Consider the following 72,089-nt stretch of genomic DNA (forward strand, 5'->3'; position numbering starts at 1 on the left):
TGACAGCATTCCCTCACACCCTGCTGTCAGTGGTACCTCGTGCACTAGAAGGCCGCGCATTTGCGCTCCGACTCCGTGAATCCGGAGCAGGTTGCTTCGATTCCCTTTACTAATCAGGATCTCCACCTCACCCCACCCGCAGTCCCCAAATCTCGCCGTTTCCGGCTCTTTGACCGACGTGAGATGAAGCTCGACGTGCCCACTGAGTCACTGCGGCCTTAAGCGATCTTGACCGCACCCCCCTTCCAAACTTGGTTAGACGGTTACTCAAATTATATGCCACTGGGTTGCAGCAGCCTTTAAGCCACATAATATGCTGGGGGTGTGTGTGTGTGTGTGCATGTGTGTATGTTGAGGTCTGGTTGATGCTGGTGCGTGCAGGTAAAGACACTAGCGTGCTGTTTTGCTAGAGCTCTTACTTCCCGCAAGGAAGATGAGATGAGAGGGGAAGCAGCGTTCACTGGGCAGCTGCCTGAAAAGCCATCCCGCCCCCGTCTAAGAGATTCCTTCCCATCCTTTGGTCAATTGCACTTCTTCACGTGGTTGCCTCCAGTTAGCTCAGTCAGTAGATCTCAGGGTCGTGGATTCGAGCTTCACGTGGGACAAAAGATTCCTGCATTGCAGGGGGTTGAACTAAATAACCTGCGTGGTCCCTTCCAACTCTAAATTCTATGAGTTACTCGAAGAACCTTCTTGACTCCGCAGTCTCCGACGCCTCCAGGCCACGTTGGCTGCTTCTTCACCGTAAGCGCATCTCTGCAGCAGGGACGGGGCGGGCGCGTGGAAACCACGGCTTGCCCGACGGGGCGGTCTGGTCTGGTCTGCTACGAAGCCGCCTCGGAAGCAGCTCGCCAGCCTCGGCGGCCCCCTCTCCACTTTCCTCTGCCGCGGGCTCTTTAACGGCTCATTAGCCAATTAGAATGGCTAATCGCCTCCCGCAGTTCCTCGCTCCCCGCCCACGGGGGCGGCGCGGTTAGCCATTGGCTGCCTTTGCTCCACCAAAGGGGGCTAATTACCATGCGGCGAGCGGCTCTTATAGGCTCCGAGGGGTGCCAGTCAGGCGCGCCTGCTCTCCGCCCTCCCGCGCTCCAGCCTGGCCGGCCAAGAAGCGCTGCTGCGCTCGCCACTCGCTGCAACCGCGAGCGGGACTAGACGGGAAGCGAGCGAGCGCTGCTGCCGCCGCCTCGCCTCCCCCCCGCCCCGCCGCCTCCTGCGCTCGCCTCGCCGTCCGGGCCCCGCGAGCCATGGTGCCGGGGTTGCCTCCCGCGGGCTGCAGCCTATGGGCCAGCTGCGCCTGAGCGGCGGCGCCCGCCTGCCCCCCGATGCCCCCGGCGCCCCTGCCTCGCCGCCGCTGCTTCCCCCGCCGGGGCGGAGGAGGCTGCTCGCGCTGCTGCTCTTCGCCATGCTCGCCTTGTGGCTCTGCGTGCTCTATTCGTGCGCCGCCGGGGCGTGCGCCTCCGCCGCGCCGGGTCTGCTGTTGCTGCGCGGCTCGGCGCCTCCTGCCCGGCGGGCGCACAACCCCGCGGCGCTCTCCAAGCTGCTGCTGCTGCGGGCGCCGGGCTCCAAGGGCCAGCTGAGCCCCGAGCAGGAGAACAACGACGAGGACGACGACGAGGACGACGACGGGGGGAATAACAACAGCAACGGCGGCGCTGCCGTGGATTCTCCTCTCAGCCCCATCTCCAGCTTCCTCAACGGCTCCGGCACCAAGCGGCTGCCCCAGGCGGTGATCATCGGCGTGAAGAAGGGTGGCACTAGGGCGCTGCTCGAGTTCCTGCGGGTGCACCCCGACGTGAGGGCCGTGGGCGCCGAGCCCCACTTCTTCGACCGCAACTACGAGCGGGGACTCACCTGGTACAGGTACGCCCAGCCTTGGGGAGAGCGTCCCGGACCTTTAGCGTAGCCTGGCGCCCCCTTCGTCGGGGGCGAGCCGTTAGAAGCCGGTCAGAAGGCGTAGCCCACCGGAGACCCCACCAGGGTGTGAATGGACGGCAACCCGTCCACGTGTCTCCATCGACCCAAAGTGGGAGATTTCCCTCTGCCCCACTCCTAGGGAGAATGCGACTCGCTTAACTCTCTAGCAGTTTACTGGTTACTTCACCCCCAAAACACACAGGGCTTTTACTGGGTGTTGAAGGGTAGGAGTTAAGCGGGTAAGGTAAGAGAGAGACCCGGGCCGAATCGTCCTGCTTTTCCATTGCACCAACAGTACGCGCGGTGAAAGCCACCTCTGAAGCTCTTAGTTTGAGTTTGAGTAGCCTTGACTCCCAAGTAACGGGTTTAGACGCGACTTGTTCGAGGGTTCCCTCTTCTCCCCGCTTTCCCTTCCCGGAAAGAGGGATGCGTTTAAAATGTGTCCGGGACTGTGGATGTGGATGGAAGCGAGAATTAACCGGCGTGGGTCAAGGTGGGAAGTAAGCAAGGGAGGCCACTGGCCCTCGCGGCCGAGCCGCCTTTGGAGCCTGTAAGTGGGCCTGCCCACACGCCGTGTCGAGGGTCCTCTCCAAGCCGTGTTGTTTCGAGGCTCCGGTGGCCTCTCGAAGGTCTCCCCGCGCGGCCTCCAGTGTATCAGGCATCAAGTGTCCGTGACCCTCATGATGGACGGGGTGAGACTCGGTTGCCCTGCAGTTATTGTTCCCAGGAGCCCCGGCGTGGATTAATTCCGCTAGGCGTTTGTATTGGGGGCTGTTTGTGTGCGCGCGTATTGGGAGGGTAGCGGGTGTGAGCCGAGGGCCAGGAAGGGAAACTCCCCCCCCCCCGCTTCCAAATCGGTTTCAAGCTCCGTAGCCGAACTCGCTCTAGATCTACCCCACTTCCTCTCTCTCTAAAAAGCCCGCAGCCCCATTCAGACGGCAGTGAGGTCCGTGTGTATCTGAGCAGCGCGCCGGCGAGCGAGTTTGAAGGCAGTGCAAGGAGGCGCCGGCCGTGCGCGGAGAGGTAGTGAGCTCTGTTGGGCGAAAGGGAGCACTGCAGCTCCTGCTCCGCCAGCCCGCTCGGGATTCTTATTATTTTGACACGGGAACCCGGCGATTTGCTGTGCCGACGGAATCTCGGCAAACGCTAATGAAAGTTAAGCTTCCATAACTTTCCTAGACCTGCTTTGTGGAGCAAACGCGTCTCCATGGGGTGCTTTTTAAGGATACTGGGATTTAAAACGACAAATAGATCTGGCATGGTTGTGGAGTCCTTTGGGCAGTTTCACGCGTCCTCTGGGGGGTGCGAGGATGGTTTTAAGGCCTCGTAGTAGCGGTCATACCCACCCGATCCCGCCGAGTTTAAGTTCTACAGGACTGGGAGAGTTGCCCTTCCCAATCTAGACAGCGGCGGCTCCACTCGGTCTCCTGCGCGCCCTCTTCCTTGTCATTTTCAACGGCAGCTCCTTGCGCGTTTCACATTTCTCGGTCCTTGGCCGATGGACTTCTCTCTTTGAAATGACGCTTTAGAGAGGGGAAAAAAGTTTTAAACAAAAATGTCCTATTGAGGGCATGCAAGAAAAATAATAATCCAGAGTTCAAAACGAGAGCAGAGAGTGGAACGAAAGATCTTAGGCAACGGATTTTCTTAAGCGGGTCTAAGATCAGCCTGTGCGGTTTGACTTGCGAGCTTGATCTCTCCGTCCTCCTGCTAAAGGAGAGAATTTTATTTGCGGGGGGGGGGGGCAGAAATCCTCCGCTACCTTATGGGGGAAAGTGCTGTAGACACCAGTTATCAAGCCAGCGGCAGGTGATTCTCTCCTCTCCTTCAGATGCATGGGAGAGGGGGAGATGGTGCGATTAAAAAAACAACACCCTGCAGCTTTTAAACGGATCTGTCCGTTGACCTTCTGCGCTTCATGGGGACTGACTGCAGACCTGCGAAGAGAAGCCTCTGAAGCATCTGTAATGGGATGCGGTCGTCGTCTGTGCAACATGTGTCAGGGCATGGAAATGAATCCTTGTACAGTCGAGGTGTCCATTGATTTATAGGGTGGTGATAACTTGGAGGGAGAGCCTTGTCTGTTATAAATAAAAATGGTTTTGATTTTACATTCCAAGCCCTGCACTCAAGTCAGGTGACTTCCACTTCCACCCCCCCTCAAAAAAAAACCAGCTTGCAGAACTTTGAGTGAATCTGTGCAGGGAGATGGAAAAATTACAAATCCAAAATCCAAACCTGTGCTATGCTAAGCACATGGCCGAGTTGCTGTTTGTGTGTGTGTGTGTTTAGAACATTCTGTTTTAAATAGGATAGGATACAATTTAAAACATCTCACAGGGAAAAAGGGTTTGATTAAGGAAGAGCCAGAACAGTGGCAACAATTTAACATATACCAATCAATAGATGTAGTTGTTGCTTTCAGTAAAGGAAATTTGAATTTGTTTTTAAAGTAAAACGGAAAGACACAATATAAACGTCTTTGGAGACGCCAAGCTCTTTTGCTCATTTAGGGTCACACAAATGCTTCTTGGAGGAATTGTGGGCCAAGTAAGCAAGAGTGCGAAAGCAAATCAAGGGCTTCCTGCCTTCTGCTCTGGCAGGAGGATCAAGTCCCTTGTTTGGTAGGCAGGCTGTGCTTGTCCCCGTCTTCCCGGCTCCTTCCTCCCCGGCTCTCCTTTGTCACTCCCACAGCCCAGCGCCACAGCCTTTGATTAGGGAGGCTAGTGCTAATTTTGTTAGCCGAGGCTGTGAAGAGCCGGATCTCTGTTATCCAGGGTGACGGCCTTCAAGGTTTTCTAAAAGATCCTCCCCAAACTACTGCTTGTAGCTAATGAGCAGAGCTGTCAGGAAGACGAAAACCATTAAGTGTTACTAAAGGCCAAACTAGGGGGGAATTTTCAACTTGCTTAGAAGTTGCGGGTTGGGTGGATGGAATGGGAGCCTGCATTTAAAACTCTTCCTCAACTTTGCCTAAGTGGTTTAACTATTTTTGGGGGGGAAACTTAATCACTGGAAAGCCACATGCTTAAAGGTGTGCATTTGATGTGCAGTTTTGTTAAACGATGAAACTCAAAAGCATTAACACGTAAGGTGGCTGGGAAGAAGGTCTGTGCTGTTTGTCATTCACAGCCATATTAAAGTAACTAATTTAAAGTAACAGTTACCTCGCATTGAACCCCAACTTCACAGGATTTTTATTTGGCATGATTTTGGCTAATGCAACCACTTTTTGATCAAATGTGCATGTCCGCACTTTTCCTGGTGCCAGTCTTATTTTCAGGATGGTTTTTAAAAAGCTGGGCCTTGCTAGATAAGTGCAGAGTCTGGAGTGCCAGTGACTTGATAGGAAACGTTTGCAGGTTATGCAAATATGAATTATGCAGATTAGCTGGATGTCCAATTGTTGCAGGCCTTGGAAAGATGCTAGTTGAAAGAATGGGAACCAAACATATGACCACCTTAATTGCCTAGAATAATATTCCAGCATCCTTGAGGAAACTGAAATGGGTTTAGCACTGGGTTTATGAGCTTTCCTCTCTTCCCCTCTCCAGCCACACAAGCCATGGAGCATGAGATTCTACCTGCTTGGCATATTCAGCACAATCCTGCAGTTTTACTCCTTTTATTTCCCCTCTCTCTCTCTTTGGTCAACTCTTTCTCTTTGAGACTGGCTCAGTGTATGCACAGTTACTTGGGAGTAAGTCACTTTGGATTTGTTGGGGATTCCTCCTGAGTAGACAGGCATAAAAATAGCAGCATCTCTTTTTAAGACTGGCAGCCTTGCATATAGTATCCAAGCTTAGTTGAAGCCATTTTTATGTCAGCTGGAGCAATGTTGCCTTAAAGGAGATGACATGTCGAAACGGCAATAGTTACAGGTGCTGATCTGGCTGGTGGCTTTTATTTAACAGGGATGTAACAGTTTTCCTAATTAAGGCCCAACTGAGCCCTTCTACTCCCCCCCCCCCCACTTTGCCAAATAGTCAATCTGCTGCTATTTAAAGGAAGGACTTCTGTGCAAGAGAAAAATCAATGTGTAGTTAGGCAAATGATAGTTTCTTAAGCTAAACCAATATACACAAACTTGTTCTTTTGAATTGAGGTGTACATTTTCCTACGAACATTTTTTTTTTGGGGGGGGAATAAAGAAAGACTCCAGCTTAGCACTGCTTTGAGTTGAAGCTGAATTATTAAGGGCAGCTTGATTTCAGCTGCAGCGCACAACATGCTGCTTTAATAGTGGGCTTTGTTTTGTTAAATCACTGTCTACGAAAACTCTGAGAAATAGCTTGGTTCTCTCACAAACAATTCAAGCTGCTGTGAAGTTGTCACGTGACACAAACTGCCCGTGCAGCATCGGCAAACCATTTTTCAGCTGAGTTACTTCAATTTGATTATTATTGAAACTAAACCATCTTAGTCTCCTATATGATTTTAATGAGCTCTTGGATTGGGGTGTTAGTCCTGTTTTAATAAGACTAAATTGTCTTATGGTAGTTCAGCTGGGGACTGTGACTTGTGAGTGGAAGCCATGATACGTAAACAAGAATAGTTTTGGGAGGGATCTATAACGGAGGCAAGAGCCTGAGTGGCAGATTAATGATTTCTGCTTTAAAATACTTTAACAGTTGCAATCAATTAAATGTAGGTTTTAATTTCACTCAGCAGCACCCCCCCTCCAAGAAAGGGTGTTTAGAGTATAACTTACTGTTGTAAACAATGCTTTCTTAAACAGAACCATGACCCTTCCCTTCAGCAACCAAATATTAACAGAAACTAAACTACTATGTGTGCCTTTTCAAAAGTAGGCACCTCCCTTTCAAAAAAGAAAGAAAAGTAAGCCCCATTTCAATTAACTGGAAATCTTTCCTAAAAGTAAAGTATCTAGGACTTCAACTTCGTAAAAACTCCACTGCCAAGTGCTTGAACTGACGTACGATTTTGAACGCTATCTTTCTCCACGTTGCCAAAGCAACTTCAGAGTTGGCGATATGTAATGTGACAGCATGTTAGTAGAACCATACTGACTTTTCCTAAAGATCTTTGTATACAACTGAATTTTATTTTGGCTTTGAATGGCTTCTATTTTTCCTCTTTACTGGATTGACACCAGACCATTGTAAGTCTATAGGCTACATTTTTATGGGACGCCTCCACCCTATCTCTGCTCTGATAGCTGAATTCGCTCAAGTTTTGGGTTATGGCACAATTACATTATTACTGAGACAATAGCCACAAATCATAATTCAACTTACTTGATTTTATGGGGAAGAGAAAACTGCAGTAATATAGCCATTGAAGTAAATGAGAAGTCTTTTTTCAAATTCTGCAAAGGCTATGAGTTTTTTGCAGCTAACTCATCACGAGGAAGCCATTTATGCACAAGTGTGACCAGGATTAGGGACTAGTTTAGGATATTATTTTTTATCAAAAGGCTCGCCTCTGAAGGGAGATGCAAGTGTTCATCGTCAGCAAATTCACCTCTTGTGTGATATGTTTCAGCAGGAGATCTGCCACTTGGACTATTTGAAATCTACAATTTTTGATGAGGATGGTTGGTTACTGCCATGACAGGCTTTCAAAATTTTTTAATTCATTTTATCACATTTTCTGTCATCATTCAAACTAATTTCCAAGTGAAAATTTTGTGATACTTTGGTTGGTCCTACTTAAAGGTATTGCTGTGGAATTTGGAGATTTTTTTTTTTTTTTAAAGAACTATTTTTAAAAATTCTTATGGAAGACCCTGCTTCTGGTGAAAATTAACAAGGCATTGTAGGGGTTGTGTGTATCTGATTAGTTAAGCACCCCCAAATTAGTCAACTATTTTTTTTTAGACCCTAGCCTAGTTGGCTCTTAAAGGGAAGTGGAGGAAATGACTCCTTGGGATTTTCTGTTCATATTGACCGCAAAGCTTTCAGTGTTATCTATGATTAACTTCAAGGTTAGCCACCTTGAACTATTGAGAAAAGGTTGTGTGTTTTAAAGCAAGCAAGCTTCCATATGTGCAGTATCAAAACTGACTTGGGGGGGACACTATAACACACCTAAAACATTTTTAGCCTCAGACAGTGCAGCCTCTGCTCAGAAGTAAGCCTTGTTGCATTCAGAGGTATTTATTCCTGGATAAGTGTGTACTGAATCACACCTTAATTTCTGAGTTAAAATGTAACAGTAATCTCAAATGGAAATGCTCCTGAGATCTAAACAGCAGCATTATCTCTAACTTTGCTTAGGCAAAGGCAGCAAGCAACTCTATATATGGCTCTTGAGTTAGCAACAGCTAAACAGGGTAAAACTGAGAAGAGAAAGTGTTCAATATCTGCAGCATCTCTTTAGCTATTTTTGGAAAAGTTTGATCCTCAATAGCATCCATAGCATTTTAAAAAGAACTATGTGTGGCTGGCTAAAGAACTGGCTGTCATGGTTTTATTAGCGAAATTATGTTAAAGCATCTTGAGTTCTGTATTAAATTAGCGACCTAAATTAGACTGTAAAATGGTTGATTAATCCTTCCCATGTAAAGAATGGGTACGCAGCTAATTGCAAATGAGATTCCCAGATCCAGTAAGTGGAATAAGTCAATATTTAAGAGAACACTTTGCTTTAGGGATGGGATTGCCTGCACTAGCAGAATCACACTATTTACGCTTAAATGATTCACCAGAATAAAATGCCTCTTGTTTTAATTAATGTATCTATTAGTCTAAGGCCAATTCAGCAGACATGCAAGCAGTTTTCCTCCTGGAAAAAACTACTTCTGTGAAGCTAGTAATTATGCAGTTACAGATATGGGGCTCCAAGCAAAGATCATGGTGATTATAATAATCTTAAGACTATGAGGTATCTATTTTGGATTTGGCTTATTTCAGAACATGGAGCATAGTGGGATCTCTGAAGAACATCCTGTGGTATTCTGACAAATGTTGTCATGAAGTTGTGCAAGCATAAGCACATTTACGGAGTTAATTAAACTGAAGTTGCAGTCCTAAATGTGCTTACCTGGGATTAAGCCCTACTGATCTTGACCTGTGTGGATTGTTGTGCTACTCTACTAATTGTGTTTAGGATTGCATGGATGCTCAAAGGTGAGCCCTGCTGTGCTCATTTGTACCTACCCCAGATAAGTGCACATGTGTTTCCAAGCAAGAAATTTCAGACCCGAATGCATTTTTGTATTCTGACTTGTGCACAACTTTAGTCTGAATCAGTTAAATGGTAAAACACACACCCCTACATTTATTTTGCATTTGTAATATGTACACAATTGCTAAACTAGAATAATTTTGTTTTCGATCTTAAAATCTTATGCCACCCTGATCTCTCTCTGCTCAGTTGTTTGTAATGGGAAGAGATTGCTAAACTTCACACTTCCGGCAATGATTCTAGTGCAGGTTTCTTTTTGAAAATATTTCTGCTTCTGTTGTACAACTCCAAAAAACAGCAGCCTGATAGCTGAAGGTCTTTGGAACGTACTATTTCTGTTTAGTGGCTTCAAACAGAAATGTTTCGGCAGGAAAGGAAAGGAAACTGGATCCAGCTATTAATGCTAAATAGTTACAAGCACTAGAGTTCCTGGGTTTTTTCTCTCTCTTCGGCACTGACTCTGGAATCCTTGTGGACAAAAGCAAAGTGGGAGAAAATGGCCCTTTTTGCAGCCAAGCTTGAAGGATGCAATCACTTTCTTTATACAATCGAAGGCTTCTTAAAACCTTCAGAATAACTTTACTGGTATTTGAACAATGCTTTCAACCTAACTTCCCCATTGCTATGTTACTATAATAATATAATATAATATAATATAATATAATATAATATAATATAATATAATATAATATAATATAATATAAATTATTTTTTGGGGGGGTGGCAGCAGTTGTGAAAATTGGAGATGTGGGTAACTTTCTGAAATATGCACACACACAGTCTACCAACCTCTTACCAAACTTGTGAGCGTAAGTTTTTGCACTGTGAAAATGGTTAATGTGCAATGCTGTTTGGCCTTTTAAGAGTATAGCAAACTACACAATCTGTACATCTTGAGAATTTTTGTACCAAATGGTGTAAATTTTGAGGGAATGTTGTCTGTGTGTGTCCTTATGTGCAACTGCATGATTTCTGGTTTTGGGGCCTCGGGCCTCTCCTAATCTGCCTAGAAATTGGAAATTCTTTCTACTTAGATAGAAATGTCTGGCTGTGGAAGCAGTGGCTAGAATGCTGATGCTTGATTCCTAATGAGTAAAAACAACAACACCTAGACATTGACTTCTGAGAACTGCCAAATTTTAGTCAAATGCTAAAACAAGAACATATGATACAGTAAAGTATCCCAGTAGTCTTTGGTCAAATGTTGGATGCCATTTTTTCAGTAACGGGAATTGATCCTGTCTGCCTTCCCATTGTGCTTGTTAGATTTTCCATATGGCTCCCAGGTTGATTAGCAAATATGTGGGAGAGAATGGAAAAGAGCTCATTGTTCTCTGTGTTGGATGCTTTGCTGAAGTTGTGACCCTTATGACTTATAAAACTCCTGGTGTCCTAAGCTAGTCCCACCCTCCAATACTGAGATTCTTTAGTAGGAGGCAAGCATTATTTTGGGGTGGGGAGAACTGCCCCTCCTCCCCTGCGTCCAAATGAAGGTTGCTTGTGCATCTTAGACAAATAGAAGAAGGGCCCAGAGACTTGGGTTTTATACACACTATACCTTTAAAGCACATTCTTTCCCTCAAAGAATTATGGGTGCTGTAGTTTATCTACCACAGAGTTACAATTCACAGCAACCCTTAACAAACTACAATTCCCAGCTATATTTTTTAAAAAGAGAAATGTGCTGCTAATGTGTTTTCAAGTTATAGTGTCTTCACAACATTAGTTGTAGACCTGTATTTTCTTCTCCACTGCAATTAATTCCATAGGGAACCTTCTGTTGTCACATTTCTGGTGGCAATGGCAACTTTCCACACACACCCCCTTGAGAATTCTGAACGTACTAGCCTTTCCTACTTTAAACCTTGGTCTAGTAAGCTAAGTCTGTGGACGGATACATGCTTGCAGAGTTGTATTTGTACACACTGTCTGTTCCTCGATTTGGGAAGGCTAGTAGTGGTAGCCATGAAGCATCCCTGTTCTCAGTGTATTGGGCTGGAGATTAATATGGTGTCAGACTGGTAGGATGCTGACATATCACATCGGGGGAAAAACCTATCCATTACCGGTACTCCCTTGAAATCTGGCAACATGAACTCTGGGGCTGCTTCTGGGATTGGTGCTTAGATAACATTGGGACCTATAAGCAATTGATGTACATGTTTGTTAAGCCCTTGGACTGGGAATAAAACCACAGAGGGAACTTGGTATAAGAATGCTTTGTAAAAGAATTGAGGGTTTGTTTGCCACCCTGGGCTCCTTTGGGAGGAAAGGCAGTATGATGATAATAATAATAATAATAATAATGATGATGATGATGATGTATTTCTTATAACAGCTCCCCCATCCCCAAAAAATAAAAATAAAATAATAATACTTAAACTGAAAAGCTGTCCTTCTTCATTTTTGAAAAATGATTGAGTGGAATTGTAGATACTGCTTTAACATTCCGAACTTTGTCCAACTCTGTTCCCTGAAACAAACCGTAGAGCAAAGTTTTGTATCTGATTTCATGCTGCATCAGCTTCAGGGGCTCTTCACTTCTACTTCAGAATATACTTACAGCCTCTTGAATGAATGAAGCTCTTTGGAGACAAGAGCCTAGCACAATTCAAGATGGGGGTCTCCCTACTCTTTTTCATCCACTCTCCAAGCCTTCCAGTTTGATTCCAGCAGGCCCCAAATCACAATGTCTTAGTCGCAGCATGAAGTTATGAGGAAAATGGCCCCCAAAGGAGGGACGGGCTCTTGTGATCCATCAGCAAGGCCCTTGTGTTTCTCTGGGAGCCTTCCTTCAGATTGCAACAGGAGCGTTGAGTTGTTCAGACAGATGGCAAAGATTATTTCGTGTTGCTGAGATTTCAGTGCACTACTGTTTCAAGCATGTCTCCCAGTGCGGCGCAAATGATGCGTTCTTCCCAGCACGGCGCTGACGGGAACTGCTTTGTCTTCCCTGATCATGTTTCACAGCCTCACCTGTTGAGGAATTGATTCTTCCCACCCCAACCCCCCAACCCCGAAGTTGAGCATGCGCCGGAGCGGACATATTTGGCTGGTGAGTCCACCCATGGCTCTGACTTGTGGTGAGACTCTGGGGCCGTCAGTGAAATGGAACATTGCTGAGTAGCATAAAAAAGTGATGATGAAAACTTTCTGCGTAGGCTTTTCTCTTGGTGGTTCAGGGATAGTAGCTCTTTATTAGAAACCCATGTTTCCCAACTCTTGCTCTTTAGCAGACCTGTTATTAAGAGCGGAAAATGGTCATTCTTATTTGGCCTATTCAGGCATGAGCAGAAGCTAAATAACTTTTTCTTTGGGTCCGTCTCAGCTGCTGCATTTGTCAAATCTGGATGTTTGTATTATGTGCCATTTCTGAATAACATGCTCAAATAATGAAGGTGTGTATTCATGTGTACAACTGCCATCCTAATTCCCTTCACCTTGCAGCTATAGTTCAGATTTTAGAACCAGTTGTGTGGCACTTTCAAGACCTTAACAGGCCAGTTCTGATGGCTTGTGAAGCAAGCCTATGTGTTTGTGTAGTCTATCGTACTCTGGGCCAGTCCACCCAGGTGGCAGGATCCACAGGGACAGCAGAACACAATGTAGAGCTTTATTCCCACCCCCTCTTGCATCTGATGTAGATCCTAACTCATCCCTTCTTCCTTGGTGGGGAGGGAGGCACCATTTTGTTGTTCTCTTCAGGTGCCAAAAGGTCTCAGGCTGTTCCTAGATGCTCCTTATTTTGAGAGATTGTACACTTACAAGAAGTGACTGGGTATGTATGCTGCTAACAAAGCCCTCTCCTCCGTCAAAATGGCTGCATTCATCTACATCTTGGGGATTACTGCGTTCATACACACGTACATTTCTGTGAGCCTGAGAGGTCACCTGTGCTGAAAATGCTGGCTGTATCCAAGAATGCCATCAAGGCCTTCACATCATTCAGTCCAGCAACTGTGTGAAATGTCCAGCTTGCCCTTTTAGATGGAAGGCTAAAATGAGAAACTTAAATCTCCTGTACTGGATTTAGCGCCTGGACATTCTGCTTTGCAGCTTCCGATAGTTAGCGCTGAAAGATAACCAACATCCTTGCTCTTTTGTTGTTGTCGTCGAGGACTGGTGATCATTGAGTCAAAGGGATAATAAATAGTCCAGAGCTCTGCTGGGTAGCAAACCATATGGCCTCAAAGCACAACAAATTCCAGGTTCCATATATTCCTGTAGCCTAATTACAGGGTTGGAAAGCAACCAAGGCTGCTACCTGTTGTCACTGTGTGGTGTCTGAAATGATTGAGGAGCTCTGTTGCTCTGTTGTGTGATGTTTGCACTCTCAGCACCGAGTTCTGCTGCCCTCGAAACAATTTAATGCTGGGCTCAGTTTCCCGGGTTTAATGTGTTGTATCTGGCCTTAAAAAATATTTTAAAATCCTTGTGCCAAGAAACATGAGCTTCTTTGACTAGCACTCGTTATATATAATGTGTGCTGCATGCTGCCTCATTAAGAAATGGGGAAATCATTTTGTCAACTGAAGTGATGACTGCAATGTATATGTACATGAAATTGCTTGCCAGTTCTCCGGATTGTCAAACAGATTTGAAAGCCAATAACAGGCCAGCAGCCCCATGACTGGAGAGATCAGGCTTGCTTTGGCTGCATCAGTCACTGACATCCACTTGGCCACCCTTGTGTGTAATGCTAAAAGAAAAAAGAAAAGAAAAAAGGTACTTCTGTTTTGGGGCAATGCGTAGGAGGGTGAAACCTCTCCCATTTGCTTGAGGACAAAAAGAGCAGCTGAGAGCAGCTCTTTCAAACAAGATCCAGTGGAATATATAAATTTGCATTAATATCAATCACCAGCAAAAAATTAGTTGCATAAGTGGCTGTCAGAGATGAATGAGATTACTTGCTGCTTTTTGTTTTAAGCAGCAAATCAAACTTAGCATCTTAACTGCTGCCTTGGAGGTGGGGAAGCTGTTCAAAAGGTTTGACTTGATTCCTGACAATTAATCACTGGCTTTACCCCCAAATACGGCTGGGTGATACATTGATATACCATCCAAAACTGGTTTGAAATCCATATCGTGAGATCTGTTTCATAGTTCTTGACCTGGCAATATATTGTGAATCATGGTGTATGTGTGTGCTATGCAAAAATCACAACATGGGAAAAACCCTTCTCCAAGGTCAGGAAGTCTGTGCCCTTCCAGATATTGCTGGACTACATCTCCCATCATCACTGACTGTTCGCCAGCATAGGATTTGAGTCAACAACATCTGGAGGACCTTGCAGTACCCAAATTTGAAATGCATATCTAGTGTGGTGTTTGGAGGTGAGAGAAAGCGGTGGGGAGGCATGGAGGATGGAAATGCAGTTGGGAGTGTAAGCAAAAAGACAATAAAAGCCTGGTTGGTAAAATATGGATTTGTTACTAATTTCTCATTCTTGGTGATGACATTCTGTCTTCTGCTGAAATGTGTTTTCTCAAGTCAGGCTTTTTGGCTCCAATTATCTCTTGAGAGAAGAGGAAATCTCTCATTGGATTATTTGTGAAGTGAACACACCAAATTAGAACAGTAGAAAAAGCAATCCCTGCAGCTGTGGTTCCTTGCAATGTATTGTTTATATTGATTTATGCATATGCAAGCAACATTGGGCAGCTGACCACAAGTGCTGGGACCAAAGAAGGTTTATTTCTTATTTAAACATCCATAACAAAGCATCGTGTTTGGAAACTGTCATAAGCCCAAACAAATTCTCTTCCCATCACTTCTCGTTTCCCAGAAAATTTCCCAGAAAACAGTGCTCCAACTTTGCTTTATAGGAACTTCCGCATCTTAGGATGTTGCACCCCTGATTCATGACTTGTGTTGTAATCCTTTTACCATTTTACCTGCAATCCTTCCATTTCCACCATCTAAACATTCTGTAGATCTGACTGGGAATGTCTCAGCACGGTCTGACGAACGAAAACAGGAAATGTGGGTTTGGGGTTTGGGGGGAAAGAAAGAACAGTTACCTGGAATATTGAAGTCCCCTCATTAGAAGTTGTAGTTTCTGGGTGGAACCCAGTATCATATGAATGGACTTCCACTTGCACAGTGAGATTCACCCTCTTGTTCTGCCCCCTGTGTAGAGGGGACTTTTGGGGCCATTTGGGGGACTCCAGGGGTAGAAGAGGACAGTAAAAGTTCTGTTCTGCATTCACATGGACAGCTTGGGATGCAACCCTATAGTGAAGATGTTAGGAGATGTGAGCTAATGGCTGAACTTGTTAGTGCATCCTTCAGGCAGGAAGACTGAATCTCTGGCATCTGCTTGAAGGAGGAAAGTTGGGTGCTGGTGCTGGGTGGAGCTGGCATGGGGAGAATAGCTGGCATATCACTTGTCTTTTCTCTTAATATACTAATTTGCTTAAGTGTTAGGCACAGATGTGGTGGAGGAAATTCTGATCTCTTTCCATTTATATGTCTTAACCATCATCTAGGTGGTGTTTGGCTGATCTTTGTTGGGGACGGTGGGGTGTGGAGCCAGAGGGTGATGACTAGTCAGAAAGAGGACCAGGCATTGATAAAGTGAGAAAGCAGGCTAGTATTTCACTCCATGCCTTGATGTGGCTAATCCAGAATGCGGCAGCTAGACTGGTGACTGTGAGTGACCTCCGAGACCACATAACACTGGTCCTGAAAAACCTGCATTGGCTCCCAGTACGTTTCCTTGCACAATTTAAAGTGTTGGTGCTGACCTTTAAAACCCTAAATGGCCTCGGCCCAGTATACCTGAAGGAGTGTCTCCACCCCCATTGTTCAACCCGGACACTGAGGTCCAGCTCAAAGGGCCTTCTGGCAGTTCCCTCACTGTGAGAAGTGAAGTTACAGAGAACTAGGCAGAGGGCCTTCTTGGTAGTGGCACCCACCCTGTGGAATGCCCTCCCATCAGATGTGAAAGAAATAAGCAACTATCGGACTTTTAGAAGACATCTGAAGACAGCCCTGTTTAGGGAAGTTTTTAATATTGGATGAATTATTGTATTTGTGTTGGAAGCCGCCCAGAGTGGCTGGGGAAACCCAGCCAGATGGGCAGGGTACAAATAAATTTTTATTTTATTTTATTTTATTTTATTTTATTTTATTTTATTTTATTTTATTTTATTTTATTTTATTATTTTATTTTATTTTATTTTATTTTATTTTATTTTTATTTTATTATTTTTATTTTTTATTTTTTTATTTTTTTTATTTTGTTTTGTCATGTCATGTCATGTCATGTCATGCCAACTGACGGGGCAGGGAACTCTTTGTGTTCTTCCCTGGTTGCTCAGGACTGTCTCCTGTATTCCCTGGGTTTGCAGCAGGGTGTAGCCAATGTGAAGCCCTCCAGCTGTTGTGGACTACAACTTCCACCCTTCCTCACTATTGGCTGTGGTGTGGTTGTGGATGATGGGAATTTTAGTCCAAACATATGGAGCACACTGTGTTGGCTACTCCTGGTTTGTAGGTGAGGTGCGGACCTTTCCATTGATGCTTTTTGTAGCTGCATGATTTTTGACTATTTGTATTGTGGCTGTTTGCTGGCTTTGTAAATTTCAAGGAATTTGGAAATGGCTTGTTCATATGGTTTATGCCAAGAGTTGGGAACCAGTAGCCATCCAGAGAATGAATGCTCTCTGCAGTGAACATGACAAGTGGCTGGGGATTATGAGGATTATTGTCCAACAACATCTGGCCACAGTTTCTCCATCCTTTCCTCAAGTGGTCTTGCATCTTCTCCAGCAGTTTTACCAAGGCTAGCATAGCAGGGTTGTATTTTTATTTTTTGGATGGGGGAGTATATGGAATATTCCCTTAGTGCTGTTCCTTCTTTCAGCAAATATTTCACTCCCCCCCCCCAGACCATGGAGCACACTGTATGATTGGGAAGGAGACACAAACATCTCTCATCCACCTGCCAGCTTATCTAATGCTAAGCTGTTAGCCACTGGATTCAGGATACAAAGAGTGGTTGTGTGTACTGGCACATCCCAAGTATTGAAGGCCATTCCTTGTTTAGAGTCTGTTGGCACACACTTAAGAGCGCCTCAGGATGCTTCCACATAGCATTCTCTCCCTCGCCCCTCTGCATATAGAGCCCATCCTGCACCTTCAACCTGTGAATCTAGCTATTGGCACCATTCACTTAACTGGTTTATTCCAGAGAATCCCAATGACGTTCCTGGCTCAAACTGTTGCACTCACACTTTCCCAACATGTCACTCCATTAAAAAAAATGAAAAGTGGCAGGTTCAGATTGCTTTTGGAGTTTCTTGCACGATTGTAAAGCTATTTCCTTACTTGGTTTGAAGGTGTGGCTTGCAATGTGCTTGGCGATGGGGCTGGTGCGTAGCCTTTCTTCCTCTCCCCATTACCTGCTTGCTGCTCCATCATGTGGCCTCTTCAGAACCATTGCCCTGCTGTAGCATCTGGACTGTATCTGAAAGTGAGTTTAAAGGGGGAAAGGATGTAAAATGACCACGGGTACTCTTATGGGAGGGACATGGGTGGCACTGTGGGTTAAACCACAGAGCCTAGGACTTGCCAATCAGAAGGTCAGGGGTTTGAATCCCCTTGACAGGGGTGAGCTCCCATTGCTCGGTCTCAGCTCCTGCCAACCTAGCAGTTCGAAAGCACGTCAAAGTGCAAGTAGATAAATAGGTACCACTCCAGCAGGAAGGTAAACGGTGTTTCCGTGTGCTGCTCTGGTTTGCCAGAAGCAGCTTATTCATGCTGGCCACATGACCCGGAAGCTGTACGCCGGCTCCCTCAGCCAATAAAGCGAGATGAGCGCCGCAACCCCAGAGTTGGCCATGGTCAGGGGTCCCTTTACCTTTACTCTTATGGGGGAAAGGTGGGCAGGGAACATTTACCCCAGTTGTAGCAACTGGTAGGAATTCTTGTGTCAAGGGAGAGTGAAAAGAGAGGACAGGCTCCTTCCATATGTAATGAATTGTCTGCAAGATGGAATCTCAGTAGATATAGTGAGTTATGCTGAAGTTTTCCCTTCTATACAACTACTAAATATGCAAAGCCTCTTTTTTTCACCTGGTCTGTATTGTGCAAATAATAGCACATTAGGCTCATGCTTGTACAACTTTGAGGAAGTTGCAACGCTGTGCATAATTCCCTTGAGTTCTTCCCTGAAAGAGAGGTGCTGGGTGCTATTTGATCTCAGTCTCGTGGTTGGTGACAAATGTCTAGCTTAAATGTGAGTGGATGTGAAGTGGCCTGAGAGCACCCAAAATATCTGAATGAAGTTCAGGCAGTGGGGGCTTCCCCTGGGCCCAGAGCCCTCCCAAGACTCTACTGATTTTGGCAGCAGTAGCCAAAAGAAAAGAATAAAAGAATAAAAATAAAACAAGCTGGGATGGGGTTCCACAGCACGGAACCAATATGTTCAGCACCCTAATGGGAATGTTAATAATCACCTGTAATCAGCTGAAGTGTACATGTGAGGGTCACGCCCATTGCTACTGTGGAAGGTTGGCCAAGGGTGAGCATGATCCTCAGGCAAAAGGAAGATTGGTCAACTCTGGAAGGGATGAACACCACAGACACTCTCTCTGTGTACTTCCAGGGATATGTTGCTACACAGGCATGTGCTTGGATGATTCAGATGAGAGGGCATTGACTTGATTCAAATGCTCCTCCTACATACCTCTTCTGAACGCAATTGCTTCTCTGGAAGTGGCAGCTTCCGGTAAGCCAAGAGGAAGCGGTGCCTGCATCCTGATGAACAGCCAGTTTCTTAATAATGGTGGAGGAAAAGGGAGCCTTTCTTAATTACAACCTTGCTCTGTCCCTGTCAAATTACTGAGTTGGAAATGCAGAGTCTTTCATTAAAACTTTATCTATGTAATTAGAAATTATATATACCTACAGCAGAGAGCACCTTCATGCCTCAGTCGCTCTCTTTAAAGATACCTTGATGCTATCTGACTAAAGCCGGGGGTGTGATCAGAATCCCCTTTCTTCAGATATCAGAGCCTTTCTGTCTCCCCAGGAGGGAATGTAGTGTGGTGCTCACATTTTAGTTCCAGCTTTTCAGCCTCTAAGTTTCTGAACTCTTCCCCTCCCAGCCACTCCCAAATACGTCCAGTGCATCATTGTTTGGGAGGCAGCTGTTCTATTATGCATTCACCTCCTGAGTAAGCCTCGCTTACACAACCAAGAGCATAACAAGAGCCCTACTGGATCAAACCAAAGTCCTATCTAACAAGCTCGCTGTTTCCTACAGGGTCCGGCTAGATGCCTCTCGGAATCCCAGAAGCAGGATATGACAGTAATAGCCCTCTCCTGTTGTTTGCCAGAGGCAAACTGTATATGGTACGGGAGATAATATAAAGCTGAGATAGCCTTACCCTCCACAGCACTTTCTTGTCCCTTTTTAACACATCTAAGTTGCTGGCCACAACTGCATATTATGGTCACAATTTCATAGCTGAGCTGCCTTGGGTGTAAAAATATTTGCTTTTGTCTGCTCACAATGTAACTTCATTGATGGTATATGAGATAGGGAGGAAACACTTTGCTTCAAAGAACTCCAGACTTCTAATTTACTCATGTCATTGGTGCCAATATGCTGTCTACCAGCTTATCTAGGCAAAGGTTGACCTCTACAACTTTCACATCAGGCAGGCAAGTGGACATGCAGTCTACATGCCCATCACAAACCTCTTTCTGTTGACTGAATTATTCACTATGAGGAACCCTCTCCCACTGGAGGCACATCCTTGTCACAGGAAGATATTGGTTCACCCCACCACATGGAATAGGTTCCTTCTAAGAGATTCCTCTTTCTTGGGACACCATCCTCTGCCCCTGAGACCGTCCTCACAGTACAGGTGATTTCCCTGGATGCTGCTATCTCATCCCCCAAAGGACTCTTCTTCCAGTCTCTGTGTCTCTCAGCTGTGTCTCTCACCTTGGCCTCATTTCTCTTGAGCTCATTGCACCAAGCATGGTTTTCGTCCAGCAGACAGGTAGTGTCACATGTATAGCTATTTTCATAACTGTTTCGATTGGGTGGCGGGAGGGTGAGTTTGAGGGCTTTTGCCTTTTCCACCCTGTCACTGAAATCACACAGGTGCCTAACTTGCTTGTTTGCTATACTGTTTATCTCAACGCTTTAGCGCTGGGGTGGAAATGGTTTGTCTGCTGGGCCTCCCCTTGTGCTCTTAGCGGATTGTTTATCCCCTCGCAGCTCTCCTGTGAATCCTTGTCTACAGGAAGGATTTTGATAAGTCTGCTTCCCTCCCTGCCATTGTGCCTTGTTTGGCTATCTTGGGTTATTCACAGGGGACCGTGCTTCTCTAGAGAACCCCAGTTCACCCCACCCACTCAGACTTAATAACCTTGCTGCTGTTATGCTTGTTTATCTTAGGAAAGGGAGGCGAGTTTTAACAGCTGATCTTGCCAGAGGTTTTGGACACTCTGCTGCAGCTCTTGCTCCTGTCGAGGTGGCAGTTCTTAGGGCACCGGCTTTGTTCTACAACCCTGAGCCATGTTGATTTTCTCTCCAAGCATGCCTGGGAGCTGATGTTCTCTGTCCATGACCAGGCTAATTCAATTTCAGATGCAGTGTCTGTCTATCTCTTTGACTAATCACCAATCCAATAATGGGAGATTGGAGAAGGCAATCCCATTTGTATTAAAATGCATTTAAGGCTCAGTGTGCAGAGAGGATCAACAGTGTATTAATTTGCTAGACCTCTTATTCCGGCGTGAGGAAATTATAGTGCAGCACACATTGTCTGGGTCACCTTCTGGCTGTAAAGTAGTTTTAAGGAGTGACCTTTTCAACTTCTGACCATTTTGTACCCCCTTGAGAAGCAGGTGATGTGGTTAAGGGTACATGTCTCACATCTTGTCCATGCACTGACCCCTCTGATGTGGTTAGGAAATATAAACCCTCTCAGAAGCTCTTGAGAACTTGTAATAACTCCAGCTACAATTGTAAACATTACAGATTGATTAGCCCAATTTCTCCAAACATTTCTCTACTGCCTGATTTGCACAGGGACACGGGAGACTGCCTTATACTGAATCAGACCATCAATCCATCTGTCTGGTGTTGCCTGCAGCAACTGGCAGTGGCTGTCCAAGGTGTCATTCCAGATTCTCTCCCAGCTGTACCTAGAGATGCTGGGGATTGAACTTAGCACCTTCTGTACACAAAGCAGATTCTCTGCCACTAAGCTATGGCCCTTCTTCATTAGAAGCCACGGGCAAACAATAAGGAAATCGTAGGTACTGTGCAACTAATGCAAACTGCAAAACATGCACTTGAAACGACTGCTGTTAACGAGTGAGCTGTCCTGGCTCCGGTGAGTTCCTGTTTTAAGAACATTCAGGAAGCTGTGTACTCAATCTTCTGAAGGAAGTGAGAAAGAAGAATCTAAGTTCTGCTTCTGGTGATCTGAATGCAATCTTAAAGAAGGTCATAACAACTGTGGTGGTGGTTTTTTTAAAGCTTCACATAGAGAAGTCCCCTTCTTGACCTCTCGTGGCTTCTCCAAGGTGGGAAGACTTTGCCATGGGGAGAAGTCAGTGAAAAGGCTTTTAAGCAGCTGCTCCTTGAGCGCCTTGGTCCAGTGCACCACGGCACTGTTGGATAAATAGAACAGCTTCTGGCACATTGAAAGCTTGCTTTCCTTTTGTGTGCTTTGCCACCAGAGTGGTGTTGGTACCTCCCGTGCAGACGGGGCCCTAAACAAAGAGCTTGATAGCAGGCCCATCACATGGCTGCTGCCACCATGTAGCCAATCCCGTTCAGGGGTTACAGCCTTGTGCAAAGTTATAATTGGCCTCTCCACAGCAGTGTGACTTTTTGTGCTCTTCAAAAGCTACCTCTCTCTTTATACAGAGGCTGACTGAGAAGGTGGGAGGGTGGCTTTTGTTGAGGGAGGACACAGAGACCCAATTGTGAAGGTGGATGGGTGATGCTAGCTTGGCTAGCTATATATATATATATATATATATATATATATATATATATGGATGGGCTGGCTTTTGTCAACCCATTCTTGAAAACAGCCCACAGGCGTTGAACATGGCTCCCTGGAAGGAAGAATATCCTGCTGAAGGGAAACAAAAAAAGCAAATCTTTCCAACAAGAACTCCTGTGGCCAGCCATTATTCTTTGGATGTCTCACAGAAGCTTGTGTTCCTGCCTGGCTCTTCCCCCCCATCCCACCCCCATCCAGTGAAAACTGGTTTGGGGTAGAATTAAAGGGCCCATTTCTCAAAAGCTGTAGATAAGAATCCTGAATACCACAAATCCTTGCATTGCGATTGTCAAAGGAAACGACGTGGTAATAATAATAACAACAGACACCTTTCCTTTTCAGTTTATTTGCTAAAGTAGGCAAATAAACAAAGGTTAACAAAGGTGTTCATGCCATTTAGGGTTTGGCTTAGGAGTGTTTTCTTTTGAACCATGCCATATCCTTTGATGCTCGCCTGCTATTGGAAGGTGGCTGTTGGGCAAAGTGAACCATTGTCTTAACACATATTTTCTTCATTTTTTATAAAAAAAGTGTCTGTTCCTCTAAACTCAGGTAGTTCTTCACCAGGACCATTTTAGCTTTACTGTGTTTAAAGTTTCGTCTCATAATCACCTTGGGCTATATCAGACAGATGTCTGTTGTAAGGTTAGTGCTGCATTTTTCTTTTTGATTTTTGCAGCCTTCACATGTCATTGGCATAAAAATGCCAGCCTATATTCTCTCCCCCCCCACCCCATTTAAACCTGCTGCATGTAAGCCCAATCTTTGCTTGGTTTAATTTAAGATAGTAGAGTAGTGGCTTTTACAATTCTCATTGTAGTTTACTTTGCCAAGAAGCTTGGTGGCAGCAGGAACAGACAAGTGGGTCAAAGCACAACTGCAGACTGCCTGCAGAGCATCTTCTCATGCCCAGTTTTTGATATGCGGCTCTTGAAAGTAGCATCCAACATGTCTTCTCAATTGTTACCCTGACGGTTAAGTTAGTTGTCCCAGTTAATGTGAATGCTTTGAACCTTATAAAGAAATAAAAAATGCAGTTCTTGTGTGCCTCAGATATGCCCCTTTGGTCTATTTCCAAAACTGGCTAATTTGGTTAAGTGCAGAAGGTACTGAGTTTTTCTTATCTAAAACCTGGTAGTGATTTCTTACATTTTCTACAGATTTTAGTGAAGAGTGATTTGGAAACAGTTTTGGGATGCTGTCCCAATGCTACCACATTATTGCTGTCTGGGGGGACTTGTAGTGTGACAATGGCAGGACAATGATAAACAAGAGCATGTGTGTTATAAACAGTTCTGGGATTTCAGCACGAAATTCTGGGATGGACTGTGGTTGGAAATAAACCACCCCGAAACTTCTTCAGGTACAAATGGTATTTTAACAGGTATTGCATATAACTGACCTGATAGCATTGTGAGCCCCAATATTTTCTTTTATTTATTGTTAATTTTGCTTTTATACACCACTTTTTCTCCAAAGAGCTCAAGATAGCACACACACATCTCCCCCTCTCCATTATCCAATCCCACCCTGTGAGGTAGGTTAGGCTGAGAGACAGTGTCTCTCAAAGTCACCTGATGGGTTTCATGGCAGAGTGGAGATTCGAACCCTTGTTGCCCAGGTCCTAGTCCAGCAGTCCAGAAAGAAATGAGAGCTCCAAAGAATAGTTGTGGCCTTTCTCTTTTCTTAATGTTCTGTTTTACAAAGATGAGTGCCTTCTTTTTATTGGCCATTTTAAATGTTTCTCTTCTCCCCTGCTGCATAGTCCTGGGTGTTGTAGTCTGTAGCTGGGATATTAAACAGACTAAAATATTTATCACCACAAATCTCTAATAGTGACGGTGGGACTTACATCCTGGCAGTGAGTAAGCAAAAGTGAGAGAGTAGCTTCATGTGCCCTGGCAAAGAACTTGGAAAATATTCTTTTCCTCCGCAACCCCCAAAGAATCTTTGTTACAATAGATCAGTCCTACACATATGCATTCAAAAATAATAAAGTGTATGGGTTTGGTACAATCCACATGCCCTCTTCCTGCTTAGTGGCTAAACTTTATATGGCCTTTTGAAATCTCTAGAAGACACATCTTCTCTTCAAGGGCAGGAGAAATATCTTTTTCCCCAGGTCTGAATCTTCTGCACTTCTCAATCGAACGCCTGTTAAGTCTGTTCTTGTAGGAGAGCTAAATCCATAACCAGAGCGATTAAACCAATTTGGCTACATGGAAACAGGGTCTAATTAATCACGCTGTCCAAACTCCTCTTGCTTTATGGAGCCGCTTCTTATTTTACATTCCTTTCTTGCCACTTGAAAAGCTTCTATGTTAGTCTTAACTTCTTTGAAGCAGATCTTATTGAATTTAAATGTATTCACTCAACCATGATTGCTGCCGCAAAGCCCTTGTCTGTGCTGGCAGTCCATGTAGGAGGAATAGTGTTTGGTCTCCTCCTCCTTTCCTGCCTCTCTCTCCCCCCTGCCTGCTCCCCCCCAACATGCAGCAGTCAGGGTGAGGAGTTGAACGATTACTCCCTGGCCAGGATAGGTGGGCAACCATAGGTGGGTGAACAAGCATGGGGGGATATCGCAATGCAGCAAGAAGCTCTTGCCTACACAGATAAATGAGCATTATTCCAAGGAGTCCTGCAGATCCAAAGCATCAAATGTTGGATCCAAAATGTGCAAGTGTGGTATAGGCTCCCAAAATATGTAGAAGTGATTCCTCTTCCTCCTTTTCTTTTTTAATGACTTGTGGCTTGCTTCCTTAGCCGCCTGTAAAAAAGCTGCTGATGCCTGGTTTTTTTGTGGGGGGTTCTGAGCTCTTGAACCAAGAGAGAGAAGCTTATGAATTATGCAACTTCAGCGAGCAAAGGGATTAATGAAAGCACAACCCATTTGGTCCGATGGAGCCAGAGTCCTCATTGGATGCCTCTGCCAACTGAAAACATTAAAGAGGCCACTCAAAACTCCTGTAAACTAGGCGTATAATTATTGGTGCCTCGTCCTGTGGACTTTGCGCAAGAAAATGGAGCAAGCAAGGAATGGTGGTGGAGATGCGCTTGCATTTCTCTCCTAGAGCACAGGCCTGGTTGTGTTGTGCAGATGGAAACATACATCCTGGATGTTGGTGGAATAGCGACTGTAGTCACAGGACTAAGTAAGTAATGAAGAGAAGGGGGGTGGGAATTAGCACATTGAAAAGCGCCTTTTGTGTGGAAAGTCCTTGACCACTTTTTTTTATCTCTCCCTCCCCCACCCCCGAAATTGGCTCTGTCTGTTTTGAGTCATTTCATTTCCAAGAACCCTTTCTCCTCCTCCTCCTTCCCTTAACATGACCTGAAAAAAAGCCCATGCAGGAAATGGCTGCAGATTACTCGACTACCCCTCTGGCCAAGCCATGTGAAATGAATCCCTGATAATGATGAGAGAGTGTCTAAAGGAACGGCTCCGTAAACAGCAGTGAGCTTTTAATCTAACCACTATCCAGTCATCTGCACTTATTTTCCGCTCCTTCCCACCACCTCCTTTTCCCAGCAGGCATAAAACCTTGTAGCCATTAAAGTGGTACTGAGGGGATCCTTCAGACAATGGAAGGGGCGCCAAGTGGGACAAAAGGAGTTCAGATGCGCTCTTGTCTCTTGGGCAAGTGGAGAAGTGAGGGGAGTTCTTGTAAACGGCAGTGGAACTGGTGTGTCTTGGATGATGCTGACAATTAGGAGTGTCCTGCTGGTTTTTCTGAAACAAACCAATACAAATACCCTGCATAAAGAGTATAATATTCCTTTGCATTAATCATCTCCACCAAGTCATTCAATCATGCAGAATATTTACCGCTTAATTCTACCTATTGCCCCAAACAGTTATATTAATAAGACAGCCTTCTCTCCAGGAACATGGTTGGAAGTGAAATCCTATATGCCATGAATCAAGGAATAGGATAGCTAGTATGGTAGAGCTGTGTATGGTCGGTGTTTGGGCGGGAGGCTACCAGGGAACTCCTTGTACTTAGCTCAGAAGGAAGGAGGGATATACAACTGTAATGTGTGAAAGGTTCACAGCCATGCGGCTGACATTGTCTAATTTGTTTTTACTATGGCAATCCCTGTTGCACCAATAGTGCTGATATACCTGTGGTGGGAAATAGCTCCAATTCTGTGTTGGTTAGGAGCTGTTACCTCTCTCTGTAAATAAACTTTCACCTGTCTGAAAGCTTTTCACATGTGAAGGCTACCTACAGATGACCTGGCTTCTAGCAGCAGCCTTATTTGAGTCTCGAAGGTACATATGGACCTGCCGCTTTCTGGCAAAAAGATTGAAGGCCAGCAACGAGCTGATGACTATGAAGGGTGCTGTTCTATAAATCTGCTTTCTGCTTATTAAGTTGAGTCAGGAATTTCCTGCCATTTCTAAAAAAGCAAGAAGCTCTCAAAGCTTACGGTGGTCTGCAAGTGACAGGATGACCTGGCAATCTAAATTCCAGTATATGATGCTTGTCTCTGAAGGCGCCAGGCTAAAGCACGAGGTGATTGAATCTAGTCGAAAGCCACTTCTGCATTATTCCCCACCTTGTAAGCCATGTCAGGGGTGCCATAGCAGTAGATTCCCTACATCAACAGGGGATCACACAGTTGGTTTCCAGAACTATCCACTTATTCTTACCAGGCTCTCAAGAGCCCTTCCGTCTCTGCTGCTACTCCTGTGCAATTTGCCCCTTAAGCACATCCTTTCCCCTTCATTGGAATAGCTGAAATTTCCCCATCTTCATCCCAATTGATGCAGTTGTGAATCATCTGAAAAACTGCTAGCAATCAGTGCTGGAGAAGAACATTATTTCCAGTGTCTCCAGCTGAAAACCATTTTATTTGACTCCCCAGTTGCTTGCTTTTTGGCTGTGGAGATCCTACCACCTTTCCTTTGATAAAAAATAGGGAGGCCATTGAATATGCAATGACTGCTAAAGTGGCTGTGGAAGAGGGGTGGTGAGGTGAAACAGCGCAATTCTTGAGGTGGAAACCAGGAGAAACATCAAGACCAGTTGCTTGCTTCTAACAAGCAAGTGGCCATATTCTCTGGCTGCCCCATTGGTTAAAAGGAAAACTCTGCACATGCATTTCTGCAAAGGCACCAGATCACTCTCTTCTGTTTCGTGTCTGCTCTTTACTCTTCATATACTCCTATGCATCTTGGTTCTTCTGTGAAAAAGAGTGTTCCAACCTGGATCATCTCAGCTATGCTGCTGCCTGGCACTTTTGTTTTTGTAGCTTCTGGCCTTGCAATAAAAGCTCGAGAGCCTGGTTGTTTGTACCTGTCAGCTTGTTGTTGTAAGCCCAAGACAGCAACAGCATGTAAAATACTTCTCCTCCCCCCCTCTTCTGCCACATCACTAACAAGAGCCTTCCCCCCCCAATTTTCTTTATTGGGAAGTGTCAACAGATTAGTGGAGAATCCCTCTGTGCGGACAAAAACCTGCCACAAAAGGCATTAGGCTTTCAGCTATTGGATTACCACGTGGCCACCTGTCAACTGACTTTCTAAATGTATCTGTCTCCAAACTGTTTTTCGCATTAGAAGGCTGAGGTGTTTTTTTCCTCCAGGAATGTGTGTTGCTAAATGACTATTTCAGCATCCTGCGTTTAAGCCTTTTTGGGGGGTGAGGGAGGAGTTGAGGAGATTAAAGCTGTCTTGTGCAAGAACACTAATGTAATAAAATCTTAAGTGGTTAACAGGCAAAGTGGGCCAGTCTGTCTGCACGGTAAATACATTGCTTCACCTAGCCCCAGGTGCCTTGTGGGGAAAATCTTTATGAAAGGAGTTCTCTAGCTCCTAAGAGTTCCTTTGTCTGAGATGGTTCTAGGAGGTAGGGCTCTATTGCTACCTGAAGCAGTATGCATGGAAAGGGGTGTGCGGGATGCTTGCATCTCCTGAAGAGACTCCTTCTTTCTTGCACTTTTGTGACCATGCCCCCAATTTAGAAAATATTGGTGATTATCAAAGGTTTGTTTTTTGACAGAACCTGCATCCTTTGAATGAGCAGCATCATTCAGTTGATCACCTGAATCACATTTAAAGTCATATAGTGAAATAGCCTGTGGTGAGCCTCAGACATAAACTCTGTTCCCCTCATCTCCTCTTGGGGGGGGGGTGCATGGGGGCAGCTGCCCCCCCTCAGATCAAGTAAATAAATAAAAATATTTAACTGACCAATTGCATGGCAGATAACTTGGCTCTGCCTCCCCAACATAAAGCTTGCCTCCCCTAAAAACAATCATTGCTATGCCCATAGATGGGTGGACATTTTAGAACAAATTGTCTGGTTATTCATGAAGGTGGAACTCTTGGTTCATTCCCACCAAGGTAAGCTTAACTCAGCCAGAGTTGAAATGTGGTGGGCACCAAAATGTAAGCAAGTTATACAGTGGTACCTCTGGTTAAGAACTTAATTCGTTCCAGATAATTCGTTCTTAATTAGTTCCAATTCGTTCTTAACCTGAGGTGTGCTTTCACAAATGGGGCCTCCTGCTGCCACTGCACCGCTGGTACACAATTTCCATTCTTATCCTGGGGCAAAGTTCTTAACCTGGAGCAACCACTTCCTCGTTAATGGAGTTTGTAACCTGAAGCGTCAGTAACCCGAAGCGTCTATAACCTGACGTACCACTGTAAGTGGCACAGCTCATAATAAAACTTCCTGAAAAACCTCCTGAAGTAGGAGTGCTTAATATACCTCATGTGAAGTGATTCATAAATGAAATAAACAATGTCATTACGGAAGAGACCTTTGGGTACATCTTGGCCTTTTGATTCACGATGTACTTAAGTCTGAAATGATGCTCTGTTGTTCCTTGGCTGAATAAGTAATCTTGCTGGGTATTGTCAGTACCAAGAACTGTAAAAGAGTGCTGTAATTATTGCCCATTAGTGTTTCTAACCACTCTGTGCTTTTCTTCTCCCTCCCTCTCTCTCTTCTTTGGCAGGGATTTGATGCCAAGAACTCTCGATGGGCAGATCACCATGGAGAAAACTCCCAGCTACTTTGTCACCAAGGAAGCCCCGGCTCGCATCTCTGCCATGTCGAAGGGCACCAAGCTCATTGTGGTGGTGAGAGACCCGGTCACCAGAGCCATATCTGACTACACGCAAACTCTGTCCAAGAAGCCTGACATCCCCACCTTTGAGAGCCTGACCTTCAAAAACAGGACTACAGGCCTCATTGATACCTCCTGGAGTGCCATCCAGATTGGCATTTACGCCAAGCACCTGGAAAACTGGCTCCTGTACTTCCCCATTGGGCAGATCCTCTTTGTCAGTGGGGAGAGGCTAATCAGTGATCCAGCTGGTGAGTTAGGCCGAGTCCAGGACTTTCTGGGCCTTAAGAGGATCATCACGGACAAACACTTCTACTTCAACAAAACCAAGGGTTTCCCATGCCTGAAAAAGGCTGAAGGCAGCAGCAAGCCCCACTGCTTGGGCAAAACCAAGGGGCGGACCCACCCCAACATAGACCAGGAAGTGGTCCAGAGGCTGCGGGAATTCTACAGGCCCTTCAACATGAAGTTCTACCAGATGACTGGACATGACTTTGGCTGGGATTGATGGTTTAATGCCGACGTTCTTGCCAGAGTTAATCCCCTCATTTCAGCTTGCTATTCCCCTTATATATGTAGATAGGTCTATATGTAAAATGTACAGAAATCTATTTTATAATAATTTATTTTTAATTCTTAAGCAATTAATTCACTAAGCTGCCTAACCACACTGTAGCAGCCCATAGCTGTGTTTTTAACATTCCACAGTGCTGAATCCTTACTCTGCTCTTTCTCTTTTTTGTAGCCTGGTTCAGTTTGTGCTGGAAAGTGCTTCCAAGTATCTTCTATGAGAAAAATTAATATAAAAGAAAGGTTGGTGGGTAAGGGAGAAAGAATTTTTAAAAGCACAATTTTATTTTCCAATACGGGTACTAGGCATTTTGAAACACTTTTGTGAAAGGCCCTCCAGCTAGCATATTTTGCCTTCCCTCTTCCAGATCAACCCACTTGCAATTGAGTTTTTGGTTGGCTATGAAATTTCATGGAACTCAAAGCATTTAAGCCTAGCTTAAGCCTTTACAGGTGGGCATGGCACAAGTGCAGAAGGAGATTCTCTCCAGCCATATAGCTGCTGCTGCTGCCTGTTTCTCAGATATGTTTTCCTTGATGTGTACAACTCTCTCTCCTTGTAGAAAGCTTTGCTACAGTAGTTACTGAATGTTCTACAGTTTTTCCTTTCTTGACCTTTAAGCAGATTTCCTGGACTGACAACTATGCATATTTGGTCCAGCTTTAACTTGTTCCTGCTGAAAATGTGAAATGCTTCCTTCGGGTACAATTCATATGGGGTGCTTCTTCTTTTTTTAAAAAGCTGGTCTTGCAGAAGAAGACCATGCAGTCTGAACTTGTATAGTGAACCACTCCCTGCTATGTATAACTGAATGATAGGCCTGATTGCTGATAGCCCTGCAGTCAGGGTGCTCTCAGATTAGAACATGCAGAGTTACATGCCTCATCAGCCTTTTTCTAAGAGTGTTAATTAAATCCCCCCCTCCGCTGGTGCTGAGCTGAAAATTTTGGACTTTCATATGGGGTCAAGTGGGATGTGGGGGGAAGCATGCACTTCATTAAACCCTTGAGAGAGGGGTTGGAAATGAACATGCAGGGACCATAGACAGTCTGAACCTTGCCAAAGAATTTCACACCCACCCCCCAAGACTAGCAAACAGCCTATTCCTGCCCCTGCCATCAATCACATTATGCTAAGGTGAATTGAATGTAACATCTTGGCACATTATAACTGGACCTCCAGGAGAATTGCTCCCAATGTAGGTACTTGAGAAGGTTGGGCATGTCTGACTAATGTTGCAGTGAGTGAGCTACCATCTTGTATTAAAACCTCTGTTCAGCTGTACTCTTTCTCTCTTTCTCTTTCTGTGTGTGTTTCAGTTCTCAACACATTCTTGAAGTGTCCCACATTGGACACATCTTGAACAATGTGGGCATAACTGTCAGATTTATTTTGAGAAGTAACTGCATATGGAATGTGGGATTCATCAGAGGGCTGTATACAATTTGTGTGTGCATGAGCACATGCACATTATTCTAAGGATGTAGACATTCATTTGAACATTCAGCCTCTGTGTTAGCCATCTTTGGACATATGATGTTTGCTATCACCTGCTGGTGAGGCAGCACTCTAGGACAGGCTTCCCCAATCTTGCACCCTCCAAATTTTGTTGGATGGCAATTCCCATCACCCCTCACCATTGGGCACCTTGGCTGGGGGGATGACCGGGATTCCAAAAACATCTGGAGTACCAGAGGTTCCCCTTCCTGATTTACATGTTGAGCACTACAGAATACATTAAATAGACCCCTTGCTGTAGACCTCACTCAATCCTTTGCACCAGGGTTGGTCAGCATGGTGTCCTCCAGATGTTGCTGAACCACAACTCCCACAATCCTATGCCGGCTGAGGCTGATGGGAGTGGGATTTCAAAAACACCTGGAGGAATGCTACTATAGAAAAAGTTGCTTGAACCCACCTTCTTCCTACTAAAGTGAGATGCAACACATGCACCCTTAGCCTCCTCTTTCTGGACCCCCTCTCAACAGAATCTGTGACATGCTTATGTGATAACCATGTTGTCAAGCCACGCAGCTTCTCTTGCTCCAGGAAATTGTAGTGGGATTTTCTTTTATAGCTCTCCTTTGTTTTCCATTTCAAAATCTTTTTGCAGAACTCAGTGCTTGGACTTTTCCTTCTTCTCTGAGTAGGTTTGTAGCCAGATGCCTTCCTCTCCATTGCACAAATCAAATTGGCAAAGTAGGTATTGTATCCACAGAACCTGTTCCGAATGATTTTGCAAAATAAGTTGAGTGATAACTCTGCCACTACTTCACCATTCAGTATCTTGAACAAAATTGGCTGTGCAGTCTATATAGCAGAAATATTATGAAACCAGTTAATTTAAAAGACCTTATCTACGTATCATGGTAACGATGGTGGACCTTGTACCATATGGCATTTGAAACTGTTCAAGCTAGCTTCCATACATTAACTTTTTAATGTTCACGAGAGGGTACCCAGTTGAAACTCAGAGGTGTGGTTGGACCTGTTTCCCCCCACATGGTAACATTAATTTATGGCTGAGTTCCATTCAGCAGTACGTCCAGATATTAGCAATATTTTTGTGTGTGTGTTTGCTGTAACATGATACATCTTAGACTAGTCTACTTGTAAAGGAAAGCAAAATGGCAAGCAAAAACTGTAAATTGAGTATTTTGTGGTATGTACAACACAAATTAATTTTACACAGAGGTTTCTAGGAAAATGAAATTTTGATTCATACTATTTCTTTGTATGAAGAAATAAAATATATTTTACCAAACCATGGAGACCACCTCATTTTCCTTTTCAATGTGTGCATAAACAGAAATCAAAACAAAAGGTTTGGCTATCAGAGGAATCCAAATTGGGGCCAGGGAAGTGGAGTGGTGGATAGACTAGTGCAGTGAATGCTGAGGGCAATGGGCGTATCCTCCACTGCTGTTGTTTTTTTTAAAAAATAAATGTTATGTATTATTTCACTTTTTAAATAATAACCCCCTCCTGGTACAAATCTCAGCAGTGAAATAAAAAGCAGTTATACATACTCTTATCAGTATCGTTACACATTGCCTTGCTCCTTGCATAAAGAAGTAAAGTGCCACATGTAAAATAAAACAATTTAAATTCACAGTATAGGAAATATAAAGATGCAGATGTCCTCAGGAGAGCTTTCCATAATGTTCTGTGTTGAAGATGGATTCTCTCTGAGGTATAGATGAAATAAAGCCATACCATTTTTCATGGAAAGTGTCCCCCATTATTATTTACTGAAGGGCTCTCATCCGGCCTCTCTGAGGGGAATGGTTGGATTGAGCAGATCAATGGTCAGCTCTGCTCCATCCCCACGATGCCTTGCTTTGGGAACTTACACTGGCAACTGGCAACAGGAACACCAGTAGCATTTGTGTTCTCTTTGTTGCACATTCTTCAGTAGGAGCTTTCATGGTGGTGGAGCCCCCTGGCTGGACACCTCTGCCATATCCTAACCCCCTCAATTATGGGTGATCAAGGGATTGCTCTCAGGTATACTTTTGGGATGATTATTCCACAGAAAGCAGTATTCTACACAGGGATGTTTGGAAGAAGTCCTCTGGAAGATGTGAGTTGGTGGTAAACAAATTCTGCCCCTCGGCCCAATTTCAGAAGCCCTATATAAGCAATCGGATCTCTTGCAGGAGTACACTATCCTTCCTTTGTGGCTGTACTGGGCAGAGAGAAAGAGGAAAAGAGAAAAAGGAGTATTCAGGAAAGAGAAGGGGAATGGTTCCACTAACTGCTGGCACAGATGGATTATCCCAGAGGGAACGAACCCCACATTTATTCATTCATTCTGAACCCCCTGATCTCAGTAGCACTGCACCCAGAGCGTGTTGTGGTGCATGTCCTCTATTTTGGTGATGCAAGGTCTCAACAGCTTCCCAAACATTTTGTGACTCTGAAAAATAACAGGATAGCTCCATTTTAAGGTAGAGACTTCATTTGCAAACAGTTCCTTGAGGTATTGCAAACAGGTTGTTAGCAACAGGTTTTTGAATTAAAAAACATCAACCAGATTTTCTCTAGAAAGTGTAAACTGGCATTTTGATGTCGATGCTGTTGTGAACTCTGCAAAAAACAAAATCACAATGCATGTACGAGGAGGAACAACTGTACAATAAGTACCCATGTGGAAGCACCCCTGCCCAGAGATCTGGCAAACTCAAAGTGTTAGTGAAGAGAGAGAAGAAGGGTTGAGACAGACCTGGACTGCTTTCCAGATAGAAACCTCAAAGCAAACTTTACTGTTTTAAAGCCATGAATGGATGTTTATTTTTCATGGCCTGCAAGTTTCCCAAACCCACCTTGAAATATAGCCTCTGCTTCAAGGCTACTCTCATCCCTGATTGGCGATTTTGCTAGGACCAAAACAAATGCTTCATATTTTACCACATATTAAGAGATCAGTCCCCCTCTTCCCATAATAAATTAGACCAGTTGCTTAATGATTAGGAAAATACAGATGTTTGTAATGCAGACACCATTTCTTGAAAAAGCAGCCTTGTTTTCATATTTGTTCTGGAGGAGGATAGTGAAAGATGCTTTTATGCTACACTTTTTTAAGGAAGGAGGGAGAGAAAAGAAGCTTCTGCACATCTGGGTGTGTGCATGTGGGGAGGGAATGGAGCACTCCAAACAAATCCAAAATAGTCTGCAGCAATTGACCCACATGTACTTTTGGCATGGGTACATTTATCTCTCCCCCCACCCCCAGCAATAAAAAAAGAACTATTAGGTTTGCAAATTCATGCAGGAAGTCACAAGCAGGTTAATAGTCTATTTTCCTCACTGAAGAGATTTGCTTTGGATCCGTCTAGTCTGACAGCCTGTGTCCTGCTGTAGCCTACCAGGTTCCTCTAGGTAAGAAGTCGCAGCTGCATCTAGACTTCTACATGTGGTTGAGAGAGAGTGCGTAAGTGTAACAGCCTTCCTCTCCTTCTCCACTGTATATTCAGGCTTACAAACTGAGAGCAGGCGTAGTTCAGCCCTAAGTCTTCAATTGTGTTGGAAGAACTAGCCATTCACCCTGAGATGGTGAAGTAGAGGAGAAATGGTCCAGCATGGGTTGTACCAGAAAATGATTTCTCGCCATAAACCCTTAGCTAATTGGGAGACCTGAGCCTTCCATCCATGGAGAAGAAAACAGTGAAGCAGCATTCACAAAGCTTTGTTATTGCAGCTGATTCCCATTGCATGCCACAATCTAGGCCACCCCTACGTGATCACACCCACTGAAGACAGATATAAACAGTGGTTGGGGATTGGTAGCACATTAATACAGATGTGAGGTGATAGCGGTAGCCGATCCTTCATTGTGGTGGCCGCCTCCACTTGAGAACTTCCAGCCCATTCATATTAAGAAGTCACCTTCACTGCATAGTTCTCAGTGCCTGCTAAAAACTTTTTTTTGCAAAAGCAAGCCTCCCCAAACATGTAAATTTGACATGTATTTTACTACATAACTGTATTTTATTATATATCTGTACAGTCATACCTCAGGTTACAAACGTTTCAGGTTGCGTTTTTTTGGGTTGCGGACCGCCGAAACCCGGAAGTACTGGAATGGGTTACTTCTGGGTTTCGGCGGTTGTGCATGCGCAGAAGCGCTAAACTGCGCTTTGCGCATGCGCAGATGTGCCAAATCGCAACCTGCACATGCACAGTTGTGCCACTGTGGATTGCGGATGCTGCGGGTTGCAAATGTGCATCCCGCACAGATCACGTTTGCAACCTGAGCATCCACTGTAATTGCATATATAGCTAAACCACTGAACCTCTTGAGTTTGCCAATCAGTAGGTCGGCAGTTCAAATCCCTATGACAGGGTGAGCTCCCTTTACTCTGTCCCAGCTCTTGCCAATCTAGCAATTCAAAAGCATGCAAAAAAGTGTGAGTAGATAAATAGGTACTGCTCCGGCGGGAAGGTAAACAGCGTTTTTGTGCGCTGCTCTGGTTCGCCAGAAGCGGCTTAGTCATGCTGGCCACATGGCCTGGAAAGCTGTCTGAGGACAAATGCTGGCTCCCTTGGCCTGAAAGCAAGATGAATGCCACAACCCCATAGTTGAATTTGACTGGACTTAATCATCTAGGGGTCCTTTACCATTTACCTTTAACTACCTTATATAGATATACCTGATTTTTATCAGTAATTTTAACATATATTTTATATTCTATGTAAAACACCGAGAGGCTTTGATGATGAAGCAGGATACAAATCCTGTTACATAAATTAATACAAATGTTGTTGGAAGAAGCAAATGCCCTCAAATGTCACTGCTTCTAAGGGGAGTGACATTTATTTTTAACAGGGCAATGAATTTATTTCTTGCATTCCTAAACCAATTCCCAGTAAGAGCCCTGAAGCAGTTTGCAGTAAAATTAATTAAATTAACAATAAAATATGATTGCACGCTTTTGAGCTCCATACAGCATGATAAGCAAGAAGAATGACATTTGGTGCATCAGTGGCATGTAGCAGACAATTCCTCTGCAGTGTGGACAACTGTGGGTACCAGGAGAGGATATGCCCACTGGCATCCTTCAAGACTTAGGAAGAGATTACACACTCACAAACAACAGCAAAAGTTGCCTTATCATCAAATAAGTGCTGGTGATCAGGGGAACAAGTAAGAGTAAAACCATGCCACCTGACACTTCTACTTGCATTGCCAGGGCATTCTGGGTTCATTCACACAGCCACTGGGTGGCCACAAGAAATGCCTTTTAACTGGCACTGGCCAATGTGAGCTGTGAGTTAAATCTTGCAAATGGTGCTTCTAGGAGTTACACAGCAGCTCATCGCAGCCTGGGAATTGGCATGCACATGGTTTTCAAATGTTCATCCAGTGATTGTGAATAATGATGGAGTTTGGCAAATGCACTGCAGCCTTGTGCAGAAATAGTCTAGTATGACTGCTGGCTGAAAGGCAAAAGAAAACGGTTTTGTCACGGCAAAGAAAGCCCTAAGTTTAGGTTTCACCAAAATGAGGTGTAGGTACGCATATATTGATAAAAGTGCCGTGGGTGTCAGCACAAAATGGCTGCTATGACAGCAAGAAAGAGCTACTGGTACTTTATACTGGTGAGTATACAGTGGTACCTCGGGTTACAGACTCCGCTAACCCAGAAATAGTACCTCGGGTTAAGAACTTTGCTTCAGGATGAGAACAGGATGGGGAGGCCCCATTAGCTAAAGTGGTACCTCAGGTCAAGAACAATTTCAGGTTAAGAACGGACCTCCAGAACGAATTAATATCTTAACCCGAGGTGCTACTGTACACACATAAAGCCCTGACTTTTAAATGTGGTAAAGATGGAACTAATAAGTTAACTCTGCATCTTGTTAGCTCATACTGACACTGACTGACTTGGAGAAGAAGCAGGAAAGCAGCAAATGAGGAAGTGATCTATTTTACCAACAAGTAGTTACTAAAACAGAATGAATCCCTAAGGAGGAAGAGCAGCTCGCCTTTCTGCCTATTGCCCCCACCCTGGTTCAGATAGCTTATTGCTAGCATTGTTGCTTTACTCCCAACATAGAAGGCATTCAACTGGCATGGGAATCAGGGCCACCCCAAGGCATTTTGCTTCCTGAATCAGAGAACAAGATGGTCCCCTCCCATTCCCCTAATAGAATCCCATTGGCCTGGTGGTTGATTCTTATGTCAAAATTGGCAACGGAATGGCATCTCCCACTGTATCTGAAGGCAATAGGCAAGCACAGGGCAGTTTAGCTTAAGGGACTCAAGCGGAATAGAGCTGCTGCCTTGCCTCCACCCACCCCAAAATCTGCTGCCTGATAGGGAGTTTAACATCAGGGTGTGCCAATCAATTGATTCACAATGTAAATAACAAGAATAAATATGCACAAGCCTACTAGAAACATCATTTACTTACCAGCAAAATGCCCATCTGTTGGGGTTGTCATGGAGTTGATGGGCACCATACATCACTGGGACCATCAGAGCGCACAAGCGCTTGTGTATATACATAGACCTTTCACATCCAATGGACTCTCTCTCTGTAGACATCAGATTACCCAGTGTAAGGGAAATGCAAAGCAATTGCTACAACGTCCCCAAATGCAGCACTGAATCTCTCCCCCCTCCCCACTCACTGCTGGGTTGAATTGCAGTCACTCATCTATTAGGGAAAATAAAAACATACAATTTCTGACACCATCTGTATCTGACACTGATTACTCTGATTTCTTGGAGCAGAACACCTTTTCCCCTACTCTACAAGTCTTGCCAATTGCCATCAGTTTACTTAGCCCCGGAGAACACAAAAGGACCAAGCGAGAATTCAGTGTGCACGTTCTCCCACTCTCCTTGAAATAGCCTACTTTAGTTCCATATCTTGGTGGTGTTAGAGTATGACAGAAAGACAGACTCACTTGTGCTTGTAAAATGTAACACTTAGAAAATCAGCATGTAATGTGTGGGTCCATTATTAGGACATGTGCCACTGGCTGGAGTGGTAAACAAGCTTATTATGGGGATGAAAGACCAATCCCTAGGATGTCTCAGCTGCAGTACCCTTTGAAAACCCTCCTTAAAAATATGAAAAGCACCCTGCTGTCTATAAAAAAAAATTAAATCAAATTTCAGAATTATATGTGTGTTTTTCAAACGACGTGAGTGAAGAGCTATAGCTGCCTGCTTTGACATCTGAGATACTTAGCTCAGAATTTATGTGTCAAAAGCTTAAAAGCTTAACCTAAGCAACTTTAAAAAAGCACTATATTTCCAACTAATTAAGTCATGTCAGCCAAATATGATTTATTTACTGCCATCAGTCATGTCTACAGCAGAATTATCTCATTTTTTGATTTCTAATGATTTTCCCTCTCCTCATTAATCTGGTTGTGAATTATTTTTAATATATCTTTCTGGCATGAAAGCAAATCAAATCATTAAAAGAAAAATAGCCAAAGGTAATTCTGCACTACAGCTGAATGATGGACGTCAGAGCTTAGTTCTGTTCCTGTGGTTTGACACAAGCCCTTCTCAGCCAAAGGGGAAGAGTTTGCTCCACAGCCTCACTGAGAGCGGCTGAGAACTCCATCCCACTTTAGCTGCTTCCAGGACCTGGAAGCAGGTCCTCTTACTCAACTGTATTTCTGGATTTCCCTTTTCTTAACAGGTATCTCCTCTGCCCCTGGCAACCCCATTCCTCCAGAAAAGAGGGTAAATGAGAAAGCCCAGCATTTGTCAAAGAACACAATGCCTGTGAATGAGATAATTAAAAAATATAGAACATAATACACTTTTTTAAGACTGGGAAAGCTGAGAAGGAGTACTTCATTAATGCAAAAACAGTTAGCTGGCACTTCTAACAATGCACAAGGGTCAAACCTGGATTTCTCCCCCAAGGAAGTAGCTGCAGACCCTTAGACAAAACCTCCACAGAGAGATCATTTCCAGCCAGAGCTGCTGCTGGTACCATTTCCATGTCACAGACCTCTATTATCTCCATGTGAACCATATTTCTCTGCAGCTCACCTAAGGGCAGATCTTTCTAAGAGCTTAATTGCAGGTAGTTTGTTAGTTGGTGACATTCCTGGCAGAGAGCGTTGGCCTGCAAACCTGTTGCACAGCATGGTTATTAAGGTATTGAGGTATCCTTGCATATATCACGTTTAAGTAGCATTTTTACTGCTGAGTGCTGCGATGGATGTTTAATCTGCATGAACGCACAGGATGCTAGTGCAGGGAAACTACAGATGTCCACTTAGAATGATATATTTGCAGTTTTCCGTTCTGCATCTCAAACGTGGAAGTTCAGCATCTTCAAGTTCCGTTTGGAGCCAAGACACAAAAGCAGTCAGAGTGTCAGAGCAGAGCTGGGAAGGTCTCGGGTTTAAATTCCCACTTCAGCAAGAAACTTCCTGGGTGATCTTGAGCCAGTTGCTCTCTTAGTCTGGCCTACCTGACACGGTTGTTCTGAGCATAAAATAGGAGGCAGCTGTGAGCAGTCATGTCACTGGCTCCCACCATGTAGGCTTAGAATCCAAAACCAACCTTGTAAATATGAAAAAAACCCACTAAGTAAAGAACTTTTTTTTTCTTCACCAATGGGACTTCTGTGTGTTCTGTTTACCTTTTTAAGCAATGCTGGTGATGTGTGAAGGAGTGAGTAGGGGGCTGGGACAGGGTAGCTCCAGCTTCCGAGCTTTTAACTCTGCTATATACAAATCAATTATTTTTCTTTGTTTTTAAACCCAAGTATCAATCGGTTAGCAGCCTTTTCTATTACCAGCTCCCTGACCCTTTTTATTAGAAACACCTGGAATTGAACCTTTATTCAGTGGATCAGGCCCCTGCTTTGCCACGTCTTGTGTCATTATATCCCAGGTGAGCAGCTTCTTTAGTAATGTGGGCCATTTTCAAGTGCATAATGAACCAGAGGTCTGTACGTAATTTGCATTTTTATGCGCATATAATTTGGATGAATGTGGTAGGTATTAAACCATAGCTAATGAACATGAAGCATTTCTCTGCTGATGCCACTCGAGCCATGAATCTTTTTACTCTGAGCCTTCATCTTCATAATATAGTTCCCGGCAACTATGTCTTTCAACCACCAGAGGAGACCAATATGAGGTACAGTGGTACCTCAGACTACATACGCTTCAGGTTACAGACTCCGCTAACCCAGAAAGAGTGGTTCAGGTTAAGAACTTTGCTTCAGGATGAGAGCAGAAATCGCATGGCAGCGGTGCAGCAGCAGCTGGAGGCCCCATTAGCTAAAGTGGTGCTTCAGGTTAAGAACAGTTTCAGGTTAAGTACGGACCTCCGGAACGAATTAAGTACTTAACCTGAGGTACCACTGTAGTATTTACTACCCCAAATATTCAATAGCAGGCAAGATGAGCTGAGAAACAAGATTTTTTAAAGCACACACAGGCAGATTATCTTGTTTGCCTTCCGAGCCCTATATATGCTGCTTAGACATCTCTTAAACACGAGGACTAGAAACCTAATCTAACTTTCAGGATTTCACCACGTTGCCTGTAAGCAGTATGTTGACCACCCCTGGCTTACCCTATAAGGTTGATGACACAGGACCACTAGGACCAGAGGAAACACCGGCATATATTTTGTGATATTATGAAATACTGCCCTTGATCAGGGGAGTAGCAGGAAAGGGAAGCAAATCTTGAGAAAAGGAAATTCTGGGGGTGAGTCTGTCTTCCCAGGAGGCATACTCCTGATATGTTCTCACCAAGAGTTCATTGAAAATATCCTCAAAATGCTCACTGCCGCTTAATGCAAGATGCCAGGCCCCAGGTCTATCATGTGAGGAAGAATAAATTCCTTTAACAGGCCTGCTTTCCACTTCCCAGCACAGTTATTCTTAGTGAAGCCTTTGTTATAAAAAGCATGGCTGAAGAGTTCACCGTAACATAACATCAATTGACCCAGAGATCAAGTATTGGATAAATAATAAATGGGAATAGCAAAGTATCAATGAGCAGTGTCTGTAGCTGACATCTGTTTTCCGACTGGCCTGCAGCTATGCTGCTCCAGGCTGTGATCTTGTACGCTAAGCAAGGTCAGGCTGGGTCAGTGCTTGGTTGGAGAGAAAGATGCAGATTCTTGGCAACTGGGAGCTGTTCATGGTAGCTTACAGTGTACCTGCTCAGGCCAAAGTCAGCAAGAATGATACGCAGCTTGTGAACTTCACCAAGCAGAAAGGTTTGAAATACTGGACAGGGGTCTCCAAAACTGAGTTTGTGAATGCACACCTGCTTGCAGACACCTTCACTGGTCTCCACACCCTACTGAAATTAGGTTTGAGAGAAGCATTCTGTTGATGCCAACAGCACAGGTTGCAGCATGTGCTTGGTTGTGGCACGTGTGTGTAGTGCCCACAACAGTTTTTTTCAGTTTGCAAATGTGTGCATGGGGCCCCCAAAGGCTGGCGACCCCCTGTACTAGAAGCTGCAGATAAACATATAAATAACTGGGAAATCGTGGCCTCCTCCCAGAGAGCAAGTGTTGCAGTGAGATAATCAAGACTGACCTCACCGCTGTTGTGGGTGGGAGTGATTGGATAGCCACAGCAACCCAATTGGTGGTCCCTCGGTGGCTGGGGTAATTCCGGCAAATGGGATCATTCCATGCATTAACCGAGGGATCTATATATACTGCTGCACATTGCATAGAGCTTCCTCTTTTCGCCTTGTGCACTGGATCACCCGCCCACCCTCCCTATATTTAGGGTTCATTATGACCTTGCTATACCATCATGGGTCATCAGCTGTTGGGACAGGGGCCCGGTAGGAATTTTCCCATTTGGCTAATTGGCTGGTGCCACTTGGGTTTTGCCTGCCGCGTAGCAAATCATCACAACTTTTTAAGGTTTGGTGGTTAGGCATTGGTTCAATGTGGAGTGGAGGGGAGGTTGTCACACCTGACCCTCCAATGCGCAAAGGGTATTCCGTTAAAAGAATCCAGGGGCTCGCCTTGCTTTTGTCCGATCCCCTTCCAGGGGTAGGGCCACACCAGAACCCCTGGGAGCATTTGGGGTGAGCTTGAGTCGGAGACCGGTCCAATCCTCCCCCAGGATGTTTACCCTTACTGACCTCTGCCGGAGTCCAGTCGTCAGTGCTGCCCTGCCAAAGTCAGGTGCAGCTAGTTGGGAACCAATGCCTAAACAAACCACTCACGATCTGTAATCAATAAAGTTGTGGCCAAAATTATGCCAATAACCTTGAACTAAATTTTGTGTCAATTGTGTATTTATTTATTGGGGGAGGTCTTGGGATCTTAAAGGTAAAGGGTAAAGGGACCCCTGACCATTAGGTCCAGTCGGGACAACTCTGGGGTTGTGGCACTCATCTCGCTTTATTGGCTGAAGGAGCCGGCGTACAGCTTCCGGGTCATGTGGCCAGCATGACTAAGCCACTTCTGGCGAACCAGAGCAGCACACGGAAACGCTGTTTACCTTCCTGCCGGAGCGGTACCTATTTATCTACTTGCACTTTGACATGCTTTTGAACTGCTAGGTTGGCAGGAGCAGGGACTGAGGAACGGAAGCTCACCCCATCATGGGGATTTGAACCGCCGACCTTCTGATCGGCAAGTCCTAGGCTCTGTGGTTTAACCCACAGCATCACCCGCGTCCCCTTGGGATCTTAACACGCAATCAAATCTGTCCAGATAACATTCTGGCAAATACAAATTACCGTACATATTTGCAATGTACTTAGAAGGTGACAAATTGGAGCTCATTGTGAGTGCATTGTGAAGTTGGGAAAATGAAATGCAAACCAAACCAGAAAGGGAAACCCAATGATCCCCAAACAAACAGATGTCCCCTATTCTATCGCCCTGCAACACAAGCAAACTTTAAAAATATACACAGCCGAGAGGATTCTTTGGCTCCTGATAAGAAAATGTCAAGGGCAGTGGGGAGAAGAGACTAGAGATAACAGACTTTGCACATGAGTCAGTGTGTGTTGGGCATGGTGATGAAAATAACTTTAGGCTGCAACCCTATACACACTTGCTTGGGAAAATAGACCTGCTTCTGAGTAGCTATGCATAGAACTGTATGCATTCTACTTTCTGGACATGGAAATTTAACCTTAAAGACATGTGCATGTTTGTTGCAGTTCCAAGTGCTGGGATTTTGTTTTAACACACTCACATTACTATTGATAACATATTTATGCATTTCAGATATTGAACATCAAAACTTCACTCATGGTGCCTGAACCCACCCAGGTTGTGCCTTTAAACTTGGAATCTTGGCTCCTCCAAAATATTACATGATGTGCGCTGCACACAGAGAAATGGATGAACTGGACTACATATACTGGTGTGTGTTTTTTAGAAGGTAGTATAGCATTGCATGCAAAATCATACTTCATCTTCCCTGATTCTCTTCTAGTGTGGCCCCTCAACGTGTTATTTCAACATGGTTAAAAGAGCATCTGAATGGGACTGCGGTTTGCCATTTTATACAAACTGGGTACTGTGGTTGATTTTAACTTTGGTTTATCCTAAGAGACTTATCACTTTATACCAACTAGAAACTTTGGTATAACTAGAGTTTATCCTTGGAGTCTTGTTCGGACAAACCATAGGTAAACCTACCGTAATCACACTTTGTCCTGGCTTGCATGAAACACCAAATTGTGGGTAGTTGAAAGTAGAAGCAAATCCTTTCAATCTCCCAACCTTCCACCCATACCTTTGCTGAAGGAAAAGAAAAGAGGGAAGAGGAGAGGGTACAAGTCCAGGAGTCATTTATGCGAAACCTCACTGCAGTTTAGTGTAATGTCCGGATGCAGTCAATAAGTAGGGTCAGAGCATTGCTTGGGATAAGCAGTCCATTGGAGTGCTGTGCACACCTTATCCTGGCCACCCACCTGTGAACTTGTTACTTAGAATCACCTGTCTGCTCTTCGTTAGCAGCGATCATTGGAAGGAAGATGGGAGCAAGGATAGCAGTGGGTGGCTGAAAGGATTTGTGACCGAAAGATTCATTGCAGCCCCTGGCAGTGTGGGTTAGTCCTGTATAGGGGCCACAAGAGTGCATCCATCTCACGTCAGGTTTCCTACCTCTCATGCCTTGCCTTCTCCATTTCACAAAAGCCAGGTGAAAATGGGGCCTAATATCAACCACATTTTTTATTTGATTGATTCTATGTACTAATTGCTTCCTGTGTGTTTTAACAATAAAAACATACATAAAATAATTTCATGTATAACATGTAAAATACAATAGAGATACAGACTGGGATTGGTGTGTTTTTTAAGGGTTGCTGAGAAAGGAAGGTCTTCAATGGGCCCTGAAAAAGACAGCTCTTGTCTTATATGTAGTGGGAGGGTGTTCCAAAGCGTAGCTGCCACTATGCTAAAGACCTAAGTCCTACATTGTATGGAATGGGCTCCCTGATGGGATGGTATCTGCCGGAGGGCCCCTCTTGAAGTGGCCAATGGGGCATGTAAGACATGAGATGATTTTGCAGGTGTCCTTTTAGGTAGATTGTTGCAGGTGTGTGTGTGTGTGCAAATAGTAAGAGGCACAATACTGGTAACATATTGCCTTTTTATTGGACCAATGCCTGTTGATATATAAAGATTGCATTACATCTTCCGCACTGCACAGAACGCTTTGTCAAGCAAACCAACAGAGTCTTTATTCTTAGTATGCTCTTTTTCACAGTGCTGATGGTCCATTTCAATCCCTGGAATATGAAGGAGGTGTTAGGAAACGCAACACAGCCTTATGCAGCATCCAGGAGTGCTTTTACTTCCCAAGGCAGCGCTGGTATAGCACGATCTCCTTTTGCACCTGCACTGTCCTGGGAAGGAAACCATGGCATTTTTGTTCCCCAGGGCACTGCAGGGAAGGGAGAAAAATGCTGCTGCTTCACTAGTGCAGTACTGGTGAAAATCAGTATTTCTGCATCCCAGGGCAGCCCTGGGGTAGTAGGAGAGTAGTCGCTCCTCCTAACCCGGCATGGGATGAAAAAAAACAGGGAGAGGGAGCCTCTTCTCCCTCTGGGATGCGACTATTGCAAGAGAGTCTCAGTTCTCTGGAAACAGAGCATCTATCCTTGACAGATGGCTCACCAACCTCTGCTTAAATACCTTCAGTGAAAGGGAGTCTGTTGTCTTTTTCATTACATAGTTTGAATCATCAGGAAGTTTAGCCAAAATCTTGGCAATTTCCACTCATTCATTCTCATCCTATCCTCTGGAGTATCATGTGGAAGATAGTCCAAAGGTACAATCTATTCAAGGCAGGCCTTATAATTCACATTATAGACCAAGATATGGCCATGTGTCAAGAGCATGCAGACTCCCAAAGAGCTGATATTTTCGCTTGCTCAAAACTGTGCGCATGTTGATGCATGCAACTGGATGATTTTAAATACCCAGATTTGCAAAATGGTTAAGGGAAAGGAGCAGAACTGTTAGGAAAGCAAGACCCATTCAGTCCAGTCCTTAAAGGTCCACTTGGTCTTAAGTAGTACCTGAGCCCAAACTGACAGTGTGGATATTGACTTAGGAGCCAGGCAACTAATGGACGCTTCTAGGTTTTGTCTCCTAGGCAGAAAGTTAACAGAGACAAGATCTAGTTTCCACACAAACAGGATCTCGCACCATCTGTCCTCTGTGAGGAGGGGGAAGTAGCCATTTGTGTCCAGTGACTGCGCCTAACCTGAAAGGGGCTGATGAATGGGGGGTGGAACCTTTGACCTCGAGGTCACCAAAGGTTTGAACTATGTGCAGGCCAGAATGCAAAACTCAGGTTGTTAACAAGGGGCTTCCTCTTCCCAAAGTGCCTGCCATCACTGGTGAGGGAGACAGATGACTTTCCTTCAGTGAAGGATGTTTCCCTTGCCTCTCTCGCTAAATCAACCTCCAACCGATCTTTCTTTCTCTCCTTGGTTCCTCCGGGGTCAGAACAGATGACTTGGCAGCTGCTTAAAAAGCCTTAACTGTGGCTGCAATCCTATACACACTTTCTGGATCTGTTTATTTTCTGTTTTTATATCCTGCCTTTATATCAAATGATCCTCAAGGATCCTCAAGGGATTATAATCACACACATACACAAACTCAATCAACCAGGAGTGACGAGCACAGTATTGTGGAGCTGACCTCCCGACAGCTATCATCGTTGCCATTTATGGAGACACAGTTTGGGGGCAGGGCGAAGGTGGGGGCACTGGATTGGCTCTGCCAATGCAGCCAGTTTGCCACTGCCCACCAATAAGCATCAGCAACACCAGTGTTGGGATGGTGATTCCTCTGCAGCAGCAGCCCATCACACTTATTACTCCTGCCCCCAGTCCAGCAGTTCTTAGTCCCCTGACTGTTGGCTGAGTCCAGAGTATGCTTCCTTTCAGCTCTGCAGCCCCAGGGCAACCAGCAACGGGACTCTCTGGTGGGGAAGAGGGAGCTAGCTCTCTGTGGCTGCTTCTTCTGTGGCTGATGGATGGAGCCAGGCTGGTCTCCCCATTGCTATTATATTGTTTCTAGAAGACAGGGCGTGCAACTTAACAGTGACCTTTTGTCACCTAACGGACAACAGAGAGAAGAGTGTACTTCCCCTGGAAGTATAAGATTGCATTGTTTAAACTGCAGATGGCACTGTGGGTTAAACCACAGAGCCTAGGGCTTGCAGATCAGAAGGTCGGTGGTTCAAATCGCCATGACGGGGTGAGCTCCTGTCACTCTGTCCAAGCTCCTGCCAACCTAGCAGTTCAAAAGCATGCAGTGCAAGTCGATAGATAGGTATCGCTCTGGCAGGAAGGTAAATGGTGTTTCTGTGCGCTGCTCTGGTTCACCAGAAGTGGCTTTGTCATGCTGGACACATGACCTCCCAGAAGCTGTACGCTGGCTCCCTAGGCCAGTAAAGTGAGATGAGTGCCACAACCCCAGAGTCGTCCGCGACTGGACCTAATGGTTAGGGGTCCTTTTACCTTTATTTGGAGAGAAGGGTGCAATCACAGGAGTAGTGTCATTTGGATCCACTTCAATCTGGGTTCAGACTGGTTTCAGATCAGGCAGAAGGAGACCCTGATACTCACATTCACCTTTGGTTCCTTCAAGCATAATATCCTCCTGGAATGATTGTATGAGATGGGCAGTGGAAGCACCGTCTTACAATATTTCCATGCCAACCTTCATAGTCAAGTCCAGAGAGTGGCATCGGGGAAGTGATCTTTGACCCTTTGCTGTTGGCATCCGTCTGTTTTGGGAGCCAATGGAGGAGTGCGCCTTTGCAGGTGAAGTCAAACTGTTGGAGTTACAATGCCTCCTGTGGCTGTAGAGGCAGATACGGAAGAGACTTGTTTTGTTGTAGCTGGGGTAGATGAAGGCATCCAGTTGTGCTGCTGCAGATGCACGATGGCATTTCTTTTCTCTGCTCTCTTCCCAGTGGTCATTCCTCCTTTGGTCACTACGGTTGACACATGACCTGACTGTGATATTGGGTTCCACAAGGCACCATCTTGTTCCCAATATTCAACATCTATATGAAGCCATTAGGAGTAGTCAGTAGGGTTCAGCAGGCGTTTTGCAGCATGGTGCCATCAGTATGCTGATGACATGCAAGTCTATTTCTCCATAACATCTGAATCAGGAGTGGCTGTGCAGCAGTGGTGGACTGGATGAGGGTCAATAAACAGAGAGCTTGAATCCTGGGAAAATGAAGGCTCTGAGATAGGGGTTCCTGTGTCCACTTGCTTGTTCTGGATGGGGTAGAACTCCTTCTAAAGAAGCAGGGAACAAGCTTGGTGGTACTGTACTTTGCCTGGTGGTACTGGATACTTCTTTGCCATTACTGACACCTGCAGCTATCAGTGCATTTTACCAGCTTCATCTGATATGCCAGCTATATCTGGTACCTGGCCACTATAGTCCATTTATTTGGTAATCTCAAGAGTGGATTATTGCAATCTGCTCTATGTGGGACAGACCCTGCTTCAGATGTTCCAACTATAAGGTCACCCAGAGGAGGAGCACTGTTAGTTGTCTCCCATGTTACAGAGGCCCAACTGGCCTCAACTAGAAGTCAAGCATTTAGTGTTGCCTGCCCCATGCTGTGCAACACTCTTTCATCAGAGTTATGTTAGACACCCTTCCCATTGACCTTTTGATGCCAACAAAAAATTTTATGCAGCTAATTATATTTTCTTGATTAGTCAGTCATTTGAATGATGACATTGTTTTACACACACACACACACACACACACACACACACACACACACACACACTGCCTTGATATTTTATATGAATTGGCAATATAAAAATACTTCACATTCACATTCAGAATATCTTGTTGTTTGGTTTCCCTAGGATTAGGGTCAAATGCTTAATGTTCAGATCACACTTTCATTTCTACATGCTGAAAACTCTGCTAGCGCAAGTGAAGTCTATGGACACCCTCCAGTGGGAGGTTCTTCTCTGCACACTCCAGCAGAATGAATGAGAACTGCACAAGTAAATATTATTATCTGTGTATAAGGTAAGCAAGTTTCTGTAGCGTAATTGTGGCTAATAGTAAAAGAAGTGGGGGGATTTTTTCCTCCACTTTAATCAAGACTGTTACTATTATTTGACACTAGGAGGTCTCTAATGGAGCCCAATGTAATAGGAATCCTGCTTTTTGTTAAAAAGAAGTCATGATTTTTATAAAGGCATCCATTATCTGAGCTACTTATGCCTGTGATCTGTGCTACTGTTGTTGACTTGGTTTGCAAATATGAGCATTGGTACATAATAGTTTCTTGTAAACATCTTAATTAAGAATCCATCACATCTGGTGGAATAAACTTTGGCTTAGACGAAGGGGAAGGATTAGGATAAGATTTAGGGATATATTTAAACTGCAAACTGCATTTGGAGTTTAGAATGCTAAAAGGATTAAAGCTACTGCCTGGCGAAGACTGAGCCACCAGACAGCTACTTAATTTAATGTACAGTACTGCTAATTAACTCTTTGAGGACTGTAATGCATGCCGAAAACATCAGCAGGTGCGCACACAGGGATGTAATAGGCCTGATATGACATGCGTTTAGTGTGTTGCTCAATTAAGTGGCATCAAAGCATTTTACATGTTATCTTGGTGGGCCACATTATGGTATTTATGTCACAGGAACACTCCTTACATGGAACCAGTGTCAATGCCATGTGGGAAGGATTAATGCAAAGGATTAATGCATGTCATTACTTTCCAGAGAGATACAAACATGCTAAGGATTTAGGAATCAATTGGCAACATCTGTATCTTTCTAGGACCCAGTAATGTGTATGAAGATACCCTCCTCCTGCATATTTTTGGCCTAGTTGCCAAATAACTTCCATGTGACAGACATACCACCCTGGAAGCAGCCCTGATAAATCCAAAACAAGCATGACTTGAGAAGATGGGACCAGGTCTTCCCATGCTTCTTCTTTGTTTTTGTTTTTATAAATTTATTTATTTGGTTTTTCAAATTAAAGTTTTACAATCACATATCCAACATACATCATAAAAACAAGATTCCAAAGAATCTCCTGGACTTCCTTCCTCCCCTTTGTGGGTCCTATTAGTCATTTCCTCCTGCATCTTTTATAATAATCCAAATCTTTTACATCTCCATTATATCAAAAATTCACAATTAAACCACAAGTGTTATTCCAATCCTATTGATGATTTTAACTGTTTACAATGATTTTTAAGATAAATTATAAACTTTCCCCATTCCTTATTAAAATTTTGGTCTTCCTGATTTCTGATCCTTCCGGTTATTTTTGCTTGGACAGGCAGAGTCCCCCCCCCAACCCCAGGCGACCCCTGAGCAGAATAATGACTCAAGACAACGTGCTTTGGGATTAAAATTGGCCACAACTTTATTAAGTTTCAGATGTAGGGAGACCTTGGCTCAGGCATTGGGTGTTTATCCTTCTCAGTCCCCAGTCGGGGCTCTGGGAGACTTCAGGGTTATCCAGAATGTGCAGGGATTGGGCTGGCTCTGGAGAACATATGTCCAAGCAGAGAGCCTGCCCCCCATTTCGCCGCAGTCACAGGGGAGAGCAGTCATTGCCATTTTGGCATAATCCATCAACTGAATCTGCCATTCTTCTCTGGCTGGGACTTTACCTTCTTTCCATCTCTGGCCCAGAGGTCTCCCCATGCTTCTAACCAAGCATGTAAAGAAGGTGCCCAACTGCCTTGTGTCTCCTCTCCCATCACTTGTCTAGATTTAGAACATGCAAAGTAGGGAATACAGTACCACCCACTGAACCATCCTTCAGGACAGGTTGTAGCGGTCAGATGCGGTGACAGTCTTTTTGTGAAAAGACCCTGGGCTAAGAGACATTTCTTCCTACCGCCACTTCCAGTTTAATAATTCAGCACTAGGTTACAGTCATGCTTACCAGGGAGTAAGTTCCATTTAGGTCAATAAAGCAAGTTACTTCTGATTAATCAGGTGCTGCGCTCATTGGATCAATGTTAATGCTCCACTGTGTCTGCAGAATATTCCTCCCCAATAGAAAATAATGGGTCTGTCCTTGGATTTCTCTACGTGAATGCACTGAAACAACCACTGGATTATAGCTCTTAAATTTCATCTAATACTGTATGGCTGTTCCACAACATTAACCCTCAGTGTTCAGGTGTCCCTTCTTGCAGAGTCGTGCTGCTGTTGCTGTTTTAAACAAATACACAGGGACCTCCCCACCCACAAATAAAAGAACCGTGAAAGATTTCCTGGGAAATTTTATAATCAAATTATTTGACATTCTGTCAATCTTTTAGCATCATTGCTAAAGTTACAGTGCTATAACCCCCCAGACCTATTTTTTTAATTCTGAATTTCTTCTTTTCAGAAAATGCTAGACCTGAATCAGGCTTCCATGAGTAATGCACAGCTTTTAACAGGACGGCGTTTGCGGACACACTAGTATCTTTCATGTCGGTTAAGACAGTGTGCATGTAATGCACAGCATTAATGGGGAATCTAATAACGTTCCTGTTGGAATTCTCTTCCCATTAAATTGCCAGCAGGGAGCTATACTGTATGTTTTCTGCAGGCAGCATTGTTTAATGGAAACTTTACACAAATTAGACAGAGGCCTTTTGGTGAAGTGGGATCTCTAATTTAATTGGATTTTGCTGCCAGGAGGCAGGGTGTGCACTGCTCCTCTGGACTTTGCCAGCAAGTAGCCAGTCAAAATTAGGCTGCGCTCTGAACGCTAGACTAATGGCTCTTCCTCAGCCTCTTTCTGAAAAGAACAGTGTGGCTTAGTTATTGCTAGAACTGTAAATGGCGTAAATAAAGTCCTCCAGGGGTAATAGCAGGGAAAGACAGTCTCATAAAATGCCCTAATCCTAGGCTGTGAGGGGAATTCCTGCCCTCCTCAATGGGAAGCATGGAGAGTAAGAAAATAAAAAATAAAATGGAGAGCTTGTGGGTTTAAGAGAAACAAAAATAAAATGTAACCCAGTGCCAACACATATTTCTAAAGCTTCATGTAACAGAACACTTTGCTCCGTGGTGGCAGCCTGGTGCTCTTCCTCTTCCCTCCCCTCTAGTGTAGTATTATAGGCAGAAACATTGGAAACAAGTTCATCATACCTAATACTTGTATCTTTTTCAAATAATCAAATTCTTGATATTGGATACATTTAAATCCATAGATGTAGACTGCTGAAATGCAAGCTTTTGGGGTACTTATGGTAGTTATGAGTTAGCAATATTTCTGCACCTTAGATATGTAAAGAAAGAAAGAAAAATGCATAAGCAATGAACAAATATTTAGCTACTAGAGAACACCCTTTTAAGAGAACAGCACATGTTGTTGTGTACAGGAGGCCAACACTGTGGACCCTATGACAAGACTAATGGCAGGTTAAAAGGTAAAGGTAAAGGGACCCCTGACTGTTAGGTCCAGTCACAGACGACTCTAGGGTTGCAGCGTTCATCTCGCTCTACTGGCCAAGGGAGCCAGCGTACAGCTTCCGGGTCATGTGGCAAGTAGGATAACCACAGTTTCTTTGTTACATTTAGGCTGGAAATAACAAGAGGTTTCCAAGACCAAGCCTTGTGGCTGGTTGCCTTGCACTGTGTCAGGAGCAAGGCCAGGACAAATGTGTGGACAGTTTACCTGTTTGGTTTGGACAGTGGCGTAGGAAGGGGGTGCAGTAGGTGCGGCCCACCCTGGGTGTCCCCACTGGGGTGTGTGTGTGTGTGACAAAATGGTGGGCAGCACCCACTGTGGGGCCTGCAGCTCACTCAAGCCATGTGTCTCTCCTGGGAGTGAAATGGTGGCTTGGGCACCCACAGGCTCTGCACTGCCCCAAACGGTCTGCCCTCTGTCTCCCCCTCAGCTGTAGGGCGGCTGAGTGGGAGGAGGCAGGCAGACTCCTCATAGGCCCTGCGGAGCATCCTGCCCTGGCTTGCCCCACCCCGCGGGCGGCTGGCCTTGCCCCTGGGTGCAGTGCATGTGCACTGCCCCAGGCTCCCAATTGGCTTCTTCCGCCACTGGGTTTGGATCCCTCCAGTACAGCGGAAATCTCTGCTTCTTCTAGTGCTTGGGACACTGCTGTGCTACATTGCTTGATATAGAAGCACTTTAAATAAGCAAACAAATGAACATGTTGCTTTGGATTCCCATCAGTGTCCCTAAAACACGTATCTTCAGACTCCCCTCAAGGAATGCCTAAGTTAGAGCAAGCAACACTTCAGTAATATTGGAAAGTCATTAGGAGCCGAAAGTCTAGATACTTGCCATTTTTGCAGAGAATGAATGGCAATGTATGTGAACCGGGTGGATTTCAAACTGTGGATGGACACACAAGCCTCTTTATGTTAGTGAAATCTTCCTTCCAGCTCAACCATCCAGTTCTTGATAATGGCAGTGTGCTCTGTGTGCACCAAACAAAACCACAAAATTGGTCCAAAATATGAGATTTGAGAAGCTGTTGTGCTGCCTTGCACTACAGACTTAGGCTTGTGCAATATCCCCCTCCTCTCTTTTGCAGCCCCCATACCCTCAAAATTTGCTCCAGAGGGCTAGAGAACCATTTGGAGGAGATTTAGGGGCACATGGGTTGAGGAGAAGAAGGGAAGTCCTGTTGCATGAACGGAACACCACTCCTGCAGCATTGGTTGCAAGCCATGATACGTATCACAGTGCCATCTGATTCCTGAGCCTTTATGACACAAAGTTGTCAGGTTGAGCTTTCAATTACAAAAGACTGGAAACGTATTGTTCTAGCAAAAGAAATGAAAGATGAGCTTCTCATTGGTGTAACAGAATTGGGCAGGCCTCACAAAGATGTCTTAGGACTTGTAGGTTGCACCCTCATGTTTGGACAGCATCGTAACTCCTTTGTATGGTGTTTTGTTTGTCTAGTGCTGTTGGAAGCTCATGAGAAGAATTCAGAAGAATACAGGCAGTTCATTCCTATTGTACCATAGAAGAATGTTTAGCTGTGCATTAGCTGTCGTGTGTTGTCATGCTTGATAAAGTGTCCTCCATTATAGCATAATGAAGTCACACAATATATTTAGGTTACACTGAGTGTGATGAGGCAGTTGCAATAGCTGCTGAATGTCACGGGTCTTGCTGGAGGGTTTGGCAACAGGTGATGAAGGGGACCAACCTTCCCCATTCACAGGTTATGTGTTTTTTTCAGGGGAGGGGAGTCTCAGTGATTACTGAGAAAACAGTGGCTCCAATTGGCTGGTGGCTGCCAAGTTATTTTTCTAGAATGCTGCATTGCAAGAGTCACTTTGTTTAAGAAATAGCTGCTTCCAGTGCTTATTTTTCTAGAAAAAGAGGTGCCAGAACTCCCCTCCTCTCATTCTCTGAGAATGGCAATGGTGCCCACCAGAGAGGTGCTGGAACTGAGTTCCTGTGAGTTCTGGCTGAGAAAAAGCCCTGCCTGCCTCTACTGACAACCACCATTCTTGTGTGTGTGTTGGCCACCATTTCCCCAACAGATTGCCCCTCAGAATGGGGCAGTGATTCCTCCTCCTCTTCCCCCCTCCCCACACTGCTCCCAAATTCTTTGGAAGCTTGAACCAGTCCTTGCTCAGATGCTTAATCTGTAAATACACCCTCATTCTCTGAGAATAACTTGGCAGACAAACTCCATTCCTCTCTTCTCAAACAGTGTCTTGACTACTAACTTTGGCCTAAGATGTACCCTGATTGTCTTTGTGCAAGATTACAGCATAAATCATGGCCATCCAGATCTCTGCCTGCACTTCTTGCTCACTGCTCAGCGGGCCTTATGTGTGATGAAGGGCCTGATGTCCGGGATTATATGGACATTAGGTGGACATTAGATGGCAAGGCAAACTCACCCCATGCCATTTGTTTTGTGTGTGTGGAAGTGTTTGAATCAGAAGCAGCCCATCTTATTGCTCGCAGAATGAGGGGGCTGCAAAGTTTATTTCCAGTTGTCCCTGACAAGATTCTCATTGGAATGAAAGCCTGACAGGCCCTCTGTGCTGCTTAATACAATGATTTATGTGGAGCATTTGTGCTGGGAGGTAGGCTGCACACATCCAGGCAGCCCTGACAGTAATGGCAGTGGAGTAAAACTCCCCCCCTTCTGCGTTTTCTAGCTTCAGACACTGATGGGAGTAGTTTAATGACTGTGCTGTGCCCCTCTTCCCAAAGCCCCAAGTGCTAAGGTTGTAGAGGTGGTCAATGAGAAACATGATTTGTGGCGAGTCCACTGCAGGCTGGGGTAGGTGTGAGAGATTGAGCTGCCATCCCTGCCGAAGCCTCGTGGCTCTTATGTCAGTGCTTGCGATGAATGTGATAGCCTGAGATTCTCTGGATCTTAAATTCAATCCACCCAGGCATTGCACATGCAGAAAGATCTAAAGCACCACATCAACCTGCATGCCAGAGCATTATTCTCATGTATGACCTCCAGACTGTTCCTCAAAAGGCCAAAGTTTCAATGGTTGTTTAGGAAGACCTACCAGAATCCTGGTAGTGATTTTCCCAGTAGTGATGTATGGAAGTGAGAGCTGGACCATAAAGAAGGCTGATCACCGAAGAATTGATGCTTTTGAATTATGGTGCTGGAGGAGACTCTTGAGAGTCCCATGGACTGCAAGAAGATCAAACCTATCCATTCTTAAGGAAATCAGCCCTGAGTGCTCACTTTAAGGACAGATCCTGAAGCTGAGACTCCAATACTTTGGCCACCTCATGAGAAGAGAAGACTCCCTGGAAAAGACCCTGATGTTGGGAAAGATGGAGGGCACAATGAGAAGGGGACGACAGAGGACAAGATGGTTGGATAGTGTTCTCGAAGCTACCAGCATGAGTTTGACTAAACTGTGGGAGGCAGTGGAAGACAGAAGTGCCTGGCGTGCTCTGGTCCATGGGGTCACGAAGAGTCGGACACGACTAAATGACTAAACAACAACAACAACAAAACCAGAATCCTGGACCCTAGACCCTAGACCCTGAAACCCTAACTGTGCCTTGCCACATCTCTGCTAGATGTGATAAGCTAGACTGAGCTCGATGAACAAGTTCCTAATAGGGAAGCCCCCCTGATACCTGTTCTGTAGGGGAAGAGTCATAGCTTATTGCCAGAGCTTCCATTTTACATGTAGAAGGTCCCTTGTTCAACCTCAGGCATCTCCAAGCAGGGCTAAGAGAGAAACCTACCTGAAAACCTGGAGAGCTACTACCAGTTGGGCAAAGGCTCTGATTCGGAATAAGGCAATACCCTATGTTGTAACACTGGACATATTTATTGTAATTATCTTCCACCATTTTTACATAGGATGCTCAGGTAGTCTTACACCCATGCATTGAACAGATCCTGACCTGCAAGGTGGCCTCATCACACACTGTCCCTTCAGACTATGCTTTAGGACAGTGGTGGCCAACCTATCGCCACCCAGTTGCTGTTGAACTTCACCTTCCATCATCTTTGACCATTGGCCATGCTGGCCGGGGCTGCTGGGAGTTTGTGGGCCATGTGGGTTCCTCATCCATGTTGTAGGATATCTGATGTCACATAAGATACCAAATTTGTTGACAAAGGAAATCTAGGAAGCTGATCTAAGGGTGTTTGCCCAGTTAGGTCAGTTCTGGCTATTCTGACAGGCAGCAGCTCTTGGAGGCCTTTCACACCTCCTGCTGCCTGATTCGGTTTCTAAAAACTGGCCTTTTCCCACTTCTGCTTTGGTGGAAAGCGACATTATTCAAGAAGTTTGCAGTTCTTCATGCCTCTGAGAGATGCAGCAGGCAGAAAGAAGCACCTGTCATAGCTTCTTGCAGTGGAGTAATAATTGAGTGGGGCTGCTGCCACTTCCTACCTGTGTTCCACACGAGACCCTACTCAGAGATGGGCCTCTTGCAACATACTTGATTGATTTTCCAGGTCAGAGCTTGTGGAACAGCACCATGTGATTAAGCGTCCTTCATTGCCCTGACTGTGTATTAAATTGTCCGCTGCAAATCAACCCTTTGGTGTTTAGTTCCCTAATGTTACTTTGAATATTTTCTCTCATTTTTACCAATGAGCTAAAGCTAGTGATTTTTTATTCCTCTGGGCCTCAGAGTAAATGGAAAGGTACTTATGTTTTATTCATCGCAGTCTCTATCCCTTGCTAATTTACTTACATTATTTACAGAATTGAAAAAGTAGTCTAGTAGGTTGGGCAGGCATCCCTTGTCCTATTAAATGCTAATTTTCCAAACAGTATCAGAGCCTAAAATCTTCACTGGGCCTCTGGGCAGGCATAGGGTCATTCCCATTTTCCATCAGTTGCTAATGATCCTATGTAGAAAAGCAATATTCCTCTTCACTGTAGCATTGCTCCTAGCCAACCCAGTTCTGCATACAATCCTTTGGTGCATAGGCTTCATTTTTTTAATCTAGTGTTCAACTAGTTTACCTGCTGTAAGGTACTAGTAGCAGTTCTTTTCTGAAGCAGTACATGCCAATACACTGTACTGCTACCTATTTTCCCCCTTGCCACCATCCCAAACCTTGCCCACCCACCCACCCACTTGATCCCTCGCCCCTTGCTCTTTTCTCTCCTGCTTCCTCCTCCTCCTCCTCCTCCTCCTCTTTCCATGGTGACAGGCGTGGGAAAGAGGCACTTTGGAGCAACCCTTGCATGATTGCCAAAGCACCTTCCAGGAAGGTGCCTGATGGTTGTAAAAGGTGCTGGAGGAGGCCTCTGGGAGGCTGTGCCTGCTGCCACAGGAAGTGGCGGCTGCAGTGGAGGACGTGGAACAGGTAAAGGTGTGTGTGTGGGGGGGGAGAGGGACTGAACAGGGGGGTGGGCAAGCAGCAGCGGCAGGATGGTGGTGGTGGGGGGAGAAATAAAGCATTGACTAATAATAATTTGACTTCATATATTTGCTCCCAAATCACACCATATATATTTCCCTGAGATCTTCATTCCCCAAAACTCCTATGACCAAGAATTCAGAGGGCTACAATTGCCTCATGGTAAGATCTATTATTCTGTAATCCATTTAGTGTAGCATTGTTGCTTTCATCACAGAACATGAATAACCTGTTTGAATCCACCCTTATTCATCAAAACTTGGGATCTTTCTTCATTTGCTCAGTTTCATCTTATGGTTCATTGGGAATGAGAACGTGGATCCCACCTTCCAGTAGAGGTTACTCAGTAAGAAACCCATCACCCTAGTTCCAGGCCAACAAAAACTATTTTATAATTTCTCAGCTGCCTAACCCTCCTCAGTGTATATTCCTCTGTATTCCCCATGGGCATCTGCATATGTAGCATAGCTTGTAGGTTTATATGACAAAATGGAATTAGGCAAAAATGTTTTGAAGGGCAGCACATGTACACTGATTTTCCTATAAGCCTAATTTGAAAAGGGACCTGCCAGAAATGTGCCTGGCAAAGAGATGATGCTCTATTTATGACGACGATGATTAAAAGATGCTGGCATACTGGCAGACTTAATTTCAGTCTTTGTGGCCACCATGATGAGAAACTAAGGATATCAAGTTTTCCCTTCTCATTGCAAACACATGGCTTTTCTGATTGCTTTCTAGCTTATGGATTGCATGTGGCTTTTTCATCAGGCAGACTGTAGCATGTTAATTTTCTTTGTCTGTGTTTAGTATCTTGTCTTTGGAAGTCTTGTCCACATGGAGCACTGCAATCATCACTGATCAGAGTAATTTCCTGAAAATATCCAGAAAATACATACAATGATTATATTCTAGTTGGTATGAGCAGGACAACCATATGATTTTATCTTGTTGGACCCTGGTGATCTGTAATGTGTAATGGCCTTGTCTTTAAGCTCACAGTCAAAGGTGTTTGAGCCTGCCAAACCCAGAATACTGTACCACCGGCTACTGAATTGGACTAGGTTGAATTGAAACTGGTGGGTTTGGGCTTACAGTGCTGGAGGCTGATGATTCAGAGGCTCTGGAACCTGAGACTGCACTGCCATCACAGATAAAGTCCCTCAAACCTTACTCACCAGGCATCAAGGTGCTTCCTGCACTATTGCATTTGCCCATCAGGTGGAAAGCCAAGGGAAGTTGAAGATGTGCTCATCTTCAGGTCATGGGACTGGTCCTTTAAGAACTAGTCTTCAGGCCACTGAAGATACTCTAGTGGTCTATCTTCTTAGCCTATGATCCTTTCTGAATAACATGGCAGTTACACAATACATTCTGAAGTAGATCAGAACTAACAGGCCCCAGGATCTTGGACTGTGCATGGATTTTGATGGGATATATATCATGTATTGATTGCAGCGGCGTAGCGTGGGTTATCAGCACCCGGGGCAAGGCAAGTAATTTGCGCCCCCCAACCTGGGGCAAGGCAAATAATTTGCGCCCCCTAACCCAGGGCAAGGCAAGTACAGTAATTTACTCTCCCAAGCAGCAGCAGCAGCGAGGCTTCTCTTTCCCCCGTGCTCTCCTGGAGCTGCCTCTTTTCTTTCCTTTTTTCCCTTTCTCCAAGGCTTTTCGCTTTCTCTCCTTAATTGATTCCCCCTCCACACCGCGGCGTTTCCTGGCTGCTCCCCCCCCTTCCCCTCTCTCTCCTCCTCGCTCTGCTTGCCTTGCCCTGCCCTGCCTGAGGGCGCCCTGAGGAGACTCCGCTCTCCTTTTTGACCAGGCGAGGTGGAAAAAAGGGGGGAAAGTCTCTTCCCGCCCCCTCGCCAGACTCCCTGCTCGGCTCGGCTCACTACCCAGGCGGCCAGTGGAAAGAGAGCCGCAATTACCATAAAGTTCCTCTCCCTCCGCTTCGCCAAGCTGTCAAAGCCCGGCAGCAGCGGCAACGGCAACGGCAGCAGCAGGCGCAGCCAGACCCCCGCCAGCCAGCCAGCCCGCCCGCCTGCCCGCCCGCCCGGCTTCCTCTCCTTTTTTTGCCAGCGGCAGAAGGCTTTGCTCTCCCCCTTCTGCGACCTCCTCGCCAAGCCGAGCGAGCGCGGGCTCCCTAACCAGTGGATTTTAGTAGGGGCTAGAGCTGCTAGTGCGAGTGCGCCCCCGCCCAAGATGCGCCCGGTGCGGCCGGCACCCCTGGCACCCCCCACGCTACGCCACTGATTGATTGCCCATGGGAGTAAGGCATATCCTTGGGGCTTCAGTACTGTAGGCTAGGCACAGATAGAACACTGCCAAGGACTAGGTCCCAATGCTAGTGAAGCAGTGCAAGACATCTCAGACATATCCCTTATCTGCAATATAGTTCTACTCTAAAAATGGCAGTACAGCTTTCAGTTGGAAACAGGGAATTCAAGGCTGCATCACTGTCATTTCCTTTGCAAGAGGAGTATAAAAGGAGACCAATTGAAGCACACTGTTAAAAGACCTTTCGTTATGCACATAGGTGAGGTGCAAAATTTTCTTCCGTTTGTTGCCGTGGTTTCTTGAGGAGCACTGAATTCCTTTTTCTTTTTAGAGACTATCTGGGAAAGCATATAACAGACAGTTCATCTTTATACAATGTGGTCAGAGAATACTGTTCTCCCCTCACCCTCCAATTCTAATTACACCTGGAGATAAAGGCAGCACCATTAGCAGTCTGGAATGCCTTCAGATCACCAAGGTCCATGTTAGCCAGTAACCACAAGGAAGCCCTGTAATGTATTCTGAGTTAAAATCCACCATCAGATCATTCCAGTTGCCCTTGCAGGATTTTATTGTGCTCCTACGATGTAATTTACTTGAGGAAAATTGTCATTTTTATTCCTAAATAGTAAGCTGCTGCAGAGCTAAAGACAACTCTTCACAGGGTGACCTTGAAGTTCACACACCATTACCGAGGTCCTGTTTCAATTGTACTAGAACACAGGAGCTGCATAATAACATCTTGATTGCCAGCCTAATCGAGCCATGCAGAGGCAAGAAAGATGCAAAGTTTCTTGTTCGCTGTGACTGTTCCTTTTCCTTTTGACTGCATAGTCACTGGCGGTGGAACTGGGAAGGTTTTCTTTAGATGGGCAGAATCTCCACATTGCAGCCAAATCCAGCTGCTGTTCCATCAGGTCAACACCCAGACATGGCACCTCCATTTTTATGGGGTTTTAATCCCACCTCCAGTGCTCTCTCTCTCTTCTGATTGTAGCACCTCATAGTTAGCATAATCAGTTTTGGGATCAGGGCCATGCCAGCTAACTGCATGCCTCATGATGGCCCAGGCTGTGCTGGAGAGATGGGTAAGCACTCTGGTCATCCCCCAAACCAGAAAAAGACCAAGAGCCAAGTGGCAGGTGGGAAGATTGGGAATACAGAGACAATCATCTGTTTGAAAGCTCTCAGAGCTGAGTGGTGAATCCTGCATCAGTCTGAACAGGACTACAGTTGATTCCAACATTTTTTTTCTTTGAAAATACTAGGAGCCTTGTTCTCACAAGCTCTAGGTGAGAATCTTTCCATTTCTAGTAACAGAAAACAAAGAGCAGCTCTGTCAAAAGCTCCCCTGGCTGTGGTTCTGATTATATCCAATTTCTCCTAAATTAACAGAAGATGATGGTTTACATATGCAAGACATCATAGTAATATCTATGCACTTACTTTCTTCGGTCCTAGCTAAGAGGGAGAGGAAGACATTCAATGGTGCATTCTCCGAAAGGCAGGCCATGGAGAAGACAGATCCGCTGTGCTCTGAAAGGCTCTTGGTAGGAATGATCTGGACAATTTCCCCCATCCCAATTCTTGTGCAAGGAACATTTAGTGTGAACTGAACAACTCAGAAGATGTCTCTTGGTCATAAGATATGCCTGTCTTTGCAACTGAAATGACAAATAAACATATTAGTGAATTGAAGGTGGACTTAGCCACCAATTTTACTCCTCCCCCCTGTGCTTCAGCTAGATTCCACCATAAAAGAAAACTTAAAGCACTGCATGAATGTTCTTTTAAATAATAATAATAATAATAAATCATTTGTACCCTATTAATAAAAAAAAACTAAAATAAGAAGAAAATAAAGAGCACTTTTGAAAAGTGAAAGGGATGGGACTGCAAAGTGATACAAAGGAGGTTGGGAGAAGAGTAGCCAATCAGTTTTAATCAGAGCCAGCAAGCCTGGCTTCTTTGGCTTTTCAGAGTCTGACCCTCTGAATAGGCACATTGGGGTTCTCACAAGGTGTTGTGCACATTTGCTGTTAATGCAAAACCCTGATCTATAATGTCAGCAAAGATGCAGGATCAATAGGCAAAGTGCCCAAACAAACCTTAAGCTGTTTCTACAGAGCTGATTCTATACAGCGTTACTTTCTGGCCCTCCCCAACCTGGTGCCCTCTAAGACTACAACTCATAGAATCATAGAATCATAGAGTTGGAAGAGACCACAAGGGCCATCGAGTCCAACCCCTGCCAAGCAGGAAACACCATCAGAGCACTCCTGACATATGGTTGTCAAGCCTCTGCTTAAAGACCTCCAAAGAAGGAGACTCCACCACACTCCTTGGCAGCAAATTCCACTGTCGAACAGCTCTTACTGTCAGGAAATTCTTCCTAATGTTTAGGTGGAATCTTCTTTCTTGTAGTTTGGAACCATTGCTCCGTGTCCGCTTCTCTGGAGCAGCAGAAAACAACCTTTCTCCCTCCTCTATGTGACATCCTTTTATATATTTGAACATGGCTATCATATCACCCCTTAACCTCCTCTTCTCCAGGCTAAACATGCCCAGCTCCCTTAGCCGTTCCTCATAAGGCATCGTTTCCAGGCCTTTGACCATTTTGGTTGCCCTCCTCTGGACACGTTCCAGTTGTCAGTGTCCTTCTTGAACTGTGGTGCCCAGAACTGGACACAGTACTCCAGGTGAGGTCTGACCAGAGCAGAATACAGTGGCACTATATTCAGAGCAGAATACAGTGGCACTATATCAATCCTGACCATTGGTCATGCTGGCTGAGGCTGATGGGAGTTGCTGTGGTGGGCACAAAACCAGGGAAGGCTGCTGTAGTTTAGGTCTATCCAGCATTATTCTTGTCTCCTAAGACAGCTTTTTTGTGCTTCCTTATCTCTTTCCTCAAGACTATCCAGTAACAGATATGAAGCTCCCCTTCATGATCTATGTTAAGTGAGCCTGGAATGATGGTGATTTGCAAAACAAACAAACAAAAAAAACAACCCACCACACCATTTTGCAATACATTTTGATGTCTGAGACAAAGGGCATTAGGATGCCTCTCCCTCCACAATTCCACATATAGGAGGTGATAACAATGACATTGTATATTAGCATCCTCCTCCACCAGACCTACATATGCACAGCAGGCTAATTTAGGGATTATGAAAAAGGTAAAGGTACCCCTGACCGTTAGGTCCAGTCACGGACAACTCTGGGGTTGCGTGCTCATCTCACTCTATAGGTCAAGGGAGCCGGCTTTTGTCCACAGACATCTTCTGGGTCATGTAGCCAGCATGACTAAGCCGCTTCTGGCGAACCAGAACAGTGCACGAAAACACCATTTACCTTCCCGCCGGAGCGGTACCTATTTATCTACTTGCACTTGATGTGCTTTCGAACTGCTAGGTCGGCAGAAGCTGGGACTGAACAACGGGAGCTCACCCCGTTGCGGGGATTCGAACTGCCAACCTTCCAATCGGCAAGTCCTAGGCTCTGTGGTTTAGACCACAGGGCCACCTGCATCTCCTTAGGGATGATAGTACAGGTCAAATGGCACAGACAGCTGCATCCTCCAGTACTTCACTGCCACTCATTCAGCACTCTGCCTGGCACTCCCTTACTGCCAACGCAACTGAAGGAAATGCAGGTACCAGCATGTGTCACGCGTGCGTATGAGATGCTGGAACATGCTGGGAGAAAGTAGGTAGGCAGCACAGACAGAAAGCCCAGGCCAGCAACAAGCAACTTCTCAAATGAATAGACAGTGTATTCCACATTGTGGTTCCAATTTCAGCGGCAAGGATATCTATGCACTGTGCCGATTGGCCTAATTTTCCTAACACATTGGGACTGAGAATGTGGTTCAGTTTTTCTTTTGCTCCCCCCCCCCTTTGGCAGAGACTATATAAGGCTCTATCTGTAGGACTCTGAATCATGCAGAATATTCCAGGTGCAGAGGAAAATTTCTGTATCTACATACCCCCTCTCCTTTCCATAGTTTATAGCATGCCCAGCTTTGGCAGTGAACAAAGAGATCTGACCTTGCAAATGGTTGAACTGGGAAGTTACTAAATAACTGCACTGCCTCCACCCCCAATGGCTGTAAATTGTACTAAAATAGAGGTTTTGCCAAGGGGCCAGACACAACACCGCAAGCCTCCAAATGATTTCTTGTTTCACTTGGAACTAGGGGAAATACTTTATTCCAAGACATGCTGGTTTGAAAGGCTTTCCAAATGATTAAAAAAGAAAAGCCTGAGGCACACAAATGTGTGTGTGTGTGACAGACAGACAGACATAGATACAGATATAGCTTAGTGTCCAGCTTGTTCTGGTCTTCATCCAGCAGCAGTAGCGTGATGAGTATCATGAAAAGACTCAGACCAGGGAGATTCTACTCAGTCAAACCTTTGGGCTAGTCAGAGCCAGAGCTCACAAGGTGGCTATGAGAAGTCTGGCTATAAGACCTGCAAATGTCATTGTTCATCACTATTTTGAGTTGATGGAGAAGTGTGGGAAACGAATCTCTTTCAGTTTAGTGTACAGTGGTACCTCGGTTTAAGTACTTAATTCGTTCCGGAGGTCCGTTCTTAACCTGAAACTGTTCTTAACCTGAAGCACCACTTTAGCTAATGGGGCCTCCAGCTGCTGCCGCACCGCCAAAGCATGATTTCTGTTCTCATCCTGAAGCAAAGTTCTTAAGCTGAAGTACTATTTCTGGGTTAGCGGAGTCTGTAACCTGAAGCGTATGTATCCTGAAGCGCATGTAACCCGAGGTACCACTGTAGTTTGATTTCTTTTGGTACGCGGGTACGTGTATCCAAAGTGAGGCTTCCATACTATAAAACGGAACTGTGGTTATTTGAAGCTATTTGTTGCAGTGGCAAGTGGAATATCATCCTAATTCTAGTGGCAACCAAATTGCTACACTGGATATTAGTATGACGGCAGCCTTGCCATTTGCTATGGTGATCCCTAATGAGACAGGAACCCTGGAATCTTTCCAGTGCATTGCCCTTGTTGGCTGCACTCCCATTTGGTCATGCTAAACGACTAGGTAAATAGGCCTTTCATGAAATCCAACACTGCCCCCCCCCCCGCTACCCTCTTCTCCCCCTGCTTCTTTCTCCTCCTCCTCCAAGCTGACGAGAGCTAATCAGTTGTTTTGACATAGCTAAAATCCAGATTCGATGTGAAACATGGCCAAGAAAAGTTCAAATCCAAGGGCAAGATTAATGAGAACTTCAAAGAAATTTACTACCAAATGTTACTAATTTAGTACACCCCGCGCTGGTAACCAAATGACCTAATTGGAAAAGATATTCTTCCAGGGCCATTATGCTTTGGTCTTTAGTATTCACAATATGGCAACTCAGAGGAGGTTATGCCGCTAGGTGGAAGTGGATGAAAGGGTTTCCACTGTACCCTACTAAAGCATTCCACTGTTGACTGCATAAAGAGATTATACCGTAAATGCACGATAAATAACAGAGTTCAAGTCAGAGTTCCCTTCCCTCAAATATGAGTATGATATTACAAGTCCTTTAGAGTCTTTCAGAGAATTGAATAGCCTGGTTAACATTGCCTTTCCATTGCCAAAAACACCCAACATGCTACAGAAATGTTCTTAGCATAAAAATCTCTGTGCTTTTCATTGGGCACTGCAACAGAATTTGAGGGTGCTTCTAAACATTTCAATTTGTGGGTGATAGAATCACAATGCTGATCAACCACAAATCACATGTTCAAGCAGGGGAAGGGTGGGGACCCTCGTTCTGATTATTGTTGGTCTGAATGAGCTAGTCCATATGAGTTGGCCTGGGTGAGGGGGAAATCTCTGTGCATATGTAGTGGTTCTAGCTGAAAACCTCTGCCTCCACCAGTAGGAGGCATTTTCTGTGGCATGGACTGTCTTCCAACTTCTAGGTCTTCAAAGGACCTTAGAGGTAGGGACTCGACATGATTTAGGCCCATGGCGCAGAACTGTTGCAGGGCAAATGTAGATGAAAAGCTCAGCTGCCATATACACCACTGTGTTTGGCCCTTTGTGGGCCTGCATTTCTGGCCACATCAGGGGTTGGCATTGCCAGGCAGCTGCTTAAGCCTAAGCATCCCAGGAGCCCACCACCCTGGCTGACTCCTGATCCACCATGATGCAGCTGACTGGTGGCAGTGAAGAGGGCAACCCCTCACATAGGAAGAAGATGACTGATGGTGATAATTTCCCAAACAGGTGGCAGCTGTACCTTGGTGCCAGGATGACTGGGTCCATCTTCAGGAACTGGGACGTCTTCATATCTCCCAGTTTTTGTTGCTGCACTGTTCTGTCACCTGTAGCAGCAATGATAATTCTTCCTTCTCCACATAGAAGAATGTGACAAACGGTGCCCCTACCCCCGTGACTGTGGCAGTGACTGCTTGTTGATGGGCAGAGAGAACTGGTGGAATCCACTTGCATCTTGCACTGCCTTTGAATAGGGCCTGGGGGGATTGGGCCCCCTCTGGTACAACCTCATTTCTCATGCTGCACTGTGTATCCACCAATACTGGTGACAGTGACTGCTCATCCTACCCAAAGCTGCTGCTTGGTGCTGTCAACCCACCTACCCACTCACTCAAGTGGAACAGCAAGTGCTGGTGGTTGCTACAAGCCATGGTGGTGATTGCTACTCCTTTCCATCTTGTCCAATCAGAGCCAGGGGCAGAGGTGGAGCTAGCTGCTCCGGCACCTGGAGCGGCACACATGCTGTCCACCTGGGGATGGAGCCATGGGGGAGGGAGCCACCCTGCTTTGCCAGCAGCCTTCCTCCCTTCCCTCTTCCTTTTGGCAGCTTGGGGGTGCCCCCCCCCCGGAAGCAGCCCAGGAGCAGGGGGGCAATAGTGTTGCCATTCACCTGCAACGCCCAAGCCTCCCCTGAGCTGCCAAAATAAAGGAAGAAGGTCACCAGCAAGGCAGCACAGCTCAACCCCTTCCCCCAATGGCTCAGGGTAGGCTTGGGAGTCGTGGGTGGGTGGCACGCCAAATGTCACCCCCCTCAGTGATGACACCCGGGGTGGACCGCCCCCCACTGCCTCCCTTCCTCCACCCCTGCCCAGTGGTAAAGCATCTGCTTTGCATGTAGAAGGATCAGTGGAGGGTGGGTTATATTACCATAGCAATGTGCTCCAGATGAGTCTCTTGAGATAAAAGTCATCGAGGCTGAGCATGGACCAAGCAATGAGTTTACACCACATGATTTCTTTAAATCCCATTTTATGGATAAGTATTGCAGAGGTTTTTGAATTATGGTGCTGGAGGAGACCCTTGAGAGTCCCATGGACTGCAAGAAGATCAAACCTATCCATTCTTAAGGAAATCAGCCCTGAGGGCTCACTGGAAGGACAGATCCTGAAGCTGAGGCTCCAATACTTTGGCCACCTCATGAGAAGAGAAGACTCCCTGGAAAAGACCCTGATGTTGGGAAAGATGGAGGGCACAAGGAGAAGGGGACAACAGAGGACGAGATGGTTGGACAGTGTGCTTGAAGCTACCAGCATGAGTTTGACTAAACTGTGGGAGGCAGTGGAAGACAGAAGTGCCTAGCGTGCTCTGGTCCATGGGGTCACGAAGAGTCAGACACGACTAAACGACTAAACAACAACATTGCAGAGGTAGCAGAACTTCGGTAGGGCGTATGCTTCTTCATCCCCAATCTCTCTTATCCAAATCATGAATATAGCTGCTCCTACTCAGAACAGTCCTTTCCCAGGAAACACTTACATAAACCCTGAAAATCCAACAATTTGTATTTCATTTTAAAGAAATATACAGTTGTAGAGCAAAGGGGTCTGCAAGCATGCATGTCTTACTTGTTGTCATTCAATTTTATTTCCAAAACCATGAGAATTGTGATGCTTCCCCATGAAATGTCAACTTCCCAAAATACATACATACATACATACATACATACATACATACATAATGCTGAGTTAGAGACAGAAAGTAGTTTATTAGTGAGCCTTATCTGGGAAGCTTTTTCAGGATTACTACTGTAGGTTACAGAGCAAACAAGAGACAGACAGACAGAGAGAGATCAATTGACCCCAAGCTTGCTTAAGCTCTCTAGACCCTTTTGTTGCATTAGGAACATAGGAAACTGCCTTGAACCATGTCGGACCATTGATCCATCTACCTCAGTATTGTCCGTAACTAGATGGCAGCTGTTTTATTGTAATTATTTGTGTGGTTTTAATAGATTTTATATGTGAATATAGTTTTACTTCTATCAACGTTAAAATGGTTTTTAAAAATGGTTTTTTCTATGTTTTCGGTGGTTCTCAATTTTATATGTAAGCTGCCTTGAGTTCCGTCAGGGGAAAAGGCAAGGTATAAATAAATATATACTACTAATAATAATGAAAATAATAAATCCACACTGCTCCCCATCATGTCCAGGTCCAGTGTAGGGCTCTGTCTACAGCTATAGAAGACTTTTAATGGGTGCTTGATAGAGCATGTCAAATTTTTAGCTGCGTTTTCCAGAGCATTACATTTACAGAATGGATCAACGTGCCCACTCACCTTGTACCATCGCGAGGGAAGGAATTACTGTGAACCTAACCCTCAGCTTCGGGTAGATGGGACATTTATGAAAGCGGGAAAATTTATTTTTCCCTGTGCAGATGTAACCAGGAAAGGAATTAAAAATTATGGCCAGTTTCCATGGTAACAGAGCCCCCAGATTTGGCCTAGTAGCAGTAGGGTGGGCTTGGGCAGCCTTTTTTTTTTCTTCCAATAGGCAATTTCCTTCCATTGAAACTAGAGAAAGACTCGCCGTTCATAGCGGGGATAAAAATTTTATGAAGCTAAATCTAGGCTGTGTTTTAGTGTCAGTCAGCATTAACCCTCAGCATGAACACATAAATAATTGAGATTTCAAATACCCCAGTGCTCCAGATTAGAGGCTCGGAGGGCTAGAGTTCTCATAAGAACATGAGGAGAGCCTGCTGAATCAGGCCAAGGGCCCATCTAGCCCAGCATACAGTTCTCACAGTGGCCAGCCATTGGCGTCTGGGAAGCAGGCAAGCAGGGCCTGAGCGCCACAGTGCTGCCCACCTGCAAGTCTCAGCAACTGGGACTTAAGGCCTCTGACAGTGAAGGCTGAACGGCCTTCATGGGAAGTAGCTATGGATAGCCTTGTCCTGTGTGAATCTGCCCAGTCCTCTATTAAAGCCTTCCAAGTTGGTGGCCATCACTGCCTCCTGCGTGAGCAAGTTCCACAATTTTAACTATTTGCTGTGTGAGGAAGTAGGCCAAACTGTCAGCCAGAGCAGCTTTGCTTATGGGATCTTTTCAGCAAGGTTTCCATCCCAGTCAAGAGACATCTTCACGCCTTGAGTTGTGTTATAGGTGGTTGAAATGCTGGATTGGCTTTTCTGGTGTGCCTTCACCACATCTCAGTAAACTGCAGTGACGTCACGGGTAAGAGGCTGGCCCCACAGCGATATTCCAAGCCAGCTGTTCCTGGCCCCAAAGTATATTTAAACTGTAAACAGGGGTGCCAACTTCAATAAAATATTTGGGGGGTGGGCAGGTAAGCCCCACCCCACATAATCAATCACAAGACATGGCACATGCACACCATTTGAATGGCAATGCCCATCAACTTTGGGGTAGCCCAGCCCCCTTATTTGGTTTTTTTTGGGGGGGGGGACTTCTGTCCCTAGGAGTTGGCACCTATGACTGTAAAAGACTATCCATTGGTTCCGGTTTTCATTTAAAAAAATCATTAGACTCAGAACCACTATTTTTAATCAATGGAGAAAAGTTAAGAAAAGTTCAGGTGGATGACTTGACGGTTAATTCCATTTAGCCTGCAATGAAAGGGTAGATCCTATTCTTTCAAAGCAGTCTGAAGGACACTAGGGCACTCATGATGGCTTCATAATTAATTACTTCATTTTAGTAACATTTGACTATTACTTCACCATAATAATATTTCAGCTCCTGTGTTTCTTGCTGATTAACCAATAATGCACAGTGTGTTTCAGTGTGGTGGCAAATCTATGCTCCCTTGCAGAGAAGCTTGTAAGTCATGCTTCTTTACAGCAAGTGACATTGCTTTTGGAGGCAACATTTCTATCCCAATATTTATGTTCAGGAGGGCAGCAGTAGTTACTTTGAATCACACAACCCCTTTATCACTGGCTCCTCTGGGATGCTTGCAACCCATACTAGATCTTCATGGGACATCTAAATATTGTTTAACATTGAACTATCATTGGTGAAATAATTATCCTTCAGTGGCTTTCAGTGGCTGCTCCTGTTGCTTGGGAGCCAGAGCCAGAGTGCTTATATAACTGCAATCTGACGCCAGTGCTGATCTATGTCTTTTATTCTTATTAATTAACCTAGAATGCTCTTCCCATAAATTATGGAGATCAGGTTTCACTCATATACTTTGATGGAGTGAGTAAAGTCCATACAGTCACCTTGACTGTGTGAACGAAAAAAAGAGACTGATTAAAGTTTGCTACGAAGCATGTGACTTGTATTTGAAAAAAGGAGCCCAAACAAAAGATGGAAGTTCTATACACTGTTTACTCAGAAATGAGAAGCCCTACTGAGTCCTGTGGGGTTTACTTCGAGGTAAGTGTGCATTGGGCTGCAGCCCAAACACCCCATGATTGAAGATCACAACCATAGTGGGCTCCCCATTGGACTTTAGGGCAACTGTCTAATGAATCGATTCCTCTCTGGTTCTTCCTTTGGTTAACTAAGAAATACAGAGCCATGTCTACTGCCTGGATGGGACCAAAACCAATTATTATGTTCTGTGGCTACGGGGTGGTGAAAGGTGCTGTAACTGCTTGCCTATGAGAAGCATTGTCCAGAATTTGACAATCTGTAGTAAATGGACTGCAGTTGTCTCGATACATTCTGTAGGCCTGGCTTTGCTGGTGTTGGATTGCAGGCAAAAGAAAATGCTAATCTTTGGATAGTTTTAGGGTTCTACGAATTATTGTAGTGAGCTTTGCATGTATCCATCTAGAGGAATCATCCACAGAGCTGCAACAAGAATGAAAGAACAGGCCTCTTGTATCATGTGGAATTTGGAAGCCTCTTGGAAGACATCTCATCCTAGGTGCACCTGCAACCCAAAGATAATGTATTGCCTATTTGAAAAGCACAAGGAGATTTGTTTAGATTAGGAGTAACAGGCAGACACTGGATGCTGGAGTATATCAGTACATGTAGGTGAGAGCTCCACAACTTTCACTTTTCTTGTGATTTTCTCAAATGAACTTGATTTGGAGCTAATGTTCAAAGTTGCTCTTCAGCCCGTCACTAACCTTCCATTTTCTCATGCTCTCCACATGTCCCACATGCCGCTGTGGTGGCAGCTAATGGCAATTGCAGTATTTTTTCAGATTAACCACAGATGAAGAAATCTTTCTTGGTTCACCTGCATTTTTCAATCCAAGCTACATGGCTGTCAAAATGAATGGCTTCAGTAGCTTGGGGTAGAACATTTCCCCTGATGTTATTGGTGCTTATTATTGCTTTTTTAAAAGTTTAGTGGCCATGATTCATATCCTCACTGGAAGGCATTTTATCTCTGTTTCTTTCTGACATATCAGATGATTTCATTTTTTATTATCATGCACATATTTTTATTGATCAAACAAAAGACTGTGCAACAATGGAACAAAAATAAGCAACCCCTACATATTTTGTGGTGGGGCTGCTTCAGACAGATTCAGAGCTTTCTCAAGCTGAAGTGGAATCTCTCCAAAGCACCCCAAATTGAAATGGGATCCTTTAAAATGCTCTGGATGTTTTGCTTTTTAAAATATGTTGCAGATAGTATGACTGCAAAAACTGGAAAAAGCTTGCTATATAGGGAAAACACTAGGGTGGTGATTATGGGATGGATAGCTCTTTTGTGACAGTCAGGTCTAGCTTTTAATCACAAGGAATGATTTTACCAGAGCTCTACAACCACAGTGTTGGGGGGAAGGGGCACTGAAGTAATGTATCACCTTGTCTTTGTCTGTCCTGTGCACTTTGCTAGTTCTTTTAGTGATGTTTTCTTGGGAAATGTTGGGCATTCAAGTCTTTCTACCTTTGTTCCCCCTCTGCTCCGCTGCCTCTCTTTGTACAAGGTCCTGAAGCAGACTGAAACTCACTCACATCCACCAGACTTATTGGAACCCATAGAAAAGTATAGTTCCTCAAGCTTTTG

The 72,089-nt window shown here is 44.9% G+C and overlaps 1 protein-coding gene across 1 annotated transcript; it reads left to right on the forward strand.

Moving 5' to 3' along the window:
• Positions 1-1,149: 1,149 nt before the first annotated feature.
• Positions 1,150-32,519, forward strand: LOC309334458 (heparan sulfate glucosamine 3-O-sulfotransferase 3B1-like). The gene is made up of 2 exons (XM_081848757.1): positions 1,150-1,860; positions 29,074-32,519. The coding sequence occupies exons 1-2, from the start codon at positions 1,280-1,282 to the stop codon at positions 29,690-29,692; spliced, it is 1,200 nt and encodes a 399-aa protein (XP_081704883.1). The 5' UTR covers positions 1,150-1,279; the 3' UTR covers positions 29,693-32,519.
• Positions 32,520-72,089: the final 39,570 nt, after the last annotated feature.

Source organism: Podarcis erhardii (genome assembly GCF_964252035.2).
Source record: "Podarcis erhardii genome assembly, chromosome: 2".
In the NCBI taxonomy this organism is placed as follows: Eukaryota; Metazoa; Chordata; class Lepidosauria; order Squamata; family Lacertidae; genus Podarcis; species Podarcis erhardii.

Excerpts from the sequence above, each read along its gene's own strand:
- LOC309334458 (XM_081848757.1), top strand. The coding sequence starts at position 1,280 with ATGGGCCAGCTGCGCCTGAGCGGCGGCGCCCGCCTGCCCCCCGATGCC. Across the intron at positions 1,861-29,073 it reads CGGGGACTCACCTGGTACAG|GGATTTGATGCCAAGAACTC; the intron begins GTACGCCCAGCC and ends CTTCTTTGGCAG.